Source organism: Prinia subflava, chromosome 7 (assembly GCF_021018805.1).
Source record: "Prinia subflava isolate CZ2003 ecotype Zambia chromosome 7, Cam_Psub_1.2, whole genome shotgun sequence".
Classification (NCBI taxonomy): Eukaryota; Metazoa; Chordata; class Aves; order Passeriformes; family Cisticolidae; genus Prinia; species Prinia subflava.
In genome coordinates this window covers 5,560,384-5,632,202 of record NC_086253.1, presented here as the reverse complement: position 1 = coordinate 5,632,202, position 71,819 = coordinate 5,560,384, and the positions used below count along the sequence as shown (strand labels likewise).

Sequence of the window (71,819 nt, the reverse complement as noted above, 5' to 3'; positions counted from 1 at the left end):
TCTTTCAAGGACTCCCTGGACTACTGCATAAAAACAAGCAGAGATCAAAGTCTGAGAGTTTGTGAGTCCAGTTTCTCAGCAGTGTGTTGTCTGGAAGCTCAGTTCTGGGATTCCAACCATCAGATGTTCTCCCACCCCACAATCACTGCCCTTTGCTTGCAGACAGGAGGAGTTGCTTCAAATCCTTGCTCTTAATATGCCAGTGCTGATGTTTAGCAGAGCCAAAGTGGATGAGAAGATAATGCATTCAGTCCAAAGGCATCTTGCTTATCTCTTTCTTTCCCAGGTGAAGACCTAGTGTATTCTATGTGGTACCTCAAACTGCTAGAACAGGCTCCATAATACACCAGGGATTCAGTCAAAGGGTCTCTTATCTTGTACAGCCTCTGGCTTCTCTGAACACTGTGAAGAAAAGATGCAGCCAGCATGTCTGGGTCCGTGGAGGTGTACAGGCACTCCAAAATGAATCTCCACAGTGATCAGAGAACCACAGAATATCCTGAACTTGAAGAAACCCATAAGGACCAATGAAGTCCAGCTCCTGGCCCTGCACAGGACCAGCCCCAGGAATCCCAGAAGGTGCCTGAGAACATTGTCCAAACACTCCTTGAGCTCTGTCAGGCTGTGCTGTGACCACTGCCCTGGGGAACCTGGTCAGTGCCCACACACCCTCTGGGGGAATAACATTTCCCAAAGCCTGTTACAACTGCAAAGCAAATGTATGAGGTGAAACTTTTGCATGGTGTCTGATGGTTGACCTCAGAACAAAACCAAGGTCTTCCGAGCCCATGGCCAACATCAGCAAGGGCATCTGTCCTCATTCTGAATATTTTGAAGTCATCTTCTCACAATTATTTTCCCATCTAAGAATAAAACAGCATCTCCTGCACAGCTCTGTCCTCATCCTCCACCCAACTGCCCTGACTCCAGCCACAAAAGCCCAAAAATCTATAATAGTTCTTATTCCTCCCACATTTTCCCTTTCTTAATTTTCCCTCTCTTTAACATGAAAATCATGCTTTACTTTCACTGCCCCTTGACATGAAGTTTGTTTATGCAGGATAAGAACAGATAAGGGGGAGGACCAGATACTTCTCCACAGCCAGCTCTGACTCCTTTAAACTCAATATTCCCAGTATCCTCATATTCTGAGATGAGCAAGTCTGGTCTAGGGGTTCAGATGGAGCCAGGTGAACTGCTCAACTTTGCACTTTGAGATGCTGGAAGAAAAAAGCTGTTTTCTTCAATATATGTGGAATATCTTCCTCAATAGATGTGGAATAGATGGAGAGAACAGTGATACTCTCTTTGCTCAGAGCTTTCACAGTTTTAGGACTTTAAAGCTTTCCACAGAAAAATAAGTGAAGACTCATCCCAGAACCCAACAGCATCTGTGAAAAAAAAACACCACAAAATGGTAATTCAAACAAAAACAAAGTCATCTCTTCCAGGACTTGATCTTATGTTCTCTGAGTTTGACCTCCTCTCCACTAATGTGCATGAAATTACCCTTGACAATGAAACATTTCTTCGTAGGCAATTATCTTAATTTTTATTACACAGGAATTCCTTTTCCTGTCAGACGGGGTTTGGGTGAGCTGAGCACTGCACATAGCATCTCTAGTTCCTCCCAGCAGATATCACAGCAGATGATCTCACAGAATGTGCATTTCCTCTGTACAAAATTTCAAAATGAGACCACCTCCCTACAGATTTCCTATAGCCTACAAGGGGCCTGCACCTGATTTGTCCCTCCATCTCAATGAGAGCAGTGGCTGGATTTGCTGCAAGCTTTCAGGAAGCAAAACTTGATCCAGAAGAGACAACTACTGTTGTAATAAACAAGTAGAAAGCAAATATATGCGGGAAAGAAGAAATAAACTGCAAGAAAGAAGCAGAATGAAGGAAATTTGGTGTCATAACTGGTAAAGCAGCAGTGTTTTGTAGTTAGTATGACCAAGATGTTTTCTGTCTTCCTAAAATGCAGTGACCAGCAGTGGCTTAGTGCATACACTGGCAATTGGCCTCAGAGATCAAATCATCCTACAAGGCTCAAGGTCACCTCCTTTACCACTGAATATCTTGAGCTGGTGTCTGTTAAGGGTTATCTTTGCATCCCCAGATCTGGCACTGCAGGGCACTGGTCGTGGTCTCAGACCCCAAATACCCTGTGCCAATGGCTCAGCACATGGGTATGTTCCCATCCTAAAAGCAGAAACCAAACCAAAACCATGGGGTAATTTTGCCAAAACTCACAACTCCACCCTAAATCTCCTGACCTTTGGAACCTCAGATCCCAGCAACAAGCCTTTCACCTCCACCTGGAAGGAATTCCTCGGTGGAGATCACCCTGTCCCTTATGCCCATGCAAAAAGGGAAACAGCTCATGTTTTCTTACCAGTGAGCTCTCAGCCCCACTGAAGAGAGCCATTGTGGAGTGGCTGCGTTATAAAAGTTGTTAAGACCTCTTCCAGACCATAAAATATGCAGCAAAACAGAGTGCCAAATACCAGTCCTCTCCATGGCCCAAGACAAAGAGCTGCCCTGCAAAGCATTAATCCCTGCAGCTGCCTTGAACTATTCATGTCTCTTGCCTTTACGTAAGGAGCCATTCCAGTCTAGCTACCAGTCTCTCCAAAACAGAGATTTGCAGAGCCTTTAACACAATTAAAGGTCATTCTGTGAACAGAAAACTCAAAGATTTGAATGGGAGGCTGTGACTTAGCAGTCAAGGCCAGATTATTTATCTTCAGTGGGGAGTAAGTTTACCGAAAAATGCAGTTATGATTGTTTCTCCCTTACACACATCAACCCCTCTTTCTTTCAACATCCAACAGCTTCATGGGCAGTACATTCACTTGGGCTGTGAAAGACCTTGCTTCAATTTCCTCCTCCTTCTGGGGCTATCTGAACCTCTCCCATCTTTCTGCCTCAAACCACAGACCACAGGACAGAGCTTCACAATTAAACATTTCCAAAGCCCCATGGGTTGAATTATTGAGGTCAGCACTGCAGGGGCAAAGTTGCTGTCCCCTGAACTCCACCACCTCCTGCTGCTGGGGATGACAGGACCCAGCTTCAGCTACCCTCAGAAGAAGGTGAGCTGTAGGAGACTCAAAAGCAGCTGAGAAATGTGAGAAGCACCATGGTTTGCTGAGCTCTGTGCAAAATACACTCCCAGTCTAGATACAGGCTGCTGTATGTGCCAGCAGCACTAATGTGCCAGCTGGACTCTGGTGGGTTTCTTGATTTTCTCTTACTGACATTATTAAACTTTTCATGCATCAACATGAATATGCCATGGACACGTTGTCCCTTTCTGTGGCATCCTTGTAGGTGGCAGGGAAGTTGGAACTACCTGATCTTTAGGTTCCTTCCAACCCAAAACATTCTATGATTATGTAAATATTGAGAAATTTAATCTACAGGCTGGAGAGAAAGGCATGGGCTCTCCTTCTGTGGCAGAAAAGATCTTTAGAGTATCATCATACAAAGCTCTAAGATGTAGATTTGAAGAACATCCTCTGCCTGAAGATAAAACATTTTTCTTTAAACCAAAGCAACATTTTGGCTTGACACAAGAATGGGGTTTTTTTATATTTCCTGGGTTATTGAAATAAAGCTACAAATTTTAAGCTTGGCCAGAGCAAGACCTAAATTTTTTACATATGTTGGCTTCTGTAGCTAAGGCATACAAACAAACAAATAAACAAATATCTGTTTCTCACAGCTCAGCTTCTCATCCCAATAAAATCTCTCTCTCCAAACCACTAGTTTTCAGTGGGTATGAGATGCTGTCTTTAGTGTTTGCTCATTTGAAGGCCAGGGGCCTTCTGCTTAAAAACATCAAGAAGAAACTCACTCTAGTGACAAGAAGCTCATGTTTCTGGCACAAAAAGCAAAAGCAACAGGTGCAAAATAGCACCTTCAGGTGGAAGCTTGTGGCAAGATTGTAATAGTGAAAGTCATTGCACCAGCATCCAGCCCTCATCTCACTTATTTTAAGTCAAAAGGAGGCAAAATGAGAGGCTGTGATGCTGTACTTAGGCAAAAGACTCTGGAAGAGAAATCCCCAGCTTTCACCCAGCATGGTCCCTCTAATTTGCCCAAACCATTCCCCAGAATGCCCAGCTCACACCTTTGGATGAGCACTAAAGACTCCTAGGACAAAAAATAAACAAACCAAAACAAACAAACAAAAAAAAACAAACAAAAGAAAAACCAAAAGCCACTAAGAGCTGGCAAGATTAAGCTGATTTGTCCTTCCCTGTGAGTCATCAAAGTATTTTTAAATGAGCTTTGAATAACAGAGCCCTCTCCTCTTGTTCTGCCCGTGTGGTAGATGAGAGCTTCTGTCCCCAGGCAGTCTTATGGGCATCATTCTGATCAGGAAGCAAAAATAAAATTGCTCCATTAGCAGACGGACTTGTTTTCCCCACCACTCTGGTCCAGTCTGTCCCAAAGCCTCTAATGGCTCTGGTGCCCTTGCTTGGAAATGCTCTGATGAAATGTTACCAAATCCTGGCTCCCAAGCCCATCCCACACCAGTTTTATGTGGCAGCAAATCCTCACTTTAGAGGCTCCCAGAAGTTTAATGTGCAGTGACTGCAATAACCTGTCTGCTTGGTGACCCAAAATGGCTCAGACAATTACATATCCTTTGGGATTCTCAAAGCTGTGGGGTGCATGGAAACCAGTCTACACTGAGCCAGCAGCTGTGAAAGCATTTTCACTCCTAAATATGTGAATGGATATGGGGGAAAAAAATCAGGTCAGTGATTTTTCAATTATGATGATGTTTTCAATTCAGGTTTTGGGTATGTTACTGACAGTAGCTGCACACAACATGGAAATTTCAGGCATGTTGGTTCAGGGTCATCTTTCCTGTGTAGGTCCAGTGGGGTTAGAGATGATGTCATTCCAAAGACCCCAGAATAGGGGTTACTAACTGGAGAATGCTTTACACTGTCATGTGTCAGCATACCCAAGCGTAATAGTATAATATGTAACCTGGTTTTAGAGAGGAACACATCTAGGAACACATTTATACATCAGCAATTTGAGAAAAGCATCTTTTGGAGTCTTTCCCTGTCATGGCCAAAGGACTATTGGAAAGAGGATGTAAAAAAGCAAAACAACTCCCCAGAAAGATATATTTTAAAATGTACTGCAACAAGGGATTTTGAACTGAACTGAATGTAAAAAAAATGGAGTAGCAGGCCTAATAAAACGATTTTCCTAGTGAAACCTATTTTCCTAAAGACTTTTCCCCTACAACTCTTCCTCTTTTTCCCAGGACAGCAAAGATATGGCCAGCAGTACACTTTGCACTGCCCAGCAATGGAGGGGCCTGTGGCCTCATTCTGGGGGCCAAGTCACTGCTCTCCCCACCAGCAGTTTGCACAAATCCATTAAAAACCCAAACTGTTTATGGGGCCATCTTGCCTTTCCCAAATTTGGCTGACCAAGTGATTCAGGTGAAAGTAATGACTGGATGGCAGAGAGTTTTCTGAGGAAAGAGAAAGGACCAAAGATGGAATGAAACATACCCAAAACACTTGGAAAGACCCTTGGTCTTTGATCTGGCCACAGGCAATGTGACTTGTGCAACAGGGAGCTTACGAGAGCAGACAATACTGAAATCCATGGGCAGGGACACATTTCAGTAATGTCCCACTGATGTGCAACCCTCCAGCCTGTTCTATCCAAACTTACAGAGATGCAGAACTGAGCTGCCATGGGCTACAAGCCCAAACCCAAATTATGTTAGCAAAAGCATTGGAAATTAGCACCAGATTTTGAAATTCTGGGTAGCACAGGGTTCATTTAGGCAACTTCAAGTGGAGGTGCAAACCTCACCTGGTGGGTGGTGTTGCTCATCTTCTCCTTTCTTCTGGCTAATTTTCTGAATACTCCAGAAATGCATCAACCAAAGGCATTTTTTAAGCCTCTGTGGGAGAGAGTGAATCTCAATCCTCCACAGCCCAGCTCCCCTGCATTTTGGTTTTTTTGTGTTTTGGGGTTAGCTGCTGAACACCTGTAAAACAAACCCCACTGTGCTACTGTGGGAGAAGCAGTACATGAGCTACCCCTGGAAATATAAATGCTGATTCCTGCTGGAAGAGAGCAAGGGTGTAATCCCCATGGATTTTCCACCTGATCCCCACCATAAGAAGGATATGGACCTGCTGGAACAAGTCCAGAGGAAGTCATGGAGATGCCAGAGGGCTGGAGCATCTACCCTGTGGAGACAGGCTGAGACACATGAGCTTGTTCAGCCTGGAGAAGCCTCTGGGAGACTTTCTAGAACCTGCCAGTACCTAAAGGGGCTACAGTAGTGCTGGAGAGGGACTTTTGTCAAGGGTGTGTAGTAATAGAACAAGGGAGAATGGCTTCAAACTGAAAGAGAGCAGGTCATGATTAGATATTAGGAAAAAATTCTTTACTGTGAGGATGGTGAGGTCACAGGTTGCCCAGAGAAATTGTGGATTCTCCATCCCTAGAAGTGTTCAAAGCCAGGTTGGCTAGGGCTTGGAGCAACCTGGTCTAGTGGGTGGCATCCCTGCCCATGGCAGGAGCTTGGAACTACATGATCTTTAAGGTCCCTTCCAACCCAAACTGTTTTATGATTCTGTGATATTTATCTCTCAGCCAGGTCCTTTTCACAGCCTTTCTTGACCTGGAAGGGAAACTAAAGGTTTTACATCCAATCTCTGGGCTCATTCCTGCATGGGAGACAACAATAGTTCCCCCAAAATGGGCTGCTCTCCTCTCCAAAATCACAACTCAGCCTCCTTTTCAGCAGAGGACAACATCCCTTCCCACGGCGTTCAGCCCAGCCTCACGCTGCGGGATTGATGTGAGCATCGCTGGCAAACTCCTGACCCAGTGTCACCCTGTTATTAAAACGTGCCTCACGCTCAGCCAGCAAAGTCCTGGCTTGTTTTGGGTTCCACAGGCATTGCTGCTGCTGCTGCTGCTGCTGCTGAGCATTTTGCAAATATCTGATGATACAGCCCCTCTCCTGCAGGCACGGCGATATAATTAGTCGAAAATGTGATGGAAGCGAAGATAAAGAGAAAACATGGGTAGATCTGGCACAGAGCCTGCTGCACTCTTCCTTTGTTTATAATATCTGCAAGGGAGAAAAAGCAGAGAGAAGGAAGGATTTTGTGTATTTGTGGTGCATGCAGGTCTCACAGTATTATTAAAGGGTAATTGATGATCTGTAGTTTCACATTCTGTTCTTCCCTAGATCTGTGAAAAAGTACACAGGATAGGCAAAAAACACAGTGCGAGGGGACTCTAAATCTCTCTCCAAAGACAATTAACTGCTATGATCATTCAGTAATAATGAGCTGGTGTTTGCACACCAGCCTGACCACAGAATGTGCTGAACACGTTATCATCAGCTCCGAGCTCCCTGAAACCCGATCGCGCTTCAAAACGCGCCGCGTCCCTCGCTGTGAGCAGCGCCGCTTGCTTTCTTATCCTCTGCCTCCAAACTTCAGTATTATTTTAAAACTATAATTGAATTTCAATCCTCTGTGTGTGTGTGTGTGAAGAAAGGAAACACTTCTCCCAAGATTTACTGCATGTCTGTTACTGTGTGGGCTGTTTTGACTCTGCAGCGTAGCACAGACCATGCAAACCGCGCGCTATTGGATTCGGTTCAAACTTTTACAGTCCTTCAAATTGGGGCTGGAGCCGGAGAGGAAATACTAAAATCCTGTATATACAACTTCTGTCTGTGAGGGGGAGAGAAATTCCATGAAAATTAAGAACTCAGTGATGTATAAATTTATATTCTGTTTAAAGGGTGGGTTGAGTTTTTTCTTTTTTCTTTTCTCTTTTGAGTCTTTCTTCTTTTTTTTTTTCTGTTGAAAAAACAATTGAACTCTTATATAAGGAAATCCAGGATCTTCAAATAACACTCGGTCCTGCAAGCTGGTGGCAGAATAGGGGCTCAATCTTTTTAAACCAAGCCATCTAATTAGCATGTGAGCCAAGTTTTATGAAGGTGAGTCAGTTCAGATATGTTGCTCCTGAGAAAGCCGAGCCAATTTCTCTTAATGGCATGTGCTGTGAGTAATTAAACCGGATTCTGCAATCAGCATATTGTCCTTCCTGGCTGCAAGCAGCCGCCAGCAAGCTACAGTCAACAGGCCCATCCACAGCAGCTCCTGCCTGGCAGGGACTGGGAAGGCCCATGGCCAGGATGGGAGGAGGAGAGAGTTCAGGATGCTTTTATCACCCTCTGATGGCCTTGCCCTAAAGAGCATTTCAGTACAAAACCTAATTCAAAAATAACAACCTCATCTTGGGCTTTCCTATCCCACCAGCACAGTGCCCAGTGCCTGGTATCCAAATGGCTCCACTCCACCAGTACAGTCCTAGCACAGCACTGATTTTGGAAACAAGGACACCACGACCTGCCCTTGCTGGCTTTCCTAAGGGACCTCACAGCCTCCCCAGCTACTGCACGTGGCTCTCATCCACAAGGAAGCTGCTCTAACCAGGACTGCTCCCATATTGTTCCCATTATCTTTTTATGACTGTCATGTGGACAGGGGAAAAGGGGAGGCGGGAGGAGACAAGAGGGAAAGAGAAGCAGGATGTCAAGTTCTGCCTTTGAGGAGGGAGCTGACAAAAATGCAACGGTCAACTGCCTCTAACACACATTTGCAGACACTGAAAACCTGAGTGAGCACAGGCAGCCCCACAGTGTGAAAGACCCAGTGCTTCCCTCAAATGCCACTTTACAGCCTCCCCTTGCAAGCAGGAAGGTTGTAACCTCCTTCCCCTTCATTTTTGCGCTTTTTTGTTTCATCCCGGGCAATTTGCTCTTGATCACACAGGTCAGGAGAAAGTAAGCACAAGAGATTGATGAATTGTTTTCTGCCTGGAAACCCTGATGTGGCTCCAGCAGGACATGGTGCTCAGCCCCTCCTGATGCCACATTTTTCTGCCCCAGTGGTGACATGCACAGCCCCGTGGGTCACAGCACCACGGTGGGCACCTCACAGCAGTCCCCAGCACCGTGGGTGTTTGCAGCTCACATCCTCATGCACACCCTTGCATGTCCCCAGACCTTCACAGGCCAAACAATATTGTTCTCCACCCCTGTGACAGGCATCTGACCCCTCTGAGTGCTGTCTGGAAAACAGGATCATTTTATTTCATTTGGAGTGGCTCCCACTGGTGCTGATGGGTTAAAGTGCTGCAGCTTGTCCTCATGTTGATGCTACCAGACTGGAGAAGAGCTTATCTGTCCTACCCCACATGGCTGTCCACACCACCAGGCTTTGGCTCTGCTGCACCAATCTCCAACAATCCCTGCTCTCCATCCACACCTTAAAATGTTTCTGAAGTTCATCCTATTGCCAAAGGAGACCAAAATAAATCTCACAAACTTGGTCAGTGAACATAAGTTTGCTAACCTGGCCAGGGCAAGAAAGGCAGAACTAAAGAGCTCTGATCTGGTTGACAATGATGTGGTGATATCAGACTGGCTGTCAAAGAAAGAGATGAGAGACAGATGAAAAAGGGAAATCATCTTCTCCAAGCACTATTCCTAGCAAAAACTCTGCACTGGTGAAACCTTCTTTTCTATAGCTGGTCTTTACTGTGATATTTCTTAGAGCTCTGTGTGAGAACCTCACCTGAACTCTCCAATATATCCTGAAATAAAGCATGTAGAGTTACTGCCTTTGTATTAGGGCACAGACAAATCTCAAAGCAACACATCGCATGCAGAGTGGTTGCATCCAATACTCCTACAACATGGCAGCAAACATTGGATGCACATAACTAGGGTGGATTTTCTTGTCCATGTATGGTCACATTTCCATTGATGTTTTAACCTTCCCTCAAAATAAATAATTTTTATAATGGAAATTTTTTTTGACCACAGGAAAACCATCAAACCTAAAACACACATTGCAGTGCTTTATGGGAGCTTCAGTTTTCTCCTGGGGTTTCCATTTTCTGCATGGGCAAGAGGTAAAGCCAGACTGCACTGGAAGAGCAGTTTGAGACCAAAAAGGAGACAGCAGGATGGGCAACCAGGAGGCTGAAACAAACTGAATCAGGAAAAGCAAATAACTGCTGCCACCCTCAGCTGCAGCAGATTCAGTTCCGTTTTAACAGACCCAAGAAGATTTCTGTTTTCATCAAAAGTGTCTGCAAGAGAAAAATCACTTTCAGGCAAGGACTCATTGTTTCCTTCCTTTCTGCTGAGTGATGACAGATCTCACAGAAGCCCCAAGCATAGGTGAAGGAGGAGAACCACATAAATATTAGCCAAAATGCAGCTCTGCTTCCTTCCTATGGAATACCATCAGCCCTTGTAAATTCTGCAATGTGAGCAGCTGCTTGAGAGGCAGAGGGGAACAATAAACAACGCAGGAAGCGACTGCTGGCATTGCTGCAGAAGGTCATAGGAAGCCCAAAAGCAGGGTCCCTGTGCTGCTGTGGGCTGTGTGCTGAGTGTATGCAGTCCCCAGGGGGGATACAGGCCAAAGCTGTGATGAGGAAGCAGAGAGAGGTGCAATAGTTGTCACAGGGTCACCTAATGCAAAGCCATGCTCTCTATCCCTTCACACCCTGTCTGGAGAGCTGTGTGTAGGCACCAGAATAAGTAAAAGATGGGCAGAAACCTCTTGTTCCAACAGTTTGGGCCTCATTTTCCACCCACATGCCCCACCAAGACTGGAGAGAGTAGGACAGGCTTCAGTATATTCTTTTAAAAGCCACCTGGAGAGAAATAGTGCTCCACCTCTCCAGCTGAGTGACGTGGGAGGAAGAAGCATCACTGAATAGAAATATCAGTTTAGTCTCATGCTTGCACCACTTCTTAAACTTCTCAGAGAAAGAATAAAACTGTTGGCTTTGGGGACTCTCACCAGTGGGTCGTGCATGGTTCCTGAAGCACCAGCACAGCTTCTTCCTCAGTGGTTAGCAACAACTTTTGGGCACAGCAGTGTGACTCCAGCACTGCTGCCAGCAGGGACATCAACTGCTCAGGTTGCCCTGCAGCTCTTTGTTGGGTGTGCCACACTCATCTCCCTCTGCCCTGACACCCTGGGGCTGCCATGGGCTCCAGCCACTGCCAGCTGAGGTGTGTCACACATCTCTGCTCCCTGGGAAGTCATCTGCCAAAAAAGTTCATTTAGGCCACAGGACGAAAGCTGAGAGGAGGCACGGTTGCTGTCTATAAATACATTGGGGCAAGCATCAGAGAGGCAGCTGAGCTATTGAAGCTAAAAGACAATGTTGGCACAGGAACAAACGGGTATGAAGAGGCCAGGAATAAATTAAGCAAAAAATTAGAGAGGGAAAACAACCCTCTGAGAAGCTCTTGCCTGGAACAGGCTTCCAATAGGGACTACATGACAAAAAGTGGTTTTCAGTTCAGATGGAGCTGACTAAATTAATGAAGATGTGGGGTGGGGATGGCTGTACATCACTGCTGTTTGAAACACCAAAGGTCACAGCATGCATCCAAGTGACCCTTTCTACTCCTACATCCCACATTCTTAGATGAATATGGAGGTGTCAATATGCTGGACACGCAGGTAAACACAGAGACATAGATATACATGTTAGATTTGACCTAAGATGTCCCAATGTCATCATAGAATCACTGAATGGTTTAGGTTGGAAGGAGGCTTTGAAAATCAACTTATTCCAAACCCCCTGTCATGGGCAGGGACATGACACCTTCCACTAGACCAGGTTGCACAGAGCCCCATCCAGCCTGGCCTGGAACACTTCAGGAATAGGGCAGCCTGTTCCTGTGTCTTCTGACCCTCACAACAAAGAATTTCTTCCTAATATCTAATATAAACCTACTCTCTTTCAGTTTGAAGCCATTACCCCTTGTTCTGTAATTATATGCCTTTGTCAATAGTGTTATCCCATCTTTCCTGTAAGTTCCCTTCAGGTACTGAAGGGATTTGGTCACCTTGAAGCTTCTCTTTTCCAGGCTGAACAATCCCAGTTCTCTCAGCCTTTCCTCATGGGAGAGGTGCTCCATCCCTCTGATCCCCTTGGTGTCTCCTCTGGACTCACTCCAGTGTCTGGACTCACTTAATTGTGTATGATGCACAAACATATATGAAATGCAGGTTCCCTGATATCCCTGAGATACCTAAACCTTACTCAGGTTAACTCAGGTGCTGTAACCCAAATTCATTCTGTAAACACTTCCAGGCTACATTATCTTTCACACCTACTCCAGCTGTATTATCCCAGTCATCCCAAATGAGGGCAAATAAACCTTTCCCACCACACCCCCTATCATATTTTTCCATAATTTTAGTTTCAATCTTGGGGATGCTGTTACTAAGCAGAGCACACATTACATATATTTTTGCAATAAAAATTCATGGCTGTTCTCACAGGCACAGAATCTTTTGACATAAAACCTCACCAGCTCTTCTTCCATTCCATGATGTACAAGTCTTTTTAGAATTTTTTGACCATTGGAGACTGGAAATGTGAGGAATTATATCAGAATTAAGAGTGGGTGAATGTGGAATCAGTAGAGAGAAACTGTTTTGTGTAATTCTCCTGATTCCAAAAGAGCCACAAAAAGCTCCATCACATCTACAAGTACATCTAGAGGAAAAGAACTGAATTTTATTCATGGTGACAACAGAGAGAAGTGCACTCTTGCAGCTGTGCAATAATCCACCATGCAATAGCCCATGTCTGACTAGCTTAATATTTATTCCAAAAACACTTTCACCTCAAATGTACTTGGTTTGCAGGCTTCAGGAGCATGCTCCCACTCCTCTCAAGAAAGATGAAAGCATGGAATATTTGAAAGTCCTCTCCATTCTGGGTTGCCCAAAGACTTTCCCCTCCTCATCGTGTGCCCTGGAGAAACACTGTGTGAGGCCAGGAGCTAACACTTGTGAATTGAGACAATTTTCCTGTTCCAGCACATGGCTCTTGCACATTTTGTTTCAAAATGAAATGGTGTTAAGGAGACCTTTGGGAAAGGAAATAAAAATGGCTCTTTTTTTTTTTTTTTTCCTTTTTTGGTTTTCATTTTTCTGGGTTTTTTTTCTATCCATCACTTCTTCTCAAGACCTCAAGTCCCAGGACATCCTGTCTGACACAATCCAGAGCTGGCCCCTTCAGGCTCTAAAGAAAGTCACAGCTTTGGGGTTTCCAGGCAGAAAGTTCACTGGAAGGGCCATAGGAGGGGTTTTGTCCTTCGTAAGGAGGATGAGAAATTGCAAGAGAAACCTGAATGCTCGTTGCAAAGGTAGAAACTGAACTCTTTGAGGAGCTGGACAAACCCATGAATATTTTTCTTCCTGTGCCCATGTTGATGGTGTTTTAACAAAGTATAATTTGATTTGAGAGTGTTCCCAGCAGCTCACAATAGTGACAAGAATAAATGAGCCATGGCATTTCATTCTAGGAGCAGTAGATGGGGAATTCATAGACGGGATATCGTGAAAACCATGAGTTCCCTACAGGCCCCTCCTCTCCCTGTACTCATCTGAAACATTCATTTTTCAGGTCCTGTTCTAACACAGGAACTGCCTCCCCTGACTCACCAGGGAGCCACAAGAACATGAGATCCTCAAACATTCCTGCATGGGAACATCTCCTATGCACCCAGAGAACATCCCTTTCCCCATACCCTCCCACAGAGGATAGCAACCCCCAAACCTGCCTAAGGAACTGTCTCAAGAAGGAAAGGAGGTGATCCCTCCATGCCTTTTCATATTCCATAAGTAAAGGAGTATGGGAGAAGAACACACTGCAGCTAAATTTGCTTCTGTTTCTGGAGATATTTCTCCACTTTATGATCATGTGTCACTTTGCTGTCACTGTGCAGGCACCTCAGTAGTTAGAACTGCTGTATCTTCAAGCACAACTCTTTGAAGCCATCTGATGACCCAAAAGTCCCTCAATTCCAAAGTCAATTTCTTTGCTCTGCTTGTCTTTCAGATGCAGTGAGAAAGAGGGATCCACCTTGGAGCCCAGTGACAGCAAATTGGCCCATTTCAGCCTCACTCACAGCAGGCAGGAATATGCAATCTGGAAATCATTGTCACCTTATAAAAGTGGCCACTTATTTTGAGGACCCAGTAAGTCAGAGCCTGCTTCATACGTGGAGCTTGGCACAGCTTTCCTCCCAACTTTCCTATATGAAATTTTAGGCTTAACACCTTTTTTTCTGCAAAATTTGCTTTTGAGTGTTAAACTATTCTCCTGCTAAAGTTTGCCTCATGCTGAGATCTAAAAACCAGAGCTTTTTGGCTAAAAATTAACCACTGAGGTCAGAAAGTTTCTACAGACCTCATAAACTCCATGGTCCTAAGTGATTTAAGGCTATAGCCCTAGGATTGCTTTTGGGACTGTCTTTGACTGAACCAGAAGTTTGGCTGGACACTGATCAGTTCCCTGGGGAGATTGCCACTTGTCTTGATTTGGAAAGACAGGTATCTGTCCAGGAAAACTGGAGTTTCCTTGGAATGGAGAATGTAAAACCCCCTCCCTCCAAATTATTGCAATTTTGCAATTAGGCGCTTTCAGGCAAAAATATGGGAATAGGAATAACAGTTCTTTACTAGGAATATTAAAAAATACAAATGCAGTAGTACAAAAAAAACCAAACAAGCAAGCAAACAAACAAAAGTCCTAGAAAACCCTGATGGAGTCAGGAATACAGCCTGGCACCCTGTTGTCAGGGTGTTGGAAGCAGTCCAAATAAGTCCTCCTGGAGTGACAGATGTATAGTAGAGATGATGGAGTAGAGATGATCTTGTAGACAGGGTTCAGTGGTGATGAGTCCAGTCTTCCTCTGAGAATCCAGTGGAAAAGAGGATGTCTGGGGTCCCTGTGTCCCCATTTTTATCTGGGCAGGGAATGGTTGGCTCCTCCCCACTGGGTGGAGCATCTCCCAATGGATGATGGAATGTGTCAGTCACTGGTGAGCCTCAATGGCCCATTAACAGAAGATATCACCCGAGGGTGGGCAGTGGTGAAAGAGATAAGAAACCCTGCCCCACCTGGTTTAACAGCTGGGCTGTTATCAGAAGGCATCCACCCTCCTCCCCCTGGAGTTACAAGAGATAAAGAAAAAAAGAAACCATCCCCAACTGCTTTCTACAGATGAAATTTCAGTTTGAGGTGTATTTCAAGATGGTGGCACTGACAGAAGCATCTACTGTGTTGTGTGGATTTTAGAGACAAAGGTGACTGCAGCAGTGGAGCTTTGCCTGCCGTGCACACAATGAAGAAAATCCCTTTCTGGGCCTCTCTCCTCCATCTCTGGCCCTCAGCATCCTGAGTTACTGACCTCACAAGCCATGCTCATGCTGCTCCTCAACAGAGCACTGCAAGCTTGTTCTTACAAATCTTCCAAAATTTGCCTCTAAATCCTTCTCCCCTCCCAGCTGGAAGGATGCACCCACCCCAGCACAGCCACCTGGGAGCCAGCAGCCACTCAGGATGCCAGGACTGTGGTTTCCAGCACAACAAAAATAACATCAGGGCTATCAACCTATTTCAGGACCGTTCCCTCATGCAAGTCTACCCAGCCAAACTATTCCAGGCTGCTACTGTACTGGCTGATGGACACTGCCTGTGTGTGCCCTGCATACTGTACATTCCCTTGTAAGGGCTTGCCCCATTCCCTGCTCTCCTCTGAGGTGTTATCTGGCCTTTTGCCCCACACCTGCTGGCAGAAGGGTCCCCACAACTCCCACTCTTGAAATCCCACTCCCAAGGCTTTCCTGGGAGCTCCCTAGCAGGATACAATGGCTTTGAACAAAGGGAGGTGCTCCCAGGGCAGAGCTGAGATGCTGTGTTGTGGTCCTGGAGTGCAGGGACATGGTTCTCTGGTCATGTAGAAGCCATGATCCTCTGTAGGATACTGTTTTAAAAATTCTTCTTTCCCAGGTCCTCTGCAGTAAGCCAGGGCCTGGGATGAGGGTGTGAAAGGAGGGAGGATGATATGAGAGCCAGGTTCAGCACAGGTCCCCTGCTCAGCTACCCATCAGAGATCCTAGAGCTGGAGCTTCACTCAGGGTTTACCATCACTGATGTCAGCAATCCTTAACAGCAATCCCAAACCTTTACAAGATTCACAGGGGCACTTGGATCATTGCTGAGGAACAGGATGACAACAAGCTGTGTTGGTGTAACACCTTGTGAGATGGGATTCTGAGCCCCACCAAGGTCTGCAGGGATATGCATTATCAGTGAGGTAGTCTTGAAAGAGAAATGGGCAAAACGGTGGATAGTGGGCTTTACAAGTGGCAAGAGTGCTGAGGTCTGGGGACTGGAGTCATCCTACCCCTCTGTATTTTTAGTAAGATGTCTCACTGCTCTGTGTTTTCTTTACAGCCTGTGGAGACATTTCAAACCTTATGTCTAGAGCAGCTCATCTCTGTTGACTTCAGAGGGAACTTGGATGCTGCTTCAAAGTTAAGAACCTGAGTTAGTGTGTGATCCTAAGCTGAAACCTTCAGTTTAGCACCAAAGAGCTGCTACATGAACATCTGTGCAACATGAAGATGTCTGATAGTGCTGACCTGTGGAACACCCCTCTAGACCAGGGAGGAGCTGCAGCCTCCACAGTGAACAAGTTGCAGGTCCTCTCTGTTGAATGGTGGGGTGGGGGGGCATATCCAAAATTACTGCCATAATCTGGCAGTATCACAGAACCACAGAATATGCTGAGTTGGAAGGGACCCACAAGGATCATTGAGTCCAGTGCCTGGACCTGCACAGGACACAAGAGTCACACCCTGTGCTTGAGAGCACTGTGCAAACACTCCCTGGGCTCTGCCAGGCTGTGCTGTGACCACTGCCCTGGGGAGCCTGGTCAGTGCCCACACACCCTCTAGGGGAAGAACCTTTTTTCCTGATATCCAACCTAAACCTCCCCTGACACAGCTTCAGGCCATTCCCTCAGGTCCTGTCACTGTCACCACAGAGAAGAGATCAGTGTTTGTCCCTCCTCCTTCCCCTCATGAGGAATTTGTAACTGCACTGAGGCCTCCCCTCAGTCTCCTCCAGGCTGAACAGGCCAAGAACCCTCAGCTTCTCCTCAAGGCCCTTCACCATCTCTCCTAGTTGAGCTTTCCAAGGGAACATCTCCTCCCACTGCATCCACCAAAGACACTGGGCACCTGATAAACACATAACAGGAACTTTCAGTGCTTAAACCAAAATTCACATCCCTTAAATCTGCCCAGCTGCTGTTTACTCCTGGAAATACCTGGGATTTGAACAGACCACATCACCCACCAAGGTGCCTTCCTGCATCTTAGTGGGCAGTGTCTTTCTCTGTATCACTGTTTTTTACTTTTTACTCCTGCTTTAATGGATAAAATATTTAAATATCCGATGTAAAAATGAACAGGGTTCTCACCATGTGAGGCACACCAAGAGCAGCATGATCAGAAAGAAAAGCGCACTAGAAATGTGTGGTTTGCCTATTCACAGCCACAGTCCTTGCAGAAGACTCAACACATTTTGCCATTGTTCACTTTGGCGTTGCTCGTTTCTCACTCTGCACTCAAAGAAAGTCATGGTGCTGGAAAGTGCTTGGGTTTTGTTCTGGAAAGGGATCCCTCATCCATGGCACAGTGGCCATGAGAATATTTGTCACAGGAGGCACTAAACACCTGCCAAGAGCAACAGGAACAGAAGGGGCAATTTGCAGAGGCCACCCTGCAGCAGGGGATGCTCCCTGCTGCTCCACTCAGTGACCACAGTCACCTCACACTCATTTCTGAGGAGCTGACTGTATGACTAACCAACATTGAAGCATAAGATTTTGTATCTAAGGAGCACCATTTGCTGCAGAACCTCCTTTCCATTTTCAATGGAATCACAGACTGGCTTGAGGCAGAAGAGACTTTAAAGATCACCAGGTCCAACACCCCTGCCATGGACAGGGATGACAACCACCAGACCAGGTAGCTCCACATCCCATCCAGCCTGGCCTTGAACACTTCCAGGGATGGGGCATCCACAATTTCTTTGGGCAACCATTCCCAGTGCCTCACCAACCCCATCCATGGGGATAAACCAATAAGGATAATTCAGCTTTCAAAACCAACAGAAGCTCTGCAGATTTTAAGCAGTAATGTGTCTCTGCAATGTTCCTTCCAGACAGGCACAGCCTTCAGTCGAAAGCACTGCTCAGCACTGGGCACCTTCAAAGCTCACACAGCAATCCCAAGCCAGCTCACTGCCCCACTGCCTCATGCTGAGAGGAACCACTTTGCAAAATCTGGAAGCTGTTCCCTTGACCCATCAGATAAGGCTGCTGCAGGATCCAATTTCTCAGCAACACTCCTGGCCAGCAACTAAAGCAATTCCTGCAGTAGCCCAGCCTGATAAAACTGCTGCTAGATTCCTCCCTTTTTGGCTGAAGATTTAATTTGAGATCTAGTATCCCACTGTGCACTCCCCCAGACTTCCAAAATGTTCTTCTCTAAACAGCCTTCTCATCTCACACTGCCAGGCTTTGCACATCTGGACTCCAGACATCATTGTCACTGACCCAGGACTCGCCATAGTTCTCCTCCTCCAGCTCAAAATTAAACACATACAGTCCTCCTGATCTGAGCACAGCCCTTCTGCCAGGTGGTATCAGCATCCCACAGGGCCAAGTCCAAGAGCTCACGTTTGCTTTTAAAACAGCCCTGGCTGAAGGCACCCACGCTGAATTCCTGGGAACCCCACAAAACATCAGCTGTGTCCTCAGTAATTCATACAGCCTCTCCACCCACATCAGTCTGAGGATGAAATCAGGCAAAATCTGTTATTTGGCTCCTTGTTTCTGCTGAAGATGGAAACCCCTGCAAATAGCCCATGGAAATGGCCTGAAATTGCAGCCCCTCAGAAGCACCAGCGGTCACCTTGTAAGTCCCCACCAGTGGGAAGCCTCTGCAGGTGAACACACTGGTGAGTGTAATTTCTGTTCATTTTGGAATACAGAGCAATTAGGATGCAATTAGGATCAGGCCACAGGGGCCAGGCTGTCCCCAGTCCTGCAGGAAGAGCCAGAATCACCCTCTCCTCCTCTCTGCTCTCCATATTTCAAAGAAAGCTCACACATCCATACCTGCTGTGTGAGGGTGCCTTCTGACTCTGTATCCCCCTGCCCAGAGCCATCACACTGGCATCTTGGAGCTGTAAGCCCTTAGGATGACACAGAACCTCAGGAAGAAAAGAAAGATCCGTGTCATACAGCTGCTTTGCTCAAAAATAATAACCTACCCTTGCTCCATACTGCACCCTGCAACCAGTTGTGAATTTGTGTGAAGCTTCTGGTGACCTTCAGGGTGTCACTGGAAAGGTTCCATGCAATAAACTTCTGGCAATAAAACACTTTCTTTTGTCTCACCAAGATGAATCCCTTAGCTTAGTGAGCTTGGCCCCCTCCAGACATCCAGCTCATTCCAGCAAAGAAACTCTCCAGGTGCAGTTTGTCCTGCTCCTGTTTGAGGAGAACATCCTCATCTTCTCCATCTTCTGCTCTGAATCGTCACGTGTAAATCAGCAGTAATGATTCCCACCTGGAAAAGTCTGGGGGAAACACAGACTGGACAGATGTTCTGCTTTCAGAGGACAGCAAGTGATCTATCTGTAAGAGCAACAGGCACGCTGAGAGAAGTGAGGCTGCTATTAGCAACCCTTGGAGGGAAGGGTCAGGACCAGCTACTGTCAATTTGATGCTCTCAAGCAATAGGGAGAAGCACAGGGAGATCTGAACTCCTCTTTTAAAAGTTCCTTCCTCTAGTATCATCCAACCTGACCCTTGCTGTATTTAAAATGTAGTTTTTGCTCAATTCTTGAATTCCAAGGTCCCTTCCATCTCGGAACACTGTGATGGGTGCCAGGACCATGTCCTGCACATGTGTCTCTCCTCTTTAGCAAACACCCAGAGTATCTCAGTGCCTCTGGTGTTGACAAGATGGGTTTTAACTCTGGAGAGCTCTTGGGTGCCAGAATGACAGCACTGAAGAATGAGATCTTCTGCTGCTGGAACGGGCGTGTGTTCAACAATGACTCAGGACAGGAAAATGCCACTTACTGAAACTCCAGTGCTTGTTTCTCAACCAGCCAAAGCTCTTGGAGGTCTCCCGTCTAAATGCTAACCAGGCCTGGAGCTGCATATCTTTTGAGACCTCACAAGAGCAGCTGCAGTATGAGGAGGACACTGCGTTATTCAGGGCAAACCAGGAGACAGTCAATTTGTAGAAAGACCCTCCTGGAACTGTTAATAGGTTAATATTGAACATTGTATTTCAGCTCTCCTGCTTCAAATTTCACTGATCAGTGGGTTGCTGGGCAAAACACACAGGTTTTGTTGGTGCATATTGCTGCCTGAGTGCAATGCTTTGAGGCACAGAGTCTGCAACCAGGGAATTTAAAGGGAGGAGGAAGTGTCTAATCAAAGAAAAAAAATGTTATTACATTTATGCATATGGTAGGGTGGTAGTTTTCTCCTGGCATCAGCTTCCAAGGTCTCAGTCTGCAATCTGCTCTCAGTGTACTTGTTGAGGCAAAAATCTACTGCCAGAACACAGGATTTCATCTGTGCTCTCCCGCAGCCCACACTGAAACACTGATTCAAAATAAACCATGCCGAAAAGAGAAATCCTCCCTAAGAATTGTGTGGGGATCAGCGTCGTGCAGGGATCTCTTTAAACCCTTCCCCTTGCCCGACACCTCATCCTAGCAAAGAGCCGCACCAAGCTCAGGTTTTACGGGCTGGGGAAAGGGCAGACGGAGCCCTGACCCTCCGGGCTCCTCCAGCCAAGCACGGGGCTCTGCTCCGGCTGATCTGCCCCGGGAGAGGAGCAGAACAGCGCCTGGCGCCGGCTGTGCCACCCATCCTTCCCCCATCAGTACCTCCGTCCGTCCGTCCGTCTGTCTGTCTGTCACTGCCCTCTGCCGGGGAGCGGCGTCACGGTCCGGCTGCGGTGCTCGGGGCAGAGGGGAGGATGCAAACCTCTCAGGCAGCCTTTGGCTCCCTCCAGCAGCACGCAGAGACCGTGAAACCTCTTGGGAAAGATGAAACAGGAAAGCCTGATAAAAGTGATTGCTTGGCAAAAGATTTCGAGAATATGAGACCTGTAAGAGAAGTAGAAATGAAGGCGAGCTTTGAGATGTAAGATGCCAAGCTGTTAGTTACTGATCAACTGGAAAACAATGGTTTGGCCAGCTGAAGGAGAATCCTCGTGATTGAAACAATACCCTCAGCAAATAAAGGGAAGCCAAGGGTCCAAAGGCCAGGGGACCCTGCCAATGTGGTAGGGAAGAGAAAAGGGGTCTAGAAACTAGGTTTTAGGGTTTAAAGTGTAACACGATATCATACTGTAGTAATTCTTACAGGCTGTATGTAAATTCTGTAAGATTTGTATCTTGTGCTGGTTGGATGATTGTAAATTAACATCTTCAGGACAGAAAGAGATATCATGTATTGTAACAGGAACTTGGGCCTCTTGCTCTCTCTCTCGGGCATGTTTCTAGCTGTGGCTGGCAGCTTTAAGCAGAGCTCTTGTACTCACGATCCTGTGCAATAAACCTCAGGTTCCAAGAGCTGCCCAGACTCCAGGGATCTCTCTGCCATCCTGACTCTCCTACAGAAACCCAAACCAGAGCGGTGAGAGATGCACCCACACACAAAAGGCTGCTCAGATGATGCAGATACCTGTGGCACCCACAAATTATCAACACACTGAGCAGTGTAAAATTAATAATAACTTCCCTTGAACCACAATATAAATTTACTTAAACAGCGCAGCAAGCTAGAGCATGTGGGTGCTTTCTAGCACTGATGACACAGTCAGACACAATTTCACATATATCAGTGCTACCAAAAAAGGCAGACAGAGATGATGTACGTGGGATTAGGAGGCATCCTGGTAACAAATGTTGCCAGAGGGAAGCCAGGATAAACACAAGGGACTGTGAAAAGGCAGAGCATCCCCTCAAAACACAAAGAAGTTGGCTGGTAAAACAATGAAAATTAGGTAAACAGTATTAGGAGCAGAGGAACACACTGCCATCATCATCCTTCCCCTTTATGGAACTGCAGTAGCAAATCAGGCATAAATTGGAAAGTAGAGGAAGAAAGAAAACAAGCAGAGTGGTTCTGACTTGCTCTCCCAAGCCTGGCCACCTTCACCTGGGTGACTGGGAGCCACCAAGCCTGCAGCCACCAGCACTCACCAGCTGTGTGTTTTACACTGATGTGTATGGGATTGCTGGAGACTGACCTCTGGATGGATGCATGGATGCACGGATGGATGCATGGATGCATGGAGGATTCATTCATTCATTCATTCATTCATTCATTCATTCATTCATTCATTCATATGCAACACAAGGTTCTGCTGGGGAAGGACTACAACCTCTTGAACATGAGGGCCTCCTCCTAAACTCTAAGCACAAAAGAGCAGCTAAGGCCTGAAAGCACTGCTCAGATCTGCTCCAAAACCTGTTAGCACAATCCCTGATGGGTCTGGACTGGTGTTGTGTTCCATATGAGTATTTGACCCCCTTTGAATTTTGCTAAGTGCCTGGATTCAGCAATACTCTGCAGCAACACGTTCCAGAAAATGATTGCACTTTCCATGAGAAAACTCTGTGCAGATGCCCCTTGAATGAGGTGTGTGATATGAAAAAAATCAACACAATCACATAAAACAGTGGGAGATCCTTACTTTGGAGAGCAGAGCAACAGCTCATCTCAGAAAGGAAATCCTTGAAGCTGGGGCCAGGTCCTCAGCCTGGATTTTTCCTAAGCTCTGCACTTCTCTAACCACATAGCCTGGGAAGCACTGTAAAAAAGTGAAACCCACTTCTTTTTAGCTCCTCACCCCTCCTTTTCATCTGGAAGGAGGTTATTTCAGAGCTGAGCTCCAGGATGTAAAGGCCACAAATTTGGGCAGTGATCAATGGAAAGTCTCTCTGAGGGTGTGAAGGAAAAGAAATGCATTCACATGGGGAAATCTGGCATCAGTAGAAGCAGCAAATGAGACAGAAAAAAAGATTTCCTCTCTCTTGGGGGAAAAAGAACCAGAGCTATCCCAGCAACTTTTATGGACTATAGTCCTGTAGCCAAACCTGGAATCTCCTGGCTGCTGCAAAGGGCTTTCTGACATTCCCCCAATACACATATTGAAATAGCCTGTTTCATACACTCCACTTGTCCCTTTTCACTTATGTCCACCAAGCTTTGTCTGTTGGAAGAAAAACAGAGCCCAAGGAGGGCACGACTGTCCACAGGAATTCCATTCAGGAGGGGCTTTGGAAGAGAAGCAGCACAAGTTGGACAGCCACAGCAGTGAGGGCATTAGTGAGCATACATCCACTTCTGCTGATCCTTGCATTCCCTCCAGCTCAGCCCAAAGATGAGGCTGGGTTGTGTTTCCTAACCCTAACGTGATTCCTTGCTCGTTGCTACCAAGGAAACCATCAAATCCATCAGTTCTGTCTGGTGAGGATGAAACTCTTGCCTGCTGAAATTTCAAGCATCCTCTTTTCTAGCAAATTGAAAAATCCCATGGATCATGCTTTTGTAACACTAAATTCACTCCTAAAACTGCACCTGCAAAAGCCAAAGTTAGAAGGTCTGTGAGCAGCAGGATTAAGCAAGCCTGGATTCCCACCAAGCCAAAGCTGGCTGGCTGAAACTGGGTGGGAAATTACTTACCTTTAGTTCTTCTCTGCCCAGGCAGAGATTTTTACATTGTTTATGAACTTGTAATACCTTTACCAACTCTCCACATATGTAAATTTTATTTTAAAATGGCCATGAGCTAGTTGGGAGACCAGCAGGCAGAGGTCACAGTATATAATCTTTATTTCTTTAGTAAACCTAATGAAAAAAGGAAAGAAATACTTATCATTCAACTTACCAATGATTTGTTCAAGGACAAAGTGAAAGCCAGATGTAGACAACAGCAAAAGCAACATGCTGAGTGGCAGCCACATCCCCTCTGCCCTGCCCTGCCTGCTGAGGGCATCCCTGCCTGCAGCTACATCAGCAAAAAGCAAATTGCTCTCATATTAGAATTGGAACCCAGTCCAAGAGTCCCAACTCAACCTGGGCTCACAGACATCAAAAAACAAAACAAAACAAACAAACAAAACAACAACAAAACCCCTAACAACCAAAACCCAAAACCCCCAACACACACACAAAAACAACAAACAAGCAAACAAAACAAAACAAAAACCACAAAACCAGAAACAACCAAAATTAGACGTGCTAAAAGATCCATCAATTTAAAACTTCCCCTAGTATTCTTCAAAGTTTGGAGGTATTCCATGATTATCCAACAGGAATGCAGTGCTGGACCTGCAGGTGCTCCTGGAGCAATGTGAGTACACATCAGCTGGATAAGGACAAAGGGCCTCAACATTCAGTTGCCTCCTTGTTTCTGTATAAGAACACACTTTCTTGTCCTCCCTCTTTCCAGGGAGCTGGTAACACAAGGGGTGACTGCAGGCTTGCAGTTTCACCTGCTGGGGTAAGGTGCATGTTACATCTCCCTGTGATGTTCCTATTCCTTTCTTCCACACTGCCCTTTTTTAAGATGATGAATTGAGCACCACTCAGTTCTTGCCTAACAGCTAGAACAGATGGGGAAAAAAATTTCAGAACCAGAAGCAAATCACTCCAGGTACATTTGCTTCATTCCTGGATTTTGCAGCCATGTTCCTAGCACCACTGGTTGAGAAATGATATGGTTTTGGCTTACATTTTCATGGCAGCTTTGCCCTGAGAAATATCTCTGTCAAAGGATTGCAAGCTGCACAGGAATGCATTTCATTTGGAACTCTGCATGTTGATGGTTGCCAGTTGCTGGGTTGCACATCAGGATCTCTTCACAGATCCATCAGGAAGTTGTGCTACAAGGTGTGATCATTTTATGGCAACTCTGTCTTTTGTGGACTGCAGAGGGAAATGACAGCAAGGCTCTGATCTGGAAATGCTGCTTGGACAGAGAGCAGTGGTGTTCTCCCTGTCTGGCCCACAAATGCTTAGGCTTCAGCTAAGGGTTAAAAAGGATGAGACCTCCAAGCAACATCGACTGGAGTGGGGGCCCAAAAGATGTCATTGCACTGCCTTAAGCCTGCAGCCATCACCAGCAGCCAGCAAACCAGTCCAGAATGGGGGAGGAACTTCACTGTCACATGGGCTGGATCAGGGACAGGCTACACCCCTAATAAGAGTCAGAACAGGCTCACAAGACTAGCTAAGGGGCCAAGAACAAGTCAGCTTGCAAGTCTATCCCAAAACAAGAGCGGGAGTGGTATGCACACAATCCCTTTAGAGTCAAGGATTGAGCTGAGGGTCAGAGATAAGCAGAGCTTGAGAAAAAATGCTTGAGGTTTCCAGGCCAGTGTCTTAACCAGTTGTGTTTTGCTTCTCTTTCTCCCTTCACTGATACAGTGATCAGAATGGTTGGAGAAGAGACAAAGCAGAGGCTCTTCAAACACAGGGAAGAGATTCCCCAGGGACATCAGGCATGGCAGAAGCAGCTGCAGTGGATATTGATGGGTGAACTCACACCCTGTTGGGGACATCAACCAGTGCAGCTCCCAGCTGAGCAAGTTTGTGCCTGAAAAACACCCACCCCTCCCCTCACTTGGGTGGCTTCATCAGGTGTTGTTGTCCACAGACTGAAACATCTCCCGGTGCCACCCCACCCCAGCCATGCTGCGGGTTTCACCGGCAGCTCCTCCACTGCCACCGCTGCTGCAGGTGCAAGGAGCAGCTGAAGCCAAATGCCAGCTGGGAGTGCAATGAGGCACGCAGCAAATCCTCCCTGGACAGGCTGCAGGCAGGATTTCACAGGGAAGTGTTTTACAGTGTCAGGCTCGATTACGTCCTTTGGCTCCAACTGGCTTCCCCAGATTTCACACATTATTTTCACAGGAGGAGAGAGAAATTAAATGGAAGTGCAGAGAATCGGTTTCCTGCAATTTTTGAGCCTTCTTTTTATTTCTGCACAATGGGGAACCTCTTTTGTCCCCAGACCTCCTCTCCTAAGCTGACATTCCCAATCAGCAGTCAGTAAGACAGGTAAGTTCTAGCCCCAGTGCTCAAACATACCTGAAGACACATCTCCAACTAAATAACAACCTCTCCAAGCTGATAAGGTGCTTTTTCCAAGACTGTACATTTTTAACCAGGAGATGCTGTAATTTCAGCTATGGTGGAGTTCAGCTTGCAGCTCCTTCTGAATCAAGGACTTGCATTCCCTCCCCTCTGCCCCAACATCAGCTTTAGCTACAGGGAAGAGTCTGTTCCCAGTTCTATGACTTTTTCACAGTATGTCCTATAAGGAGAGAGCCAAAAGTGCCCCAGGAGCAAGGGTGAGTAACCACAGCCCCAGTACCAGTGTCTAATATCATGCATCAAATTGAAAGGGCAAAAAGAGAGGCTGGAAAGAACACTCCCTTCCTCCCCCAGGGCAGCTAAATCCATCCCCTGCCCACAGTGGGATCAGCTGCAGCTGAAACAGTCCTGGCTGGAGCTTATCCAATCCAGTCTTCAAACTTTCCAGTGCTGGAAGGCCTCCCAGCACAATTCACACTAATGCTTCTCTAATCTCATGTTAGAAAAACCTCCTTATTGAACTTAAACCTCCCAGGATGCTTTTTTTTTGTCCATTATTTTTTGTCTTTTCCCTACAATGGTGCAGAGGGAAGAAGCTAATCACTGTCTCTGCCACTGACCCTTTGCATGGTCTTCTCTGCACTAGCTGGTTTCTGCTTGCCCAAGTGTCCTTGCCACCCACATTTTCAGAGATTTTAGGATTTTTGTTGCCTTCCAAATTTCTCTAGTGACATAGAGGATTGAGTCAGGCTGGACAGACTCGTCCCCTGGAATCACTTGTTCACATATTTCTTTTTTTCCTCCAGCCCCTTCTGTTCAAAGGGCTTGAAGGGTTGGTTATGGTTGGGCTAAAACCTGGCTCTAAAAGGGAGGAAGACAGCTAATATGGTTTAAACAGGAATTCATTAAAATTTTTTGCTCCTTTCTACAGGGTCTAGTGAGAGCTTACGTGCCCACAGCATCACTGAGAAATACTTGAGGAATAATTCGTCCCAGGAGAGTCATGTGCCGGTGCCTTGAGATTCCCCCTTTACACTGAGTAATTTTCTTTGTTATCTTCCCACTGCTGATGTTAACCAGCAGAATAAGCACTGAACTGGAATGTTTCAGTCATATTTCTCTTCACCAATATCTTTTTGCTATCCATCTTTTTGGAGGGTTTTTTTTGTGACTAATGGCCTCACAATTCTCAGAGCAAGAAGAGAACTTGGAGGCGAGCCTTGTGCTCTTCAGTGCCCTTGTGAGTAAATTTGGATCAAAACTACAGGTAAGAATTGGCTCTCCAAAGAAAACTCCGGGCATCATCCCAGCTCCCTGGGAAATGGAACGACCAAGAACCCGTGTAGCAATGCTCCGTCTGGAGCTGAAGACTGCTCCCTTCCACAGAACTGTACAAACCACGGGATAAAATCTTGAGCTCCACTTGTGTGTTAACCAAGGAAAGCGACTCATTGCCATGCCCTTCACTTCAGGCTTATATCCGCGTACCAGGCTGCGTGTGTTGCGTTTGTAGTTGAGGATTTTGCCTGTTTTGATGCCTTTTTTCTGTATCGGTGCGGGGGCAGCCCGGCCAGAGCCTGTGCGCATCCCGGCGCTAGATGGGGCTGCAGCCCGCTCCTGGCTCCCGGTGCTCCTGGAGACGGAAAAAGCCTCCCAGAACTTCAGCTGGGAGCACAGCCCGAGCTGCCGATGCCAACCCAGGGGAGCCCCCTTGGTGCTGTTTCATGGGCGTTTCACCTCAGCTGCTTTCAGACCACCGCGTAAAATTCAGCATCTGCTATCTGTGAGCCCCCAGGGCGGCTGTCAGGCACGGCGACAGCTTTTTGGTACCCAGGTATTTAAAATCATTGAAATTTCTAATGCAGCCTGAGCTGTAAGAAGCAGTGGCTGGGGATGTCCCGTTGCAGCAGGAGGTTCCATTCCAAGACCTCCCCCAAGCTGCAGAGCTACAAACTCACATTCAGTTCCTTTCATCTGTGTAGCCATGAACATAACAAAACTTGTATGTAATTTTAGTCCTAAATTCTCCTTCTGAGACAGCCTCCCTTGATGGTCTGAGAGCTGGACTAAGGTACCTGAGAGCTGCTGAGGGGCTTGGGTGTCCAACTGCACCTGTGTCCCTTGCCAAGCACAAATCAGTGTAAATCAGGTTTCTAAAAAGAGCTGAGAGCAGAGGTTAGGTGCTACATAGGGCATAGAGTAGGCCCAGAAATCAAGCCTGAAAAAAACAGGCAGCAGAAGTGGTGACAGGCTTCAGACTCTCATGACCATGCAGAGGAAAACTCCTTGGGGTTTTGAGTTAAGTCATGATCTGACCCAATTATCTGCTTCTATTAATAGGAAAGGACTTGCTTAAAAATAACCCCAGACCTCTCTACCCAGCCGTAAAACTGAAAATGCTCACGGTAATCTTGTTACTCAATGATAGAAAAACCAAACCTTCCTTCTTTGTGAAGATTTTGCATTAAAAAGGCCCAATATGAACAACTGTGGTAACTTGTACACTTCTTTCTTGGACAGAGCAGTACAGTGGTGTCATAAAACTGCCCAGGACACATATCCTGATCTTTTCCTACAGGTACAGTAACACCAAGCTCTGAAAAGCCACACCAGCAGCTTTTCATGAGCTTCTTTCTCCTCAGTGGAAAGGAAAAGTCAGCCAGAAATTTTTGTTGAGCTATTTTATGGTCATTTATGTTACAGCAGCGTGAGAGGCCCAAGCACACAGTGACACAGAGGGTTGATCCTGGCAGCTACAGAACTGCTGCAAACATGCCTAAGGCTGCACTCAGGTGGTCAAATGAGATATGTGTATATTCCTGCCTCTCCACACCTGCTTATCCCAAACCTCCTCCCCACCATATCCCCTTGTCCCCCCACATCCTTTTCTCAGGTTTCTCTGCTGCAGCCACTTAACCCAGCAGCTTCACACCCCCTGAATACAAAACTTCATTGCAGTTCTCTGTCTGCTCCGCCAGGTCCTCACATCTCATCCTTAACTCAGCCTAAGGCGGTGGGAAAGTAATTCCAGCTTCTGCAAAATGGGTTTGTTTGGGGTTTTATAAGCTCAGATCAGGTACAAAACGGTTGAGAAAAGGGGGAAATTTGCAAATAGCAGTGGTTTTGCTTCCCTCCAGACCGGCTTATATGCTGAGGGCCCAAGCTAGGGCTCAAGACTTCCTCGAGCTACAGAATAATTATTTTAGCTACACATCAGGAACACAAAGATCACTGGGAAGGAAGTGCCTGATGCTCACCATTGCCACAGCTGCTTGGATTTCCAATTCTCCTTTTTCAGGGACCTTGTGGAAAACAAGTTTTTCTGCTACTTGCCCACCACATTCTATTTCAGCCTTGGCAGCCCCTTCCAATGAGCAGCTCCAGTGCCTGACTACTGCCAAAGCCATCCCTCAATGGAAATGCCTCCTTGCAAAGGCCAGGGCTCCTTGCTGCCCACGAGGAGAGAGCAGGATAGCTGCACTGAACAAGAAGGCTTTGTTCCCCTCTATGGCATATGCAGGAACTTGGGAAGAAGTTGGTTTTGGCCTGAGCACAGGAGAGGGAGGCTGTGAAAACAAATGACCAGGCAGATGACCCCAAAGGGAGGTAAACTACATTATGTTCAGCCCTGCTCAACTCTCCAAGCATGAACAGCTTTAATTCCAGTTCACAGGACAGAAAACACAAGTGTTGACAGGCATCAGAATTTCAGTCACAGGCACATTTGGGTTTTTCTGTTAAACCACAAAGAGGTAATGCACAAGTGCTTGGGCAAGGACAAAAGGGTAAATCTGTTGGAGCAAGCACTCCCCCACTTGAAAACCCAGTGCTGCCAATTCCTGGCTTTTCACATCCACATAAACCACAGGAGCAGTCACAGCACAGTTGATTTAACACCTGCCTACTACCTTGACAATCAGAGCAGGCATTGGTGCTGTCATGTCCTTGAGCAAGTCAACCACATGTGACAGCTTAGAGTGCAGCTTGTGAGGAACACACACTAGGCCCCCCTGCAAAAGATCCCTTGTCACCTTTCAAGGAAGGCATTTTCTTATATTCTTTTAAATTGAGAGTTTTGTTACTCTGAGCACACAGGTGGAATAAGCTGTACATAGAGGAGCAAGGAATACAGGTAGAGCTGGAACAGAAGGATTTCCTCATGGCAAGGTGCAGGTCCAACACCAGCAGTGAGCTATGAGCCACTGCAACTCCTTCCCAGGGAATGGTGGGGAGGATTATACAGCTATAAAATGCAAGAATTTTTGCAGCACTCCCAATTTTGGCTGGGGACATGCTGAAGGGCAACACTCCGTACCATTTGTAATTCACACCACCTGTGGGACATGGGTGGGTGCTTCAGTCCCTGCTCTTAAAACAGGGCTGTTTTAAGAAAAATACAATGGTCACAGAGGCAGAGAAAGGACAAGAAAAGCATAATTTGTGTAGCTCAAAAGTACAATTAGAGACATAAGGCATTAGGGGCACTAGCCTCTTAGGGACTCTAGGGGTGGGTTGTTTATCTTCCAGTACCTCAGGAGATGTGGGACAAGGCTGATGCCAAATGGCTCAAAACTCTTTTGACCAGGATATACATGCATTTCATAGAATCACAGAACAAGGTGAGTTGGAGGGGACCCACAAGGACCATCCAGTGCAGCTCCTGTCCCTGCACAGCACCATCCCCCAGAGTCACCCCTGTGCCCCAGAGCATTGTCCAAACACTCCCTGGGCTCTGCCAGGCTGTGCTGTGACCACTGCCCTGGGGAGCCTGGTCAGTGCCCAGACACCCTCTGGGGGAAGAACCTTTTCCTAAGCTGGTAAAAATCAAGCATTTGTACAAAACCTTGCTGCTGGCAGGCTGGAGGAAGGAAGGCACAGCATCACATCTGAGCTGTTCTTAACAGAGGTGCTGTTCCTTCATCCTCCCTTGGCACAGGCAAGAGGATCAGACTCATGCTACAACAGCTGCCTTGCATTTCCTGCACGAATTTCAACTGCAGCACAAGAGCTGGAGCTATCAACACACAACCATGCACTGGAGAGGCTGAACTCTCTTCAGATCTTTATCAGCATCTCAACAGTCCCAAGGAGTTTAGTACCCAGTTTCGATGCCAACCCGCCACAGGCTGCAGTCACCCTTTGTGGCACTTCCCCACTCCACAGTCAAGCAGGGCAGCTCTTCAGTCTCCTTGTGCAACTTCCTGCACAGGAACCACGAAAAAATTCAGCACCAGAATAGATAAGGCAGAGCCCTGGCTGTACTAGCTCCTAGGAAAAGAGTTACAAAGAGGAATTAATGCCGAACACAATGGCTTTATCACAGCTCTCAAGCTCTTTGGTGACTTTTTAACCAAACACTATCAAGGCCTATTTACAAAAGATGATGCAGATTCTTTGCAAAGCATAAATCTGTGAAACAGCAACAGAACACTCAGAGCTTTGTTTTTATCTCACTTCCAGCAAGGCTGAGGCACAGATCAGGAGCTGCAGTGTTTACACCATTCTAGGAGACACACCCCTGATTTTACGGCCAATGTTATAACCCAGTCCAAAATATTCTCATCTGCCTTAACTTCCAAATCTTGGAAGCCCACAATTTGGTCAGTGTTGAGGGGGTTTCTCTCTTCCAAGCACCAGACAGATAATTCCACTGACAGGCATTAATAGGGCAAAAATGAACAGAGAAAAAGTTACCAGCTACCACCTCCCTTGTTTTGGAGTATGTGGGATTGGATCAAGACTCTCACCTGGTTCAGCAGGACATGTAAAATCCTTAATAAAGGAGGGAGAACAAAAGGCCAAACTGATCAACAAGTACATAAATAGAAAGTGGTTTCATCAGTTTATTGCTTTTTGCTGCCATTTCACAGAGTGTCAAGTCTGCACAGACTACCATGGAGAACAAGGCTTTTTTTATCACAAGCCACAAAACTGGTAGGAAATCTAATCCTACATCCACACAATTTGTGATTTTTGACAGTAAATACAGCATCTTCAAAAAGCTATTGGCATTTACATTTATCAACTGATTATTTTTAAGTTGCTGAACAAAACAAAGTGGTGAGGGACCAGGTGCTCAGAAACACATACTTCTGGTATATTCAAGACATCCTCCTAACACACATATTCTGAAATCTTCCAAAATTTCATTAATACTGAATGAAATTAAGGTATTCTGCTTCCAGTTTAAATACCAGGAGGAAATAATTACCACATTTTAATATATTAACTAAAGGACTATTTGTATAAAACTCTTCACATATGCAATGTCTTTAAATTAAATAATATACTTACAAAAAAAAAAAAAAGCAACCCCAGACTAGAAATTTATTGCTAGTATAAAAATCAATGCTTTTCATGGAGGAGGAGGCCAGATTAATATTATTGCTATAAACACAGACAGTGCCAGACACAAGAATTCCTGATTTTCAAATTTGTTCAGCCCCCACTACTGACTTTAAAGGACATGTAGACATGTGGGACTTAGGAAAGAAGAGGTCCAAAACTTTCTTCAGTTATGCTTTACAATCTGATGCCCTTTTATTGCCTCTTAGTATAACAGTGAGCATCAGTCTGCTGCTCCTGCATTCTAACATTATCATTCATTACATCTTCTTTCCACAGAATAAAATCCCAAAACACAACCACCCTAATCTTGCATTTCCACGTGAGTATTTTTAAAATATAGAACTACAACTTCATCCATATCTTTGTCCATAACAAAGAAAAGTGGGAACTTCCACCACGTGAAGAGTCCATGACTATGAACAATGTTTCTAGGCCAACCTTTGACTGATTTGCTGACAAGCTTTCACTCCCAAAGGAAGCTTTTCTCACATACTGTGGATTGAGTAACAGCACTCCTCAGTGCAAACAGTCACTCCTGATACTCTACTAATAACAAAAATATTAACAGAAAAACTTGCTTACAGATCTGCACAGCCCAGTGCCTTTGCAGTGTACTGATTTCCACCCCCAAGAACACACATCTGTAGCTTTCTTATCTCTTTTTGAATTTTAAATTTGCTGTTCTCAGCAGTTATCTATCTTGGTACTAGATTATGCTAGTTTCTGAAATTCATTTTCTTTTTAACTTATACACTCACCCAAATAACTGATTTGGGGGGAAAACCAACAACTCTACCTCTCAAATTAAATAGTCAATACTGGACTTCACAAGGGTTATCAGCATTGCAAACTATTAAGGTGACAATATCTATAATTAATTACTTAAGGATCATAAAATTAACCAGTGGAAATCGTAATCTAATCATAGATTTTAGTATTGCTAAATGATTGATACAAACCAGTGTTTTATAGAACCAGTGATTCTCAAGTCATTCTAAAAATAAATTTTAAAGAAGGGGCAGATTTTGTACTAATGCCAGAACATTAATTTGGGTAGCTAAACTCTGCTGCAAATCATCTAGTTAGCAACATTTGGGAGGATCTTCAGGAATGGAAATGACAAATGACCTGGTTTGGGTTAAAGTCTCCTCCTGGTTAAATCCTCTTCTAGAGTGCCCTGGGCCTAAATGTGCTCCATACAGCAGGATTCCAACCCAAAATGTTAATACATCAATGATTTTAATATCAATCATCAACATCAAAGTACTTACTACTCAGTTGTTGCCACAACAATTCCTTTTCCTTCAATTCCACTCCTTCACCTCCCAAAAATGTATTAGCAAAAGAATATAAATATTTGAGGAGTAAATGCAATGCTCAAGTTCAAGACATGAAAGATTTGGGAAACATATGCCTTTCTTTTCATGGCATGCATGAAAAGGAGTCAGGATACCAAGAATCAGATCAACAAAGACAGCAGATCAGAGGAAAATAACTCTTGTATACTGTTAAGACAATTCAGGCCAGCCATGTGTGTTCCATAGGCATTTGAAAACAAAAAAAAAATCCTGCTTTTATTCAGACAACTTAAAACATTAAATACTTTAAATGGATGTCTTTCAACTTCGAGTCATATGTACACAGCTATTCACAGAAATGTGCAAAGTAAAATCTGACACGGAAATTAGAAGTCCAACATTAGAAGTCCATCAGCTTGAACACAACATTAAAAAAGGCAGCAAGGGACTCCACATCCATTTCACATACATTTTAAAGAACTAAGGAGAGGGAAAGGGTTGATCCAGCTGAACCTCCAGCAATGTAACAAATCCCATTCATGCTGCAAGTCAGTCACTAGCTGTCTTTGCTGCAGAACTCACAGTGTATCCCTCCAGTGAGGTCTTTGACCACTTTTTCTTTGATCAGTTTTTGCAGGAATTTTGTTTCACTTGTCACATTGTGCATAGTTTGTTCTTTCATGGCAGCCATGCAGAGGTTGTTGTAATAGTGCAAAGGTGTGCTGGGCTGATCCAGGTCATATCCAAAACCTGCTAAGCTCACTTCATCACATAAATGTGTGGCCAGAACAACTGCTGTGACCCCAATTGTAGGTACATTCTAAAAAGGGAGAAAAGTGAAATTTGTTCAGTTCAAGCATATTGTCCTTTACACAATTTAATGACTTTGTCTATTCCCTCTCTTCATTTAAAACAGAAATCAATTAAAAGTACAACTAAAAATCAATTCAATGATCAAGTACAACTAAAAGCTCCAGGGCAAAACACTGATACAATTTGAGTATTTGGCTGTTGGCTGTCAACACTAATTTTTTTTCCTGTGAAGGCAAGATGCCCTAACACTGTGTAGTTAAACTGCAAGTGAACCTTCACTTCAAACAGTCAAACAACTCCTGACACAGAGTTAAACTTGATATTTCCTGATGTCCTTATTTAACTCTTGAGCAACAACAGGCTCTCTAGCAGTATTCTTCACAGTATGACTTTTCTCACAGAAAAACCCATGAAGAAGGCAAATTTACTATATTACCATTAAGATACTCAGCTTGGTATATTACGTAATTTGGATAAATAAATGTGAGAAGATCCTTCAGATATTTGTGCAGTAATCTTAAGTACTTTCACACAAAACTTAAAAAGATGGTGGTTAATCGGTATTTTTAGTTCAAAACAACTGGTGACATCCAATTTCTCAAATATGCAGTTAAAGTATCAAAAATGCAGTGTATGATTAAACCAGGCATTTCATCACTCTGTACCACTGCTGGAGCAAAAGACACGAAGGGAGGAAATGCCAGCAGCAGCTGAGAATTCTCTGGCACACACAGCAATTCCAGCAGCTGGAAGGCTGCCTTACACTGGCCTGGTTTCCAGGCTCTCTCTGCTTCTCCTGCAGCTGGAGACACATCTGGCTGCAGCTGGTTATCCTAACAGGGCCAGGCTTAACAGGCTTAACATACATCAAATGCATGTTTTTAAACACTGGAATGAGTCTATGTCTCACTGCATCTGAATGCCATTTCATGTCAGCATACACAGGCAAAACAGCTCATCAGAAAAAGGGAGCTGAAATCTTACTTTGATTTTGCACAAGAAAATACAAGGGCCTTCTGAGAGCACAGTAATTTCCCTATTACCTGAGACCAGCTTTGAAACTGCACAGAGAAAGTAAAAAGCCCAAAACGTTTTTCAGATTCTTATTTTATTTGCCTTGTATTTTACTGTCTCCTTTTGGTGAAAGGAAACTTCTTACCTTATCCCAACCCCAGAATTTTGATCGAGGCTCAGGGAACTGTAAAATGTCCAAAGCTGTCTCTTTGACAATGACTGGATTCAGGATCCGAAACTGCTTTGATGTGAAAGGAATTTTCTCAGCAACCTCCTTCCAAAAGAAGAGTCGCACCCACAGAGGCTAAGAGAAATAAAAAATAGACTTCAGAGGGAAACTCTAAGACAAGCACAGTATGCAAGTTACAGAATTCACCAGTGATCCTGAAAAATTTAGGAAACAGGTTATAGCTAAGGTGATTTGGAAGTATCAGTGTACAGATCAAATGACTGACCCAAAAAAGGGAAAACCTTCAAAGTACCTGGAATTGCAGAGGACAGCAGAGGGAATAGTTGTTAATTTTGAGTATTTGACTGCTCTTTGTGCTCATCAGTCAACATATTCATCAACAACCATGGGTTCTTTGGGCTACCCCAGCACAGCTGAGCAGGCAGCAATATTTAAAGAAATGGGGAAGGGAACCACAGTTTTCCACAAACATTGATCAGGGATTCTGTAGCAAAAGCTGGATTTAAAACAATTGTGCTCAAGCTCTGAAGTGAAGAGCTGTTGTTTGACAGCATGCACCTAGCAACCCTTCAGAAGAGCATTTACACAGGACTCAGAAACCCAGATTCTAATCTCATGCCACTGCAGTTAGATGCCTGCTAATGGAAGAAAAAATACTGCATCACACTTATTCTTCAAGCCTTTCCATTAAATGGGCAGCATTAAGCAAATGATAGAACTGATACAGCTCCAACACAGATCTGTATTTTTTTTAAACAGGCTCTAAGGAACAACAGCTTGAACTGATCAAATACAGGTTGCAGTGCTCATGTTGTCCCAACAATGCCCTGGATTGGTTTACTCCAGTAGCAGTGCCTGCACAGAGAGCTGAGAGCTGACATTTGAGTATTTGAGAGAAGCAGGATTGCAGTTCACAGAATCACAGAGCCACTGAGGTTAGACAGGGCCTCTGGAGACCACATGGTCCAACTCCCCTGGCTCAAGCAGACACCTCCAGCCAGATGCTCAGGACCATGTCTAGATGATTGTAAGAAAGATGTCCACGGATATTCACTTGCCAATCCCCCTCTTGTCCTGTCCCTGCACAGCACCAAAAAGAGCCTGGCTCCATCCTCTTTGCACCCTCCCCTCAGATATTTATGTACATTAATAAGAGCCCCCAGAAGCCTTCTCCTCTCTAGGCTAAACACTCCCAGCTCTATCAGCCCTTCTCATGGTAGAGATGCTGCAGTCCCTTAAGCATTTTCCTGGTTCTTCTGTGTAGTAGTGGATACTCATGGTCAAGATTAAACAGACCTTCTCATATTATAAAAATCACAGAATTAAGAAGGAGATTTGGAGTACCTAAACTAGCATAGATCAAACTCTCAAAAGACTTGACAGGCCTTCTTCTAAACCTTTCTCAGTAATTTTTACATACTGAAATTATCTGCCTTGAAGATTGAAAGAGGTAGAAGCCACCAATTCACATTAATTTGAAAACATCAAACCCTTCCATCAGTTCCTTAGGAATCTCAGCACTTCTTTAAATATTTAATGAAAAAAAAAGCAACCTCATAATTCAGGAACATCACACAAATGTTCAGTTACATGTTAACTCCATGTATGCCCAGTAGTTGCTACAATTTTTTAGTTTCTAAAAGAAATGGACTGGCGTTCAGAAATCTCATTTCTATTTTGGGCCCTGCAGTCATTTAAACCAAATGTGAAATTAATTCCACTTCAGTAAACACTCAGTATGTCACGTAGCCTGGTGCAAACCACCAATATCTCCACAAAAGAGAAGTGTTACTGTCAGCACGGGGCTTCAACACAAATGCTGGTCTAACTGTAACTAGGAGACAGAGCTAAAAAAAAAAAACCCACAAGGTTATATAAAAGACTCTCAGCACGATAAACCAGAAAGTAACAGATCAATCAGCTTCTTTAACCATTAGAAAACAAAACAAACAAAAATACAGGTACATGAGACTGTCACATTACGTACCAAGGTTTCATTTTTTACCATGGCTTGAAGCCAGTTGAAATCAACTCTTTTAAACAGCACAGCCACAAACAAGCTTGCAGGAGGATACTCGTGTTCAGAAAGGGGGGCTCCTTCGGGGTAAGTCATCCGTATTGTTGTTTTGTTACCAACATGATCCGTGTAGCCTTGAACTGGTGCATCATTTAACCTGGGGAGAAGAAACCCACAACATGAGGTATTAAATAAACAGGCTACAATCTCATTAAAATATCAGACACTAAGCAAAAACTTATCTATTATCTGGCCCACAGATTTTTAACAGAACAGACTATGGTGTTTTCTCACAACCCCCATGTTCCTGCCTCACGCACTCTTGCAGCCCTTATCTTTGGGAGGAAGCCAATTCTATTTCTAGATTAAATGGCACAAGTGAAGAACTTTGGAAAGAAAAGCTTGAAGAGTAAAGTGACTTAAGACAGCTTTGCAGAATTTCCTATCTATTGCTTTGTGTCAACTCAGAGAAGCTTAAAAGTGGAAGAGGAAGAAAACACACATTGTCACCTGTGTTATCCTTTTCATATATATATTTATATATACACACACTCATGAGTATTCCACACAAAAATCATTCAAATTATCCCTCCAGTGCAATAGAATGTATCCTGTGGGTTTACATCGTTCCAGTCCACCAAAAACTTCAGATATTGGCACATCTTCATCTGCTGACAAGAATGGCATCATCTCTCTCCATGAGTTCTGCAGAAGAACTCAAGTCCTGCAAACTTTCCTACATCAGCAGAAAAATCACCTTCATCCTGCCAGCCCTAATTTCAGAGGACAGCTAATGCAATTTCTCTGCCACTCCACACGCTGGCAGGTTTGTTAACCTTTGAATAAGGGCTATTGACTCAATAAAATATTCCCTTAATAAGAGGAGCAAGCCTTAGTTTACAAAACAAGTTGGGAAAACGCTTTATTAATTTTATCTGTGACTTTACATGATTCAAAACAAGCAGGAGCTTTAAACCATACTATTCAGAAGGCACAAATAAAGAGCATGTAATGCAGATGCCAGAAATCATGGCAATCACAAAAAGCAGTCACTGACCTCATAAAGATAAGGGAAGATAAGTGTGCTATAAAGTGTGTAAGCAAACTGTGCACTAAAACACCAATTAATTTTTATTGTGTTTGAAATAGCTGTTATAAAAAAAATCTTTCAAATAAACACCCAAACAAGCCATGGGGAAAAAAGCAGAGGTGAGCCCTTAAGTCCTGAAGTTCAAGATTTGAAAGCTTTAAAATGTGAAACAATAAACCCAGTACTGTCTACTTGCCTATGATGTCACTAGTTTCTATCTAGTTTCTGCCCATGTGTGCTTTGTACCTGAAGTCCACAAATAATTACACTGAATTTCTTCCTGGTAAATATGACAATTTATTTTGCTCCTAAGACTTCAAATTCCACCAAGACACAAGTAAATTTCTCGAAACCACTTTTAGAAACTCTTTTAAGTTGCATCAATGTTGGAGATATTTTCCCCTTAAAAAGCAATGCTGGATCATAAAGTGATGAAGTAGTTGGAGTCCTCAAATGGAAAATACATACCTTATAACAATATCAAACTGATTCAGTAAGTGACCCAGCCCTGATCCATGAAGAATTCCACCACTGCCAACAACAACACAACGCTTGCAGTGCTTTGACTTCAAATCTTCTGGTAGATCGTGCTCAGGTAAGAGTTCAAGGAGATCTTTTAGTTTATCAAAGAACTTGTGAAATCCAAATGGAGGTTCATATTTAAATAAACCTTCATCTTCATTTATATTTTTCCTTACAAAGGGAGCTATGTCCATGCTGTATTTCTCTGCAAACAATTTCCCCATCTCTTTCTTGGCGTAAGAAGGTCGGCACTGCTCCTGCAGCACGGCGCTGGCAAATTGCTGTGCCCTCTGCAACAAAACACACAGGATTTCAGCCAGGAAATGCAGCTGCAGGAATGCACAAAGCCCTCGGAATGTGGCCCACCAGCTGACCACCAGCAGCTTAGCAAACGCAGAGGTTATAAAGAAAGCTTCAGGGTGGAAGTACAGCCATTTTAAAGCATTTACTCAAATGCAGATATGAGCCAGTGCACGATGAAAATCTGCAGAGGAATTCCTCTCCTCTCAACCCCTTAAATCTAGATACGAGGTTTTCTAAAGAATATATTAAGGTAGTGAAAGTGTCAAGTCAAAATGAGCCCTTTGTACTAACACTTCCAACATCAAATAAAAAAAAAATCTAGACATACTTCTACCTCTCCAATTTAGCAGCAAGTGGAATTCCACTCTGCTCAAATGCATGATCTGAGATCTGCCTGTGGTAGGATTCCACCAGAGACACTTCCATTGGGTAAAAGTTCTGTGCAACAGCAGCTGGACTTGCTTACTCATCACAATGAAGCAACACTTCTTCCATAAATATTGCTGAAGTGCTAATGACTAAAACATGACTTTAAAAGGAATGCCAGGTGGGAGTGTTTCAGACCTTCTCGCAGACTAGTCACCAAAATAAGAGACTACAGTTCCATATTGCATAAAGAGATTGAAGTGACAGACAAAACTACACATTGATTCATCTCTTTAACAAAAACAAAACATTCTTAGTGTCCATTTTTAGAAATCTATAGTGGCAAGCTGGTATCTGATGTAAAAAGAGAAACAGCAAAGGTATTACTTTTATCAGCTCAAACAAATCCTGTTTGCATCATATCTTTCATATCATCTGTTTGCATCAGATCTATCCCAGTCTACTCTGTTGGTGCTTCCTCCACTTAATTAAAAAAAACCATGAGCACACAGGGGGTCAGAGACACAAGATTCACTTGAGACACTGCTAATAATAGTGTGCAACTGAGGGAACAGGGAGGGAAGTTCTGCTGCTGGTTTTTTGGAGTTTTTCTTAAACCAAGAGTGACCTACAGAACTTCCTCTACCACCATTGTGAAGGTTTCTGCACAAACACCACACTGGGCAAAGCATGACTGAGCAACTTCATTATGTACTTTTAAAGACAGCAATAAACACAGCCCATGGAATCTTCAGGTGTGCTTGGTTTAATGTGTTTGTTCTTCACAATCAAGAAGATTATTGAAAAAAACAGTAAGCCAAATGAGAAAAAAGCAGACAAAGAAGCTCAGAAGGGGAAAGATATGCACTGAAGATGATGGCAAGTGGGGGAGGATGCATGTGCAGCAATGCTAAGATCAGACTGTCTTAAACCAGGGCTTCTGCTGGAACTTTCCTTTTAGGATTGAGACATTGAAAGACAGAAATCTAACAGCCCTAACCCAGGTAAGTTCTGATATAAAGTGCAAATAGGATAGTAGCAAGAGTTTTAGTGGTGTCTGTTACACATCTTTAAAAGCTGCATGCAAAACTGTAGCTAAAATAAGTAGCTGCTACCTTGAATGAATAAATGAAATAAAAGCTGCACCCTGCTGCACATTTGCCCTGTAATTCCAAAAATAGCTGAGCAACTACAAGGCAAAGCAGCCTGGGAAACTGACTTAGGTGAAATAAAAGAAAAAGCCCTTTGGTTTAATATGTTAGGTTTGGGTTGTTTTGGGTTTTTTTCAGTATGTTACTTGTCATTTGCATCAATCTTCTGATCACCAGTGTCATCTGCAATGACACAATGGGTTGATGACATGTTCATTTCAAATGTTAAAGTCACACTTATCTAATTTTACCCCTAAAAACTCAGTTTCTCTATGTGCTTCTGTTGTCACTATACAAGAACAAAAAACAGTATGTCTGTGGCATGAAATGAAGCAAAATATACTTCTGCTCAACAGAATTTCAGCATTCTAGTTCTGTTGCAAAGCCCTATAACTCTTGTATTGTCAATTAATAACATTTTTTTTCAAGGCAAGTGAAAAAAAAAAGCCAAAAAATACCAACCCTTACACGATCGAGGTCCACATATGGCATTTGTGTTCTGTCACATTCCTCAGGGCCAAAATGTAATTTGAGGATATAAAGGAAGCACCCTCCAACCACAAACAGTGCAAGAATTCTAAAAACAAACAGTGAGGGATAGGAGAGAGAAACAAAAAAATATTTATTCTGATGTTCAGTCAACTATTAAATCAATATTTTTAAGCAAATTTAAGACAGTTGAACTTCATGTGAATACCTGCATTTGAATCTAACAAACAAAAAAAACAAAACCCTGTTGCTTTGTTCTCTTGAAGTCTTGTATAACTATTCAAAGTTACCTGCAGGAAAGTGTCAACACATATAGATGCCTAAATAAGGAAAATACCTGCATCATTTACTTTAAATGCATCTCTGATGAGTCAAACAGTTCTCCTCACATAATGAAAACAAGAGTAACTTTTTTTTTCTTCTTTAAAGTCATATCTTAGAAAACATACTTCCATGCAAGCTGAAAAAAAAGGCTGGAACTACAAATTGCATGATTTTGGGCCAATGGCCACCCACTGAAACAAAACTTTTAACTCACTGCCAGGCCGGAATGCAGAACTTAGATGCTCAGGCTGAAAAGCCTTAGTTACTTACACCTCAAAACATGCAGCAGAAGAAATCCAACCAACTTGAAAACTGAGAACATGGACTATTCATATTTTTGATCTACTACTTTCTCATTCCTAAGGAATACCACTGTTGATATCCAAAAAGTCACTTAGCTCATTTCATGTTTAAACCCATCTGTAGAATACTTACATCATTATTTGGTTAAATTTGTGGCTGTTGCTCAATTATGTAGTTTGAGCTTCCTTATTGATTTTCATTTCCTATTGTTTCCTAATGGCTGGACATTAGTTTCAATGTCTTTAAAAATATCTAAGTTATTAAGTACACAGTGCTTTTTGAAACTCACTCAGGTGAAGTTAATACAGATTTTTAATGGTTTTTTTTAAAGAGCTTGTACTATATGGACTAATAGAGGCAATCCCAGCAGTCAGTGTGCAGTACAGGCTGCAAACAAGGTGATCACTGGAAGCACTGCTCTCACACCTCACTTCTCTAAATTACATTTTCCACTGATAGGTGACCTAAGAGCTCCATTAGCACATTGGGCTGCAACCCCTGGAGATCAGTCAGCAGGGGATTCACAGCTGACAAATGAGGCTGGTTTTCCTCCAGAAGTTTATCGAGTATCCCCACATTCAGCTGGGGTTACACCGTTCAGGTTATATCCACCTGTGTATGTAACAGTTTGTCCTTGGGTTTTTAGCTTTAAGACCTAAAAACTCATGTAGCATCACAGTAGTGAACATTTTAGGTATAAAATATGGTCCTGGATCTATGTGTGCACACACCCTTTGATTCTAATTTGATGTCGAGCTATAAACAATGGAGTAAGGTTTTTGATGTAGCATTCCAGAAGTCTTCATAACAAATTAGCTATATGAAAACACCTCCCCAGGACACACACTCAACATCCACTGGCCTTCCATCCCTTCAGTTATCAGGCTGTAAAGATTCAGCATTCTTATGTATCTGCATACAAAAAAGACTAGAAATACTTGTGAGTGAACTACTAGAATCTCACTTTGGCTTGGGCAAATGGGTACAACAAGTCAGCCTGGCCTCCATGAAGCATTTTCAGTGTCCCAGGGACAGCTGTGTGCTTAACCCTCCATTCACACAGCCTGTGGTAATCCCATGCCTTGATTTCTGCATGCATTTTGTAATTGCCCAGGCTGGGGGTAGAACAACTGTCCTCTGTGTAGCTGTGACAATGACACTTACTTGCGAGTACCTTTTAAAAACCAGCTTGGTCTTCTCATCTTCATGTGCAGACACCTTACACCATTGCACAGGAGGTGAATGATCTCTTTTCAGCTTCACAGAGCTACTGTCACTCAGCATTGCTGTAAAAGAGAAAGAAAAAGTTATCATAACTTCTGCTGAATTGAAGAAAACTTCACAGGACACCCATGGAGTGACAACTGTTTCCCAAAGGAGACTGCGATTCTTAGTTATGGTGCCAGGAATACTGAATTTCTCCTGAGCTCCTTCAGTCAATTCAGCTGCATCACCAAAACTTGATTCTAAAAATGTTGCCAGGTCTTTGCATTCTTCATAAGCCTGAAGTCTAGTAATTGCTGATTACATCAGTTACTGTCACACAACTTTGTCTGATCTGATCAAACAATTTAAACAACATGCTCAGGGTATTCAGGAACCTGAATCAAAATCAAATCCCTGTGCTATGCTTCCCACTAGGCTTCAAGGATGCTGTCAGCATGCAGAACCCGTACAAGCCATCCTCAGAACAGGAGCCAACGTTTCAAATCATCTCCCCAAGGCCAAGCAAAAATATCTCATCATCACTGGTCTGAATCTAGCACCAACCTCTTCAGCAGCCCCAACAACATGGCCAGCAACTTCAACAGCAGCACCAGAGAGGGTGTGGAGGGAATTTCTTCTGGCACACTGCAGGACCAGGAGGTGCCAGCACCAGGGAAGCACAGCAGCAGCTCCCTGAACAGAACATGGGAGAAGCCAGCAGGACTGCACAGTGCTCCAGCACAGATGGGCACCATCATTAGCTGACAAGAAGCAATCTTGCTGCTCCCACAGTTTCTATCAGCACCCTCCAATAATGATTTTGGGAAGAAAAATGCAGGCTGGCACTCATTCCACACTGCTGCCAGTAACCAAAGATGTGAGAAGGGAATCCCCACAAAGAGCCCACCCATAAAAGCCTGCTGGTTTTCCCAGGGAGAAGGAACACAAGCAAGGGTTTTTCCTGTCCTGCCCACCCAAAACAGCACTCTCTGATCAGCCAGCCATGGAAAGGTGCAGCCTGCTCCTCCAGAGGAGGATTTCAGCCCTGCTCCTTCCTTTGATCTCAGCACTTGACCCTTTCTGCTCTCCACTACAAAGGTGTTCACCTCTTCTCCTGCCAAGAGTTCTGTCACAAGAACTTCTAGAGAAAAGCAAGGCAAAGGGAAGGCTTTTCTCTAGGGATGATCTTCCTCATTCTCTTTTCCACCTCTTTTTCCTGTTGATGGTGATATGACCCATTTGAACCAGCCTGTACTGCCACTTTAAACACTGTTTGATTGGACAAAAAACTGATGTTCTTAAACACCGGGATGAAGGAGCTGAGGACACAGGAGGACCCTCTCCAGATATCAAATCCAGACCACTGAAATTTCAAGGGTGTCTAATTCAGAAGATGACTCAAAGTCAGTCTCTTTGCACAGTCATCATTTCTCAGTAACAGATTTGATAATCACAGTAGAAGGTCAAATGTCAAAAAACACTGTGGGGGTGGGACAAGGAGATATAAAGATCAACAATAGCATCTGAAGCCCTTCGAAGTGCAGGCAGCTTTCAGGGGTCACATGCAAATGATCACAACCCACAAAACACAGCAAGGCACGAAAACACTAATGGTTTTTGCCAGCAGGAAACTTGACCACTTATACCTCAAACAAATGTAACTTGGTTATTATGACATCATTAAGAAACCTCAAATTCCCCACCTGACTGTATCTACTAATTTCATGAGCTGTCAGCACTCATTTGCAGGCCTCTGTTACAGCCCTTTTGACATCTGAAAGCACTGTAAAATCTGAAGTCAATACCATCTTGTCTTGAAACAGGGTAAAATGAAATTTAACGGGTAAATTTAAGGAACATCCCCCAGTGTCCCAGAATTCTAGCAGTTAAGTTGAAAATCAAATCCAACACTCATCTACCACACAACCTGTCAGGACACCAGGACACAGAACAAACCAGCAGGTCACAGGGAACCTACTAGGCCTGAATAGCTCCTCATTTTCTCAGAGCAATCATCTTTATTGGCTGCATCTATACTGCTGAATAAAACCAGCACTGGGCTGCAAAACCGTGTGTTGACATCACCACCCCAGTCATCCACATCAGTTTGCTCTCAGCTACTATTGGCAGCAAATCATTCAAGTCCACTTGGGTAAAGATGTCCAAAAATTTTTTACAAGGACCATATCCCAGGGTTAGTTATGGATCACAAACTTGAACTGCTCTACCATGAGATGTTCAGTGCCAACCTAGCAGGACTGCTACCATCACCTTTTACAACACACAGCCTTCCTGCACACTACACAGAGAAGTCAACTCAGCAGCTCTCATCCAGTACCTTGACACTAAAACAGCTTAGAAGTGACAGAGATCCCAGTGTCAGGATGCACAGGGAGCAGCCCCAGCTCATGGAGCAAGATCACAGCAGCACACAGTAGGAGCTGTGACCAGAGGATGCAGAGGATGCAGACAGTGAACACAGCCTGCAGACCATGTGGAAGCTCCAGGACTGCTCCTCATAGAACAGAGAAGACATTCCATCAGATCACCTCAGAGGAGACTGCCTCACACCAGCACAAACATGAGGCACTCAGCACTGTTTGTGAAAGAGATGGGATTATTCACCAACACCAATGGCTCATGGCAGGGACATGGCCACTGAAAGCTGCTACAGCACAAAACAAGGCAGCAATTACATCTCTCAGCCCCACGGATCTCCACAAACACAGCTGGGGAGAAGCATAAAATGGGACTTTTTAAAAAATGAAAAAGCAGGAAACAAGCTTCACCTATTTTCACTGGAGAACAATGCAGGTATTAATTCTCTCTTGGGTAAACATAAAGAGGTAACTTGATCACAGTCCACAGGAACCTAGATCAGAACAGATTTTGCACAAAAAAATCAGTCAAACTTGGTACCAGGCTGCAAGAGATCTGAAAGATAGAGAAAGAACTGAAGAGGTGGACAGTGATGAAGACAGAAGGGAATCAAACGGGAATGCAAGACTGCAATAAGCTAGTGCTATCAGAAAGTGATCCCTGACTCTGAGCAAAATAAATTCCACTTGTTCCCTGCTTCACTCATCCAGGATGTGCAAAAACAAATAATGAAACAGAGAATTTAATCACCTCAACACATCCTTTCCAAGTCCATCTCTTAGTATGTACAATGATTTTTTTTTTTTGTTATATAATCAAGTGTCAGTTTTCATTTCCTTTGCAACAGTTTACTTCAGTTTGACTTTTGTCAGTTATGATCATGACAGATGATTCCTTTCTCAAACAAGTCAGTATATATAGACCAACACCTGAGTCAAAATGCATTTGCATTTTTTTAAAATTCCTATGGTTGGATCCTGCATTCTTATTCAAGTCAATAAGCCCTTCCACTGGTTGGGATGGTGTAAGAGCGCTCAAAAGAGCAAGATGGCAATAACAAACACCTTAGAGTCCCAAAATCTTCCTGAACTTTAAATAAATAAATAAATAAAAAATCTGAGTTTGCACAGAGAACCAGAGCAGTCAAGATCCCAGGAGGACCAAGGAGATGTTGCATATAAACACCATTACATTCTTTCAGGAAGGGGCCCTGCTACAGTTGTTTTGAGAGCCATAAATGCAAATGTCTAAATATGTGTACAAAACACAGCTCAGCAGTATTGTGGTATTACAACCACATTTTGCATTGACGTTTCTAGAGCTACTCATTGTGGTGTAATTAGCGAGGACCCGGGGGATTTAAATTAGTTTCATCTACTGAACTTAAGTGATCTGTGCAAAGCTGCTCCTAAGGCTAAAGTGTCCATTAATACAATACACTCCAAAGCTTTTTGTGGTGTTATTCTTTTACCATGATTTACTTTTGTCTCACTGTTATTCTTAAGTAGACAACATCTCCACACTTGGAGTATTTCAGAAGCAATTCATTTAAGCCTTCAGAAGTCTTTTCATGTGGGAATGCTAAAAGCTAAAAAGCAGCATGTAGCAAGTTGTACATAACCACTGCCACACCCTGGAAAATGCATTTGGTTATGTTCAGCACCTGGATTTACCCAAAGACAAAGCCAAGGTCTCTCAGCAGGCAAGAGGACAGAGCAGAGAGCCTGCACATGAGTGCAGGATGGTGCTCACACCTGCATCCCCACCATTAAGCCCCCAAAACCACAACCCACAGAGGTGATGCTTCCACCTAAACTTTCCCCTCTCCCTGTACCACCAGAAGCAGTGGAAACACGCAGCTTTACAAGGCAGTCAATGGCAAGGTCTTGCTGCACAAAGACTTTGAAGTTCATGTAACAAGATCAAGAAGCTTGCAGGGCAAAGCCCCCAGAAAGGAAACCCAAAAGTCACACCTATGTAAAGGAATTATGGATCATGAATGGTGGGGCTAGAGCAGCCAGTGAAACAGAAACTAAAACTAATGCAAAAATACCCAAAAACCCACCTGCGTACTTCATGCCTCTTCCCCTAAACAAGATACACATAAATTACTTGAACATATTTCCAAAATCAGTAAAGACGAAAGCTACTTGGTTTTGAGCAATATTTGTTTCAAAAGAGAAAGGTAAAGTTCAAAAGCAGAGAAGGTGTTTTCACACATGAAACTTGAGCAAGGTGTTTTACTGAAATGTGGTCATTATTCAGTAATGAATTCTGTATGAATTTCCTGTTCTGCGGCTTTTAAACAAAACAAAAAAAATTCCACAGATATACTGCAAAACTTTATGCCAGAAGGTAGAAGAGAATAATTAAGAAAACTTAAACCAACTATACATTGGTTTTGGACACATTTGGAAAAAACAGATGGCAAAAAATTGACAACTACAACATTAATGTCTATGACTACTTGCAAGAGTTGGGCCCATGGAAAGATTACACATTTCAATCTATCCTCATTATTGACCAAATAGACAAGTTATTAATTTGCATTAAGGTTTTTGAAATTGATACAATATTTTAAGAGAATGTTATTGATTTATGTCAAAACAAGAAAAACAGCTTGGTGACATTTGCAGTTAGGAGTGATTTTGTTTGCTTCTGCAAGACTGAAATCCACAGCAATCAAAATGTAAGGGCTGAAACATCAAAAAAAGGAAATGAAAGGAATGACTAATTAGGTGGTAGCTTTTCTGGTTTATGATTCAAAGCCAGCCACTAAGTAAAGTCTCTCACTGATACCTAAGAATATGAAAAATTTTAAATTCTTCATCTTCTGTTCTATTTAAAGCCCATCACTATAAAAGTGGTTCAAAACTCAGTATAAAATTCTCCCAATTCCTTCTTACATCCATCCCACAATCTGTTCAATTCTCTTTAAAGGGCAAACCAGTCTTGATTCAGGGAATTTTTAAGTAATAGGATTTTTGTCAATTAATACAATTGTTAATCATCAATTCTTATATTGGAAAGAACAAAATAACAGATGATTAAACACTGTCTCTTACCAGCATACCTACTGTGGCATAGGAGGTCCACAGATCCCCCAAGGTGTCCCTACTCAGGGACTCCCCCTCAAGTCTCCTATCAAAGCATGATACCTTCCCATGCTTTCAAAAATCATCATCTCTTCACTGGAAACAGTAAACCATAAAAAAGAAATTTTGCAAATAACCTCTGTTTATATAAAACATGATAGACAAATCTTCTTAAACCAACAGTGGATCAAGCATCATCCCAATAACAATTAGGGGAGAAAATGGTAATGCAAAGAAAAAAGTGCTGAAGCTAAGGAGAGTTAGTTGTGCAATCCTTTAAAACTGTATACAAAGGACTCCACAGCTACTAGTGTTGTACAGTCAAACTGCTGCCTTACAAATGCAATCCAAGGTATTTTTATCCATCCAAAACACTGACTATTTCTTAATACAAAACTGTTGTATTTCACAAAACCAATTTGGAAACATATTCTCTTTTGACGTGAAGAATTTGTTATTACAAAACAACCAATCTGGAAAATACATGAACATCCTCTAGCAAGAGGCACTCCAGAAACTGCAGTGTAGTAAAGGACTGTCTGGCTTTGATGGAATCACAGGATTATCCAGTTCCAACCCCCCTGGCCTGGGCAGGGACACCTTCCACTATCCCAGGTTGCTCCAAGCCCTGTCCAACCTGGGCTTGAGCACTTCCAGGGATGGGGCAGCCACAACTTCTCTGGGCACCCTGTGCCAGGGCTTCAGAACCCTCACAGTGTTAATATTTCTTCCTAATATCCAATCTAAACCCTCTGTCAGTTTGAAGTCATTCCCACTTCCCTGTCACTCTGTGCCCTGGTCAAAAGGCCAGGTCCTGTCCAGCCTCTCATCCAGCAGCATCCCCAACTCCTTCTCAGGGCTAATCTCAATCCATTCCCTGGATTTGTCCTTGGGATTGCCCTGACACAGGACCTTGATGGATTTCATGAGGTTAACTTTCCAATGACTTCTGCAGAAGTGAGTCCAAATCTTTTAGCTGAGTTTTAAACACAGGTTTAAAAGATCAGGAAAGCTAACAACCTGCCCAGATGTTGAAATTGGATTTAAAATCTATACAAGGAAAATAAAACATCACCCATCTGGATGGCTCCATTTGCCCATATTGACAAAATATTCAGGAAAAGTGGGGAAAGAAGAACAACAGACAAGTTATCCAAAGGAACTGTGTCTGATTGGAAAATCTGTGACACAATGAACATTGAAATACTTTCTTAAAGGATTTTTGTTTAATGGTACATGACGAAAATCCTTTAAAACCACAAGCATGAGGAAAAATTCCAGTGATATTAATGATCTGAGGGAAACTTAGTAAGAACATGCTAAAGCATGTGAGACTTTTGTGTTATGATTTGTAGCAATATATTCACTCTTGGATGTTTATCTTCAAATAATTTCCTGATCACCACCCTACCACTTCCTATCACAAGACATAATGAGACAGCATCCAGGGAGCTGTTGCAAATTAGGGACTGACAGCTTCTCACCAGAGGAAAAATGCAAAGCTAAATTTAAAAATTAGAGACTTCTGCCAATTATTTCTTCATCTACCAAAGTAGATGAAATCCCACAGTAAAATTGGTACTTTAACATATTTAGACACTTGAGAAACTTTCTTGGAATATTATCTGCTTAGTGCCTATTACTATTGAATGAAAAAAGCACTTCACATCTGTTTTATTGAACAGAGCCAGTTGCTTTGGTTAATTGAAGAGTACACCTGTGATGGCAGACAAAAGTTTAGCCTATTATATGGTTATAAGCAAATACAACAGGAAATTGATTACATTAGTGCATAATGCATCTTACAAAATGAACTTTGGCCAGAAAGGCTTTTTTATCAGACAATAAACATTTAAAACAATGCTGTCTGTACAAGCTGCAGCTCATTTGGTTAAGATCCATCTCCTCAGAAAATGAGAACTTACTGCTGAATCAAATTTGTGTGGACACAATCGGTAAAAAGCAAAACAAGGAGCAAATGAGAATTTCAGAGCAGTTGACAGAAACTCTCAAATGCACCAACAGGATGACAGGTGAAAATTATTTTTCCTGGAGCCAAGAATACCAGCAAGCAACATCAGAGTTCTAGAGGCATCATGATTTTTCTACCCTTGCCTAGTGACACGCCTGTTTTCCTCTAACTGTTTAATGGGTCACTCCTACATCCTCTTTGCAACACCAACCACCAACTCATAAAACCATTAACAACCTTACATAGCTGTGTCTGCTTGAGCACTCTTTTCCTTTAGGAAGGATACACATAGTTAGGCTACAATTTGCTGTTAACCTTGGGTCATCCAGATAAAACTACAAAAGAAATGGTTTCAGCTCAAAAACGGTCCAATTATCAGCTTAACTAGAGATATTCAGAGTGTAACACCACCACTTCCTCTCAGCATCACTCACAGGAAACTGTTTGGACATTAATAGTGCCTGCTGAAATAATTTTATAGGGAAAGAACTCTTACTGAGGTTCTAAATGACAGTTCAATGTTCCAAACAGGGATATTCTCCTAATTTCACATCTGACTTAGCACTTCTTCTCTAGTCAAACTTTGCAGGCTTTTCTGTGAAACCTCTTTCGGGCACTCTCAAGTGAGTAACGACAAAAAAAATAAATAAACACGAGAAACATCAACAAAATGTGCTTCAACAGTTAAGTGGGCTGCTGATGCTTTGTGACAGAGAAAAGCAGCATCTGAATATGGAGCTTTTCTGCTTCACAAATGAGCCACACAAACTCAGTGTCCCAGCCAAGCAAGAAGGAAGGGGTGACTTAAAGTATTGTTGTTGTGAACAGTGTGCCATTAAAAAGTTAAGTTTATTTCTTACAAGGGAAGCTTTTAGATCCTCCTGTTGCTTTTCCTTTTGGAGCAAATCCCAGTTTTCCCTTCCTTGATATTTGTGTAAGAAACAGTGGCCTGCCTGCTCTGGATGTTCAGAGCCTGATGTCAGCTAACAATGTTAGTAGTACAGCAGCATTTTTACCACACTATCATCTAACATTCCAAGACATCATGGTAAAATTACACTAGAGCCTAGAGAAGCAAGAGAGGAGATGCCAAAAGCCTCCCATAAAGAAAAGGCAAAAAATAAAATTGCAATACAGCAAAGAACATTGCTGTAAACAATTTTAATGCTTAAGTTCTGAATTTAAGACTTCAGGACCTAACAGGCTGCAGAGAGTGCTGCAGGGGTGGGTAAAGGAAGAGCCTCTCCCAAGGAGAACAGAGAGCTTGGCTTGCCCAGCTTTGCAAAACAAGAATTCAAAGTTTGTCCTTAGATACACCAAACATGTAAACACCAAAGCCAAAACCAAACTTTTCAAACCAAAGCACAACGTTAGTACACAGGAAAAACTGGACATAAACAAAGAGGGACTGCAGGCAAAAGATTCCTGAGCAGCAAAGGAATAGCCTTCCCATAGGAGTAATGGAAAATAACAGACTACACAAGTTTTAAGGAAATCTTTAATAATTTATGAATGACATTATCAGTGAAAGCTGCTTGTGATATGGAAGACTCCTGCATGATCCTGAAGTCCTATGTCCAGTTACAGCTGTGTGGTTTTGAAGCACTGGAGATGCTTTAACCTGTTCTCTTAGAGCAGGTTTCATTCAGACTCGCACATAATTCAAGAACTACACCATGACAAGTTTAAAGCACTATCTGGGTCTTTTTCAGTTACTTAGCCTTTATTATAACTCAGGAACTACTGAAGTCTTCCAGGGTCTCTTAACTAAACAATCTGCCCACCAAACACTTTAACTCTGCAGCGGTCTTGGCAAGCTTCGCATCTGATGTATGCAAACCAAACAAAATTGAACATTTTTAGCCCGTTCTCCTCAGTAAAAGGAAATTTCTGCTACCACACTTTGTCTTCCTGCATCCTGCTCCTAACTGCCTGTCAATCCCTTGGCTAATCTGCTGGAACTCTATGGAAGGAAGGACGCTAAACCCCAAAAAGTTGCAGGAAACCAGAGGAGGGATGAGCTCATTTCTCATCAACCCACGGAAGCAGACAATGCACCAAAATGCTTTCATGCTTTACCTCTCCAGCTGCATTTTGACCTCTTAAAAGAAATTCCCTGCGTTTGGCTAGCAGAGAGCTTGGGAGATAGCTCAAGGTTTCCTGCTGTATGATCCAACAGGGAGATAGGAATGTCACTGCAGCATAACAGATAGAATAACACAATCTGCATGGAAAAAAAAAAACCCTCTAAACTGAATCTGCACAGTTCCATTGTAAACTGCAGTTTAAAAACACGTATCCACGTCAGAAACATAAAAAAGCGCACTTATGTCAAGGAGTTTTCTTTAGAGAAATAATGAATATACATCTTTATCTATCCTTTTCCCCAGAATGAGGCAAAGCGAGTCATTTTCCACCGCAGAGCTGTTCACATCCAGTAATTTTATAAACACTTCCTAATCATTTCCCTAACTAAAGAGAGCTGCAAAATAAACATCCCTCCTCCAGCAGCCTTATATTTTGATCTTACCTACTGAAACAGAAAAAATAATTACAAAACAAATCTCAGCACAAAGCGGGGCCGGGGGCCGGGGGCGGGGGGCGGGGGGGGGGGGGGGGGGGAAGGAAGCTCTTTTTAGTGAGTAGTGCTGAAGCAAATAGAAAGGAGCAAATAGAAAGGTTTTGGCAGTAACGCCAGAAGCCGTATCTGGTTTGCATTTGCATCACTCCGAGCATGAAAAGACAGAATGCCTCACCAAACGCCTATCGGAACCCGCAGAGAAGCAGAAGCCCGTAAATTTTATTCCAGAGCTCAAGACAGCCGCGGCTAAAACATCCTCTCCCTCCAGCCCAAGGCAAACACGACCTCCACCGCCCATCTCCTCCAGAACTCGCAGCCCCCACCTCCCCATCCATCCCCTCTGTTCCCTGCCTGGAAGGGAGGGAAGAGACCTGGAAGCTGTGGCGCTGGCGGTGGGGCACATCCTGCAGACTGCTCCAGCCCAAGCCCGCAGGCCCCGCGCCGCCGCATGGGCCTGGGCGGGCGCTGCCCCCGCCGCGGTGCCGCGGTGAGCGCGGAGCGGCGCGGGCGGCGCTCGGCGGCCCCGGCGCTGTGGGCGCGGCGCGGCCCCGCCGCAGGTAGCGGAGCCGGCGCGCGGGCGGGGGCGGCACGTGGCGGCGCGCAGCCAATGGGGGCCGAGCGCGGCCGCGCGCGGGGCAGGGGCGCCGCCCCCTCTCGCGCCGAGGGGCGGCAGCGCTGAGGGGATGCGCGAGGGCCGCGGAGCCCGCGGCGCCCCGCAGCTGCTGTGCGGTGTATGTGATACAAATAAGCGCTTTCTTCACCTTTTTTTTCCCCGCAGTAAAACGTGGGTTTGGGGGTTTGCCCACATGCACGCACTAGTCCCCCAGCCAAGAGACCCCTCCTCCCCCTTCCCATATCCGCCGCCTCATCTCGCCTTCACTCGCCCTCTGTGGAGAAACGAGGTCGATCCCCTCAAGTTACGGCGTTTTAGCTGTTTTTATTGTGCCTTATAATCCCAGGAGCTTTGGTGCGCGAGGGCTTTCAGGCCTCTCCGCAGCTGTTTTAGGGAACCATAATTTTTGTGATCCGACGTGCCACAGAATATGTAAAAAAGAAAAAAAAAAAAAAAGTTATTTAGTTGCAGTCCCGTGTATGCGGCTGCTTGACTTGCAAGGGAGAGGAAACGACCTTGCAAACCCATCTGACCATGGCCTTAGAAGTCACAAGCTGCACCAGCAAATAAAGAGCTGGAAAAGCACTGGAGCAGAGCGAGGAAGCCTGGGCGCCGGATGCGGGAAAGCTGATGAAGCAGGAAAATGGATTAAGTCATTACAGTCTGTGTGATGCTAGGATTTTTTTTTTTTTATTTTAGTATCTGACATTGCTATGGTATCTACAAATTGTTCCCTAGCCTAGATGATTGATGCAGAACAATCAGCGATTCCAGGCACAGCAGCTGCTAATTGTTAGTGCTGGTAAGTACAGTGCATAACACACTGTAGAGGTCGAGTCGGGAGAGACAGGGCTTGCCTTTAAGCTTGCCCTTAAAGAAGGTGGGCTAAAACTGTCTCTGAGGTGCCATTCTCAATTAAAAAGGAGTGATACGGTTCAGGGAGAACTGCACAAGGAGATCTGAAAACAACCAGCATTTTTTGACCAGTGTATAAATGTTCCCTCACTGCACGGGTTGGATGAGTGCATGTCCTGAAGCAGGATAGTTTAGATGCTTACAGATTTTATACAAGATAAACACATATATGTTTTCTATCCTTGTAATGGTCACTTCTTCACAGTTCCTCTTGATTTCTACAGTGGATGAGATATTGCTTTTCTGTTCTGTCGACTGTTTGATGGTTTGAGTTGTAGTCAGGGCAGATCCTTGACCACTTTTGGTATGATTCAAGAGAAAACATATACAAATTAGAAACAAAATATTCCCTGCTCTATTATTTCAGCTGTTGGCACCATTGAGGATTAGATCTTATCTTTAGTCCTCCTCCCTAATTGCAAGCAACTGTTCATTAGTTTTGACTCTCAGATGAAGCCAGATGTAAATAAAGACCCCAACTGTACAGCCAGGGATGCACAAGAGTGTCACAGAGCCTGTCCCATCGGGCTTTGGCCAGGAGACAACCAGGCTTTGCAAGCAGCTGCAGCAAAGATGCAGCAAATGTTCATGTTTTGAAAGCTGATAGAAGTGAAAAATGTTTGTGAAAGTGAAAAAGTTTTGATATGTGTCATATTTTTGAGGCAGGACAAAGCATGACAGTGGATGAGTGACGCTGTATTTTAAAGAAAGCTTAGAAAATTCTCCAATTAGCAGTTAAGTCTGTCAATAAATAAGATAAGGTCTCAGTGGATTGAAGTCCCAGAAATAAATGGGAAAAATGCAGTGCTAGGAGTGCATAACTAGTCCCGCTAACAAGGCAGGGAGATCAGAGCCTGAGAGGCAGAAAACACAATCATAATACTCAATTGACTTTGAGTATTGAGTCAATAACTCAAATGAAGTTGGATAAATGTCACAGGACGGGGTAGGGCTGGAGCTAACATTTTAGAAATTATTTGTGACTGCTGATTGGGAAGCCAGAAGAGGAGAAGCAATCCCTGCTCCTAAGGAGTGTCATTATTGACAAAGACCCACGCTGTAGCAGGAACTGTAGCATCATTGGTTTCAACACCCTTGTAGCACCACAACAAAGAAAATCAGTGGCACTCTGCTTTCTTTTCAAAAACAGAGGAGCAATATAAAACAAGACACACCTTTCATTAAAAGGGGGTAAAAGAAGGGACTTCTAACCTCTGACGGGTTAAGTGCAAAATTATGAGAAGGATACAGAAGGAAGTTTCAGGGTCAGCTTGCAAAAGTTTTAAGAAATAATAGCAAGTCTTTCCTAGAACGAATCAGGGAGCCTGCTGGAGTGTGAGAGCTCTGTAAGGCAAATAGATTGTTTCATATGCTGAAGAAACATCTGGAGAAGATACAGCCATGAAAAAAAAAGCTGAATTTATTTTTGCATTTGTGAATGGGATAGATGAGCATGGGTAAACTGCAATAATGGGAAGCTTCTTTAAGGGGAATAATTAGGAAAACATGTCTTGGATTACAGTGCAAGTATAAAAGATGAAGGAGCACATTAACAAGTGAGCAGCAGCCGAGTGCTGAGACCAGCTGGTGTTCAACCATGAGCTGTCAAGCAGCACAGAAGCAAAGGGGTTCAGGTGCTAACTGCTGTCTCTGGCTTCTCACTTAAAGTTACCTCGGTGTCAGAGGGGTCTGGAGAGAGAGTCACTCATGTGACACCAGCCTTTTTAAAGGATTTTGGAGAAGATTGTGGAAGGTGTAGACCTGGAAGCCCAATCTCCTTGACAGACAAATAAGTAGAAATTATGCTGAAGAACAGAAAAAACTTAGTGGCCACATAGAAAATATGACACATTAGGGAAAGTCATTGTGGCTTTTTTAAAGCAAATTACTATCTCGGGGAAGCTTTCTTTGAAGAAGTCAACAAGCTCACAGATCACAAAGATTCAATTAAGTGTCTCTGATGGTTTCCAAAAGCACTCAATAAAATTCATCCCCAAAGGAAGTGAAAAACAAAGCTATTAATGGATATGACACTTGGACAAATAACTGGTAGAAATGGATGTCTGTAGTGATTTACAAAATGTGTTGCTGATAATGGAGCTATTCAGGATAGGGCTAACTGAGAAAAACTGAATGACTTTATGTTACTAATAGAGTCAGTGGCAAAATGGTAGGTGAAATTAAATCTGATAAATATGAAAGGCTGACATAAGAGAAAAGAAAACAATCCTGAATTTCACATATATACAAGGAACTTTGAGTTGATTTTTACCAGTGAGAAAAAAGGCCCTGAGGTTGTGAAAGGTTGTTCTGTGAGAACATCAGCTTAGGGCTCAGCAGTGATCAAAATAGAAATTGAGAACTGTTAAGATTATTGTTAAATTTTTTTAAGGGAGAAATAGAGATAAAAAGTGCCGTTGTATCAATCCCTGTTGGCACCTCCATCTTTAATTGCCTGTGCAGTTCTAGTTCAAAAATAGTATGGTAGAACTGGAATAGATTAAATAAAAGTCAATAAAATTATTAGAAATAGTGGGAGTGCTTCGTAAAGGATCATGGTTGACTCAGCTGGGTTTTTTCAGTCTGCAGGGAGGGGGAGATAATATCAAAGCCTGTGTAAAATCTTCAGAGATCCAAATAAGAACCAGGAATCCAGACTGTTCACTGACTTACCAGACACGAGAACTGAGTTATAGCAAATGTAAGGAGAACTTTGAAGGTTCAAAACAAGCAAGAGGAGATAGTGCTTCATTTAGTCTGTACTTAAGCCAGAAGTCTTCGCTTCAGGATAGGTACCAAAATTTTGCGTGGGCTTAAAAAGCAACTGGAAAATCATCAGACTCTTGATCTAACTCAGCAAGTTCTTGACTTGTAAGTTGCTGGAGCTGGAAAGACATTTTGGGGAAGTACAGAACGTGTTTTCCCAGTTCTTTCTGTCTTCCTACTCACATCCTACCCACCTCTGTCTGAAACTGCTGGGCTGGGTGGAGCTTTCAGCCAACCCAGTATCAGTTCTAATAGATTTAGAATTATTTTAACCTCCTAACCCCAGATCATCCAGCTGTTATAATATCCCCAAACTATTTCTTGGCATATGGTTTTTGCACTGCCTTTCACTGTATTCACTGCTCTTCGTACTGTATTTAAGCCCACATGGATTTTTGGCACTGCCTACTACTTTGAGAAAAAAAAAAATCTCATTAATATCTTGAATGTGTTCTTCCCAGAAGCAATAAAAACAAATTACCACTTGCAAGGGTAGTGCCTTTCTCATTTCTGGGAGAATGCAAGTTGTCAGTGCAATCCTAAATACAACCTTCATGGAAGGAGTGATGTTATAGGTAGTGTGCTGCTCTGGAGAAAAACAATCCCTTATACAGTGGAGAAGTCAGTGGTCTAAAGGGGTGGATGCAAAGCAGCTTTTTATTCTTCAACCATCTAAGTTGGCTTTGTGAATTAATGTGAAACAGAATAGGAATATTCATACTTCCCATTTCAGCTGATGCATACAGGCTTAGGATTGTTGGAGTGTAGAAGTATCAATACAAACACTTAATTTATAATGATGGTAGACCAGGTATGATTTGTGTCCTTTTGAGTTTCTTTTTCCTAGCAGAAAATATTTTCATGCAGTTCAGTGTTTTAAGTCTATTAATAATTGTACAAAGCCTTAACAGCAGAGATTGTAATGTATGTATTAATAATGCATTTGCAGAGAAAAATATGTTAATGCTTTTCTAAATGCTCAATTAAGCAATTACCTAATGCCACAAAGCATTAGTATCAGAGAGCAAGTATTACCTTAAATTGTTTTATGATACTGTAGATGTCTAAGAGTTTTTCTGAGAAATCTAAGAGAGGAGCACATGGAGTGAAGCAGTCTGTGAGGAGAGAAGCATCCAGCCTGCTGTGACAAACAGTTTTGGGAGGCTGTCACAGCTCCTTCTCTGTGGCTTAGCTGGCCAGGAAGTGTACCACGGCCACAAGACTGTCTGTGTTCTGTCACTTCCAGAAATGTTGAATATGATCATAGCAGCCTGAGACAAAAAGACTTTTCTAGCTTCCTTCTGCTCCTTCTTTCCCCCTTGCCCCAGCTCTTCCTGGAAATTAAAGCAGAAAACTGGATCAATCTAAAACATCAAGTAAAAGGAATAGTCTGTAGATTTTTTTAGCAAGCTTCCTTTTGTATGTAAGAGAATTCTAGCTTTCTTGTTCTAGAACATTACTAATTCCTGTGTAGTTTCTGTAGCAATTATCTTTAAAATGCAATAAAAAACACTGATACAGTTCATCAGTTTGTTTCTGAATTTGGTTTAGGCAAATTAGTAGATTTCTTCAGAGTGAAGTGCAAACACTTAACACCTACTGGTTTAAATTTCAACACTGTGGTTTTGATCACCCTGTTTGCTTAGTTCATTCTCTGTAACCTCTGGTATATGTGAAGCAGGGACCTAAAAAAACAATTGTTGAATAGGAAGTATGTATACACCACAGACCACATTCTGTGTTGTCCCATTCTTTACCAGTTAAGCAAACTTTCAAGCCACACTGTCTACCATTTTGTAGATAAGGTACTCTGCAGAGGAGATAAGCTACTCTGCAGAGAAATTACACACATTGGAAACGTACAGTAATTTGGATGAGAATGAATTTCAGGAGGTCTCTTCTTCCATCTCCTTAAAGCAGGGGTGGCTCTGACGTCAGACCAGATTACTCAAGATCTTATCCAGCTGGGACTTGAAAATATCCAAGGACAGAGTTTGCACAACCTCCCCGGGCAAGCTGCCTCGCTGCTTGAATGTTGTCACAGTAAAAAAGCTTTTCCTTATATCTGATCAGAATCTCTTGTGTTTCAACTGATGCCCATTGTTTCTTCATCCTCCCACCATGGACCCCAGGAGGAGGCTCCTTCTTTTCAGTGACCTCCTCACAGGAGGGCTGCAATCAGATCTCTCAAGCAATCCCTTACTTTCACCTTCATCCTTTCCTGTGTACATTTAAATGTCACGGGTTAGTATCTTGGAGTAGTCGTGGCAAGCCTGTGTTCATTCATGCCCCTGCTCAGACACACAAAACACAGCCAGCCTGGGGTACCAACTTCGCAAGGCAGAACCAGTGTCTCCACTGATTCAGCCCACTGTGAACGGCTGAAAAGCACTGGTGTGAAAACCACCAAGCAGCTTTGCATGAGGTAAACCAGATCTGCAGTGATTGGAACGGGGAAAAGGAAGAATCTAACGAGGGTGTGATTGAAGGAAACCTGCTGTCCCTTCCTCTTCGCAGCCTCCAAGAGCGCTGCTGCTGCCTGAGCTGTGTTCCAGATGAGCCAGAGGCAAAGGATACTTCCCTAGTGTGAGGAGCAGAATGGCAACTTGCTGTGAGTACAGCTAAGCTGCCACAGACAGTGAATGGATAAAACAGAGAACTGCACCGAGGCTACAGCTGCCCTGCACAAACACTGTCATGCTAACGTGGATGTAAAGCTGTTGTAGAAGAGGAAAGTTCTTTGTTAGCACTGCCTCAGGGCTGGAAGGGCTTCTTTTCAGGCAGTGGTAAGATCTGGAAAACTGAGCAGATGTGCGAGCTGTTGATTGCATTAATGTATGCTCTCTCAGAAGTGTTTTCACCTAATAAAAAGTCTAAGTTAACTCTGGGCATAACATGTATAATGCATAACTGGGCAGCAGTGGTACAACTGCTGAACTGCAGGTACATCTGCAGGGCAGGTCCCAGGAGATGTTCCTGAGATCAAAGTCTGTGTCTTTGCTTTGGGAAGAAGGGGACACTGAAAGGTGACCACTGACCTCCAACCAACCCAAACATGTCTGTTTCTGATGACCTATGTTGCATTTTCTGTAAGCTCAAAGGAGTAATGAGGAGGAGGAAAGAGCTGATTTAGCATTGTCTGACAGATGCAAGAGCAATTACCAGAACCCATCAAGGCTTTTCTCAGCTGCAGAAAGCGTGAAGAGCATATTTTGACAATGTGCCACAAGCAGACAGGGTCCTGCTTTGTGTTATGTTGTGAATAAATAGTGCCTGGCTGTGTCAAGAGCTTATGTAGGGTTTTCAGGATCTGCTGAGGGTCTGTTATTGAAGAGTTTATTTTACTACTCTGAGTTGCATAACAAATTAAATATAGCATGCTCTGCACAGCTCACGGTTTTACTGTGCCATAATAGGAATCAGAGCAGGACAAAACAATTAAGAGAACAGGCAAAAACTTGAAAAAGAACAGACAAAATGGAGACTGTGTGAGGGACAAATCAGAACAGACCTGTTCTTACTCTGGAGATGTGAGGCTGCTCTCTGGTGTCCAGAGGAGAAGGACACAAGCCCTGAGAGCATGGGGTTATTGGTGCAGCACTGGGCACTTCTCATATACCAGCCATAGAAATCCCATAAGTGATCCTTCTTCTCCAGAAACAAGGCTATTTTCTCAAAAGCCTGCCCCAGCAAATGTCTCCATTCCCCCACCTGTGCCAAGCCCAGCAAGGGCAGCGTGGTTTGGGACCTACCTCTCTGCCATCATATGGCCAGATGTGTAGATCACGCGTGACCAGATCATCTTCTGTGCAGGTCCAAACCATCTTCTTTGTTATTTCTTTCTTTTCCCCCACCCTCAGGCTCAGGTTTGCTTTTGAGCAGTAGTTATCAAGACAGGTCACTCCAATTCATTGTTAAATCAGATTATTTTGGTTCAACAGCTCTGGGGAGAAGAATGTCCATGCACTTTTTCTCTGTAAATCTGGGCATTTGTTACAGCAAGGAGCAGTGGGTGCTCATGTCTTGCCCTAAAAATACAGAAATAGGAGGCAAGGTGTGCATGTGCATTTAGAGTTGGGTGCTCAGCAGTGCTTCTGAGATCTCCTTTCAGAGGGTGGACTCACCTGCCATCCTCTCCACTGCAGTAAGACCACCAACACTTCCTGCATGTGGAAGATGTCTTATCCTGAGAGCAGAAATGAAACTGCTCTTCCTAGAAATGTACAAAAGTTAAATCACGCTCTCTCGTTAATAACACTGAAGTTGTGCCAGAATTGTGCCTGTGCCAGGATAAATCAGCACTGAAAGCTGAGAGCAGCGTTGTTTGCCAGCGAGGCTGGTGAGCCAGTTCAAAACCAAGTGCTTTGAGCCAATACATGCCAGTTTTACCCTTCCCTGTGCTGCCAAATGACTTGCTTAAGATGTAGCTTAAGATGTGGTTTTGGTGCTGTAATAGATTTATGAAAAATTCTTCCTGCAAAAGCATATAACCTGAAAACCCAGTTGCAGGATTACTTGGAGGCATCTTTGGACCTTCTCCATGCTTTGGATGTTCCTTCTGTATGTTTTTACTTTGACTTAAATTTGCATTGTCTATTCTTTCTATTTTTGTTTCCCTTTTGTTTCTATTTCTGTTTTTTTTAAAAAAGGGGCATCTTTGGAATGTGTGTTGTTTTTGAACACTCTGCTGCAAGGCTTGTTGCTGAGAGATTGTGGCTAAAGGCTGTGAGGTCCTGGACATTTAGATGCTGCCTCGGTGAAGCAGCAATACAAATACAGCTCTGTGGCCAGACCAAGAGAAAATACTGCAGGTTTAGTCTTTGCTTTCAAGGGTGGGCTGAGTGAGAAACCATAAAAATAATTAGTAGGAAGTATGCGGTGTTTTAAGACACAAGCAGAAACGCATTTTGTTGTTTTTGCATTTTTTGTTATCAGCAAAAAGCTATCATTCACCTCTGTTGAATATTATTTTAAGCCTTGCATAGTAGCACATGTGATCTCCATAAGCTGACAACTACAGGACACATGAGGAATACTTAGCATGGACTGATGGACCCTGGAGCAGGTGAATGTGGCAGCAGTTCATACTGCCTTGCTTTGCTGAGAGCTCTCTGGCTTGCAGATACAGATGTCACAGAATCTCCTGTAATGTATCCCCAGGGCTGCCCATCCCTGCCCTGCATCGCAGCACCAAGTGGGAGAGAGGGACCAGGGCTTTTCCTGGCTTTGCCTTTCACCCCAGCAGTGCTGCAATATTATCCCCTCCAGCAACCAGCATTTCTTTTCCCTGCTGGATTCTCTTTTTGCTCATTATCCCTTCTACCCGACAGTGCCTGCAGTGTTTCCTTCCGTGGCAATCTGAGCCGAGCCAAGGAATTTCCTTCTCTGGGATGCAACCCCAGGTCAACCCAAGCCTTTCTTATTTTGAGATGAGACTTTAACTGGCCAGCAATCTGTTTGCTGAGAATGGTAGCAGAAAGAGAAGCCTTTCCAAAATGTGTGAGAAATGTTGATGCGGAAGAGATACTGGTTGCTAAGATGCCCTTTTACAGACCTCTTTCTTTCCTCTGATTAGAGACCAATGAGCCCTTTCTTAGCCCTAAAGTTAGTTTTAATAAAGAAATCCTTTTGTAGGCCTAGGGTGGTGTTTAACACTTCAAGCAGAGCAGAGCTAGGGCATGGCAGCATCACTGCAGTGGCGCTGGAGCAGCTGAATGACACTGCGGTTGTGCCTGTGAAAGTGCTTCCAGTTCACTTGTCAGGAGGATTTTTGGCACAGCTGAAAGCAAGGCAACAGGCAGCAAGCTTTGTCAGTAGGAGTTCAGGGATGTCAGCCTGGCCTTTGGTGTTATAATCCCTTGTAAAGTTTATTACTGCTTTAATTAGGGGTATGAACTTTTCTTGTTTGCATGAGGTTTTCTTTTGCAGAGGCATCCTACCAGGAAAAGCCACAAATATTTTCATATAAACATCCTGACATCATTATAGTTTATTTCTGTCCCCAAATGGAAGTGCACTTATGTCACTATTAAATTCTTACTGTTCTGAAGTTTACTAGGTTAAAAGCATTAGAGAGAAAGCAATGCATTAACAAGGACAAGGGTGAAGTGGCTTCAGGGGAAATCTAGAATTGCTTTTTATCCTAATTTTCTGTTCTATAACGAACAGCAAGCACTAAAGACATTCACCTCCACAGGGGCTATAGGGGCCAGGCTCAGTCTTTAAATGAAAAGATGTTTTCTGTGACTTATTTTGAGTGAAATATTGGTGGGACACACTCCCAGAGATTTGCTGTCCCCCAGCAGACTGCACTCACTGTGATTATGCTGACAAACATGTCTACCATAGCCAGTAATGAAAAGACATTATAAAATTCATTGCAAATGTCCCCTTGATTTTAGGACATGTTTGATGCAACACATATGATTGTGGGGATCCTAATAATAGTGTGGGGTCTTATCAGCCTGCTGCAGACCTTGCTACATGAAGGAGAGTCAATCCCACCTTAAACATGCCTATTTCTCTTGGCTGCTGGCAAAAGAAGCCAAGAATGCCTGGCTCAAATATCCACATTGCTGTGAGAGGCCTGGAGGCTGGATCAGATAAACATCAGGGGTAACCAGCATCAAATTTCACATAAACAAGGTCAGGCAAGCAGATACACAGACCTTGTCTTAAGCCTTGAGCAAGGTTGAAGAGTATTAAAAGACTAGAGCCTTCAACTTTTAGAGTTAAAAGACTTGAACTCTTAGAGAAAAGAGTGCAAAAGAAAACTGGGAGCGGGGCAGGGGGAAAGCTCATTTAATTAGTCATTACAGGAACAGGGATCTGCAGAACTGGGCATGAAAAATGTGATGTTTCAGATGGCTCATAAATGAGTGTGCCAGTGAGTCACCTCATCATAGCTTTTCTGCAGCAGCAGCAAGCAGAGATGTAAAAATGAATCTCAGATCATAGGGAGTCACTGGTTTGCCAGCCACACAGAAGAGCCATAGAATATGGCTATTTAAATCAGATTAGAGTTATAAGTTAGAGTAATAATTAAGATCAGAGTTATCAACGTCTCTGATAAAATAATTACATTCTCTAGTAACTATATATATATATATTTAAAATGCTGATCACTTACCCTGTGTTGAGGAAGGTGTTGAGGAAGGTGTTTCTTGATTCTGGTGAACGGTATGAAGAGTAAGGTGAATAACTCTCTTGGAAAATGAAGTATTTGGCTTTCTTTCAATCAATATTTAATTAGTGATAAGAAGACAGAGCTCAGTTTACTTACCAGCCACCTTTACTTACCCCTACCAAAAAAAAAGTGGAGTTTTAATACAGCAAAAACTCTTACAAAAGGTCTGGTGAAGAGATAATCTAATTCAATGTAAACACCCTTGGTGCTTCCTGTCTTTGCAAATGACACAGTGTGACATTGCTGGTGTCATCCCATCCTTCACTGGGGATGAAGCTGGGACAAAGAGAACTTCCATTAAAGTCCCAGAAGTGTCAAACCATGAAAACTTCTCAGCACGAGCTTCATAACCCCCAGAAGGGCTGGATAAAGATGATGATATAGATATAGGGATTGGTATAGGGATCTTTTAGCACCTGAGAGCAATAACTCCATTTTCTTTTTGACTTCTAATGACTACAATTTGTTTTGCAGTAAATGTGTCATTGGTTTTCATGAAACAAAGGTCATCTGAGGAAAAAAAAACAAGTTTTAAAAATTTCTGACCCTTTATCATCAGTAACACGCTAAAAATTTTATCACACATGTCCCTTTAAGTGACATTACTTCAGCCATCCTATAGCAAATGGAGACAAACCAGTGCCTTTCTCCTCTGGCTGTCTGCTTAAAATGACACTGCCAAAAATACTTACAACAACAAGACTTAGCTAGGAGTCCAGTTTGTCATCTAATACCAACAATCATGTCATTGTCTTACACTTCCTTTTACCTGATGCTCTGCATACAAGTGGTCAGATCCTTCTCTGTTCCCTATTTTGAGGGCAAGATGTGGCATCCCTAGGGTCAGGAGTGCTCCTTGTGAAATACAATTGTCCCTAAATAGTTATTATGGCTTCTGTGGTAATAAAAATAATTTGGAAATAAGCCTTATCTTTAAGGATAGAGTTTACTTTGTTCAGACCTGCCAGGTAGGGCACATGCAATTCTCTGATGTTCAATTCTGACTCATCTACGGCTGCCTTTTGTCTCTGCAGCCACTGGAATAACGTATGAGGAATTTCAGTATACAACTGGAACAAAAAAACTCACCTTCCTGATGTGGTTTGCTTTCTCCTCCCAGCTTGGCAGCATCCCTGTGGTTTGACTGCCATGTGAGTGTCTCCTACATTAATCAGCCTGCAGAGTGCACCCAGCTCTGCTCAGACCACCGTGTGTGCCTGGCCCCGCTTCCAGCAGCATTCTGGACGTACCTTCTGTTGGCCTGCAGCCTGCTTGGTGTATCATGCTGTACAGTGGATGCAGGTGAAGCAGAAAGTGTTCACTTTCTCCTTCCATGCTTTGGCTATCAACCAGGTATATTGAGCAACCAGACTTGCAGCGACCACCTTGCTCCTTAAACCCCCCTTTCCCAGGGACTATCACAGCAGCAGTGACTCACTGCCACCCTCTTGTCCCTTAGATCCCTTTGCTCATGAACAAAAATTCTTCACTAGAACCTGTTTTCTCTGTAGCAGGACCTTGTTCAGCTGACTGCACAGTGACCTGGCACTGCTTCTGCTAACAGCAAGAACAGACACACACTTCATCTCCGCACAGTGCTGAGTCTGTGAAAGGCTCTGCTGATTCCTGTCCTCCCTTAGTGGTGTCTCCCAGGTGAGCTGTTCCCACGTGGTTTCACAGGGATGAGGTTTCCTCTCTGCACCTGGAGAGGCTCTGCCTGCCTTACCAGTGGTTCATCACCATAGCCATGGTCTGCAGGCTTGTGCTGGCTCTGCTTTCTGCCCAGGTGCTTTCCTGCCCAGAGCAGCAGCAGATACTTGTCTGGTGTCCGTATGGAGTGGCCCAGTGGCTGTTACCATCTCCTCCTCATTGCCTGCTTCTAGTTCTCCTGAGACTTCATCTCCACATGCTTGGCTTCTTAGGAAATTCTTGTTTGCTTTTCTGCTTCTCCCTCTTATTTGGGTTCATGTTTAGCTTCCTGATTGCTGGAAGAGAGAGTTGATACTTTGCTGGAAAGAGGCCAGGAGGGAACTGGAGGTGGTTGGACCAGTTGGAGAAGAGTTCAGTTCGTCAAGGAACAAGGAGGACAAGTTGCCACTTCCAGAGGTGTAGAGCAACACAACAAGGATTTCCCCACCCCTTCAACCTAGTCTTCTGTAACTCAGATGCATCCCTCAGCAAATGTACTTATATTTGCTAATTAATGACATCTTGGTGGTTTGGAGGGCACTCTCCCATCCAGCCCACTCACTGCCATGTAATGATAATTTTGACTTTATTGATTATCTTTAACAACACCAATTACTAGTCAGGGATGGCAGCATTGCTTAAAATGATAAAAAAGTTGACATACCTTCATTTCTTCTCTCCTTTCAGGGAGAAGAGAAAACCAAGCCCTTCATTAAAGTGCTAAAGACCACTTTAATGGTAAAGGAAGAGCAGCAGAAGAAATGAGGTGAGCTGAATCTGGACTGACTCAGATGGGAAGCTCAGGTGATATTTGCAGCAATAGCCATGGGTAGTTTGCACCAGCGTGTTCCCCATTCCTCTGAGGTCTTCATCTGAACTACAAGGGTTCTTAACCTGTCCCAACTCTTTCTTAAATTGTTCTGGCTTCTGCCTGCAAATTACTGAATTGTAGTGTAATTGATTTAAGGAAGGGTTACATTGGGTTAAGTACATCTCCATTATGTACTCTTAGGGGTTTCATTAGGTCAATTTAAAATCAAATTGGGAAAGTTGCACTGAATGGTTTAGTTAATGTAGATCAGAGTCTAGATAGGATGAAAGAGCACAATAATTCAGTCAGTCATCAATTGATCATTTTTTATGGCCAGATATCAGATGGTCTAAATTTATGCTTTAGTTAAGCCCAGCTGTGATGGAGCATACATGTCTGCTGGGAATTTATTGAGCTGAATTTGAAAACAGCTTTTTTCCACCATGCTGCCTTAGACTCCAGCCTGGGTGGGTTTGGTCTCCTTATTTCTGAGGGGAGGCTTGCTGGAGGTGTTGCCAGCAGCCACAGAGTCAGCAGCCTTAGCAGCAGCCTGTAACTCTGCACAGCCCTCACCTGGCTCCGCTGGGACACTTGTTGAGGCAAGAACCCCCTGCTTTGTAAACTGCCAACAGCCTGATGGCACAGTTAGTTGGTGAGGGTCAGGTCTGAAGCCTAAAGCAGCCTTATGGTCTTTAAGAAGGGGATGTAGAGGAAAGCACTTCCAGAATCACCTGCACTGCACTGGATGCTGGCGGATCCAGAGGCAGGGAGGACCATCATCACATAGTGCTTACTCTAAATCCAGCTCTCCTTTGCAAGGGATAGCACAGCACCCCAACCATGAAACCTAAATAGGAAGAATAATAGTTCAGACTGAAGGAAAGAGAGAGACCATTTGTTCCACCTCCTGCCTCAGTCTAGGATTAACTATGGCAATGACATTTCTGAGTAGCTAAACATACCAGAATGGAGACAAAGGTGATGGAAAAGAGAAGCTGTGAGGACCACTGGGCACAAACTCTGGGGCTCTTGTCTCCCAGCAGTCTGGACAGGGAACTCAGTGAAGTAACAGGCTGCACTGAACCCTGGTGCAGGGCAAAATCAGAGTGGTCATCAATGGGCAGGCTCAGAAAAACAGAAAAACCTCATGGCTGGCTACAAGGGTCTGTAACATGGTCATGCTCCTCAGAAACAGAAAGGGAGATCAAGGCAGTGCATCACAGCACAGAGATGTCCTCCTGAAAGCTCATCTTCCCCCAGCGCTGTAGCAATTTGGGAAGCAAAACCACTGAGCAAAGATGCAGTTCCTTGTGTTTCAACACTGTCAGTATCAATGGCCAAAGACTAAAAAAAATAAAATATTGAAACAACCTCTTGGGTTTTTGTGGTGGTGCAAGGCACAGGTACTGCATTTGGCTTGGCTAGGGCGTGGCAGGAGCAGCTCCCTGACACCTCTGTTGTGCAGATGAGCAGTGTTATAAAATGGAAATTCTTGTTGGTGTGTATTGGGTGAAATGATATTGCCCAAACCAGTTAACTGTGCCAGTATCAAAAATTGTAAACTGCCACCATAAAATTGGCCTGATGTCTCCTCACCATGGCTTCAAAGAGCCACAGTCAGTGGCTCAGGCACAGGGTTTCATCTGGCAACCCCAGAAAAATACCTACACTGGGTCTAGTCAAAAATGTCCATAGCCCAGTATAACTTTCCAACAGCACCACTAAAAAACAGGGCACGGAGAGGGTGATCCTTTCTCTGTTATTATTTCCCATTCCTTGGCCATAAGTGATGGAAGGACTTCCTGAAGCAGAGGCTGAAGTGACCAGGCCTGTGGGCCCTGAGCTCCTGAGGGCCCTCCCCTCTATGAACTGGCTTACCCTCTTCTTAAACCCCTTCAGGATTTTCATCACTGGCAGATCTTGGGGCAAGAATTTCCTTGGTTTAATGGTTGCTGGGTGTGAAATGGTTTCTTTTTATGTGGTTAAGGCTGTTTCTTGCCAACATTCTCCAAAGGCAAAGCCTGGAGTGTCTGGGTGAGAGCCCTGATGCAGCTGCTGGGGTGGAGGATGTTCAAAGGGCAAGGATCGAGTTCCACGTGCTCAGCAGCTGTTACAAAGTCTGTGTGGGAAAGGACTGGGAATTTGGGAAATCATTCACCTGACACTTGGGCCAAAGTATGAATGAGCTGCAGGGGATGTGAGAGGTTGCTGCTGTGTGCACCCATCTGCCTTGGGCTGGGCATTTCATATCAAATCTGGAATTGGGAAGGGAAGCCAGAATACCCCAGGTCAAATTTTGCATGATTTTTCAGGTGTGTGTTTCTCCACTGAATGCAGATACACCAGAGAAGGAGCCTTTCCTTAGTCAGTAATTAAACATTAACCCAGAACTTTTGATTTTGAATTCTCAGCCAAATAAGTGTTTGGGGAAAATACTCTGTAATTTTTTATCTCTCCTCTCTTGGTGGTTGATCAACTTGCTCTCCATCCCCAGCCAAACTTTCCAGCTGCAACATTTAAACCTCATCATGAATCACATTTTCCATAGCTTTCCGTCACTCAGATGTCTGGTTTTCCACCCTTAGCAGAGCCAGAAAAGCCACTGCATTAGTCACTCCAAGGAAATTCCTCCTTTTCCCCTTAGTCAAACTGGATTTAGAGGCATCCACGTATAAAGTGACGTGAGGACATCACTCTCAGGTGCTTCTCATTCCCAGCCTTGCAAAGGCACCATGAATAAAATGTCTTGTTGCACAGTGTCAAAACAATTGAGCTGACAGGTGTTCAGGCAAATTTCAAGATTATTTGCATTGAGTTATTGCTCTGCAAAGAAATCACTGTTTAACTTCTTCATTACTGGGAAGACTTATTTATTTGTATGTATATGCATAACTGCATGCATGCTCAGAGCTGCACAGTTTGTTTAAAGCTGGATTGCTGGGTCCAATGCTTCTATTCTGATTTCCTCAGGAATATTATTTGCATCTCAATCTTTCATGACAAGCTGAAGTGATGCATCAAAAATACATATATTGATGTACATATATATACACATATACATATATTTAGAGGTAATGGTAATCATTTTAAACTGAAAGAGGTCTACTTGCATTAGATAGAAGGAAGAAGTTTTTTACAATGAGGGTGGTAAAACCCTGGCACAGGTTGCCAAGAAAGGTGGTGGATGCCCTATCCTTGGAAACATTCAAGGCCAGGTGGGACAGGGCTCTGAGCAACCTGATCTAGTTGAGAATGTCCCTGCTTATTGTGGGGTTTGGACTAGGTAACCTTTAATGGTTCCTTCCTACCAAAACTTTCCATGATTCTGGAATTCTTTTTCATGAGCTGTGCTGGGAAGGAGTAGGTTTTATTTAGAACTGTGGAGCCCCTCTCCAAGGAAGCCTGCCACACATGGGGACATCCCATGGCCACTGTGAGGGTGTGAGCAGCACTGGGGCACTGCTGTCCTGCACACACCTCCACAGAGGGGAGGAGAAGAAGCAGCTCTGCTGTCCTCCTGCCCTTTGCTCTGCTCAGCTGGCACACACTACTTGCAAAGCAAGGTGGTGGATTTGGGCTGGCTCTGATCAACCCCCTACTCACTGGAGCTGGGTTTAGCAGGGGGAAATCCTGCCTAAGGCACAACTGAAAGAATATTCATGAATAATATTCATATATATGTATAAAAAACTAATTTTTATATATATGATATTTTAAGTACAAACGTTAACACAGCTGCTTGTGTCAGGATCCAGACCAGCAGTGAGGAAGTGGGAGCAGAAAGCCCTTTCTAAAGGTACTCTCCTGCCCTTCAACTTCCCCTTCCTCCTCCCTGCTGAGTACCACCCATGCTGTGCCCTAACTCAGCACTGACATTTAAGCCTGGGATTAAGCCAGTATCAAATCCTCATCACATCTTTCCTTTTTTTTTTTTTTTTTTTTAAAGCTTGATTTGTCTTTAAAAACAGACTCTGCAAGCCCAGTCCTGGCATATTTTAGGCCTAGGAGGTGATTTCAGACAAGTCTGATAAAGTAGTGAAGGTTTGCTTTTCATGAAAAGCAGTGAGGGCCACATCAGCAGCAGGTGAATTTGTGATATCCTCAGCATGTGTTCACTCAGCCCAGAAAAGGGAGACAGGCACCAATTGAGGGTGATGCCTGAGTCACGGGTAACGTACTGAGAGGTGGTGGGAAGGATGGGGATGCAGCCAGAAATGTTTCAAGAGGGACACTAAAGAAGGTGCAGAGGTAGC

At 43.8% G+C, this 71,819-nt stretch overlaps 1 protein-coding gene and 1 long non-coding RNA gene across 9 annotated transcripts; both read right to left on the bottom strand.

Annotated features, from left to right (window-relative positions):
* Positions 1 to 31,940: 31,940 nt before the first annotated feature.
* ST3GAL5 (ST3 beta-galactoside alpha-2,3-sialyltransferase 5) lies at positions 31,941 to 54,135 on the bottom strand. 8 transcript variants are annotated; one of them, XM_063401422.1, is made up of 8 exons: positions 53,958 to 54,020; positions 46,349 to 46,431; positions 43,528 to 43,639; positions 41,700 to 41,814; positions 39,364 to 39,707; positions 37,776 to 37,962; positions 35,744 to 35,902; positions 31,941 to 34,591 (listed from the first exon to the last, which is right to left on the bottom strand). In XM_063401422.1, exons 3-8 carry the CDS (start codon positions 43,635 to 43,637, stop codon positions 34,328 to 34,330), a joined length of 1,179 nt encoding a protein of 392 aa, XP_063257492.1. In that variant the 5' UTR covers positions 43,638 to 43,639; positions 46,349 to 46,431; positions 53,958 to 54,020; the 3' UTR covers positions 31,941 to 34,327. The 8 variants fall into 8 exon arrangements, with proteins under 8 accessions (XP_063257492.1, XP_063257490.1, XP_063257491.1 ...); XM_063401420.1 differs by lacking the exon at positions 46,349 to 46,431 and having other exon boundaries at positions 53,938 to 54,135; XM_063401421.1 differs by lacking the exon at positions 46,349 to 46,431 and having other exon boundaries at positions 41,706 to 41,814; positions 53,938 to 54,135.
* A 5,376-nt stretch (positions 54,136 to 59,511) lies between these two features.
* LOC134552647 (uncharacterized) lies at positions 59,512 to 64,848 on the bottom strand. The gene is made up of 3 exons (XR_010080907.1): positions 62,005 to 64,848; positions 61,633 to 61,908; positions 59,512 to 60,101 (listed from the first exon to the last, which is right to left on the bottom strand). It is a non-coding gene; the product is annotated as an uncharacterized LOC134552647 (long non-coding RNA).
* Positions 64,849 to 71,819: the final 6,971 nt, after the last annotated feature.

Excerpts from the sequence above, each read along its gene's own strand:
- ST3GAL5 (XM_063401420.1), bottom strand. The coding sequence starts at position 53,989 with ATGTGCCCCACCGCCAGCGCCACAGCTTCCAGGTCTCTTCCCTCCCTT. Across the intron at positions 41,815-43,527 it reads ACCAAGCTGGTTTTTAAAAG|AATTCTTGCACTGTTTGTGG; the intron begins GTACTCGCAAGT and ends GTTTGTTTTTAG. Across the intron at positions 37,963-39,363 it reads CAGTTTGATATTGTTATAAG|GTTAAATGATGCACCAGTTC; the intron begins GTATGTATTTTC and ends TCTTCTCCCCAG.